General features: G+C 38.3%; 1 protein-coding gene across 3 annotated transcripts; it reads left to right on the top strand.

Moving 5' to 3' along the window:
* Positions 1-6,424: 6,424 nt before the first annotated feature.
* On the top strand, positions 6,425-46,465 carry LOC137636070 (tRNA (uracil-5-)-methyltransferase homolog A-like). Of its 3 annotated transcripts, none has more exons than XM_068368496.1 (9): positions 6,425-6,459; positions 10,968-11,029; positions 17,321-17,620; positions 18,137-18,307; positions 19,904-20,053; positions 27,203-27,330; positions 28,537-28,643; positions 29,720-29,847; positions 44,835-46,465. In XM_068368496.1, exons 3-6 carry the CDS (start codon positions 17,615-17,617, stop codon positions 27,284-27,286), a joined length of 411 nt encoding a protein of 136 aa, XP_068224597.1. In that variant the 5' UTR covers positions 6,425-6,459; positions 10,968-11,029; positions 17,321-17,614; the 3' UTR covers positions 27,287-27,330; positions 28,537-28,643; positions 29,720-29,847; positions 44,835-46,465. The 3 variants fall into 3 exon arrangements, with proteins under 3 accessions (XP_068224597.1, XP_068224599.1, XP_068224598.1); XM_068368498.1 differs by having other exon boundaries at positions 29,720-29,904; XM_068368497.1 differs by having other exon boundaries at positions 6,433-6,459; positions 10,968-11,032; positions 17,302-17,620.
* The last annotated feature ends 19,727 nt before the right edge of the window (positions 46,466-66,192 follow it).

Raw genomic sequence — 66,192 nt, 5'->3', positions numbered from 1 at the left:
AAAATAAATGTGTAGACCATGTTCATACTTTAGTATTATGTAGGTTAAATCAGCTCGGGCTGACACATTTGAAAAGTAAAGAGAATTTAGTGTTTGAGCAAATTTTACGAGGTATCCCATTAATCTTTAATGGAAATTAATTATAATTATATTTCATACCTGGTAGACTTTAAAAGCCATATGTTAGTTCGTGTTAATCTCTAGAAAATTTGTGGAATAGAATGTGAAATTTCAGATAGTTAAACATAGCTTTTGTGATTTCGGGTGATAATTCTTTTTACCATTAAAGGCTAACCTTGTAAATTTAACACTTATCTTGCATGACATTTCATGCATAAAATAACCTGCTTGAAAAAGCTTGGCTGATATTATTACTTTTTCAGATGTACTTCTTCCATCAGCTGTTGCTTCACATGTGGTATTGACACCTGCGACTAATCCAGTCTGTTGGAGATCCAGATTACCTCCTTACAAGCAGGGAGCTATGGAACAGGAAGTAGTTTCTTATCCAGAATGGTTTGGCAGAACAGTGACCAACTCATGGGTCTCACCCTGCATCTTTTACCAAAAAACCAGGTTAGTCTTAAATCTCTAAAGTTTATCGGAAGTTGAACTTTACCTCCCTTAAAGACACTAATCATTTGATACGCGTTTTCATTTATATTGCAAATGCCAAATTTTTAACTAGTTTTATTAACCTTCTAGAAAAGTACCCTTGACAGAAAATGCTAAGAAGGCTTCTGCCTGTATCATATCTGTCTGTAAATTTCATTAGTTATTCCCTTTGTAATGACAAATGCTGTTGAAACATTTCAACCTTCTAATGTTCTGTTTCAGATGAGAAATGTCATTGAAGACACTGGTCCACGAGGAGACTTGGAAAAAACATTAGAGGATCGTGAGACCTGTTCCCTAGCCATTTTCTCAGCCTTAGAGAAGACCTGGCAGAAAACTTACCATTGGAAGAAGTCTCAACTTGGGTCATGGATGTTGGGAGCGGAAGGATTGCACCCAAGTATGATGGTTGAATTTATCAAAGAATTGCCTACTCGCAACCCTCTATGGCTAGATTTTATCAAGAACGTTTCAGTGAAGTTGCTGTACCAATTATTGTCATCAGCCCTAAGATTGACTCCAGTGGACAGAAGATTGTCAACGTGCATTTGCAGCTAATGAATCTAAAGTCTTCTGTGTTGAAGGCTACAATCTGAATCTGACAAGCTGTGTTGAAGGCTACAATCTGAATCTGACAAGCTGTGTTGAAGGCTACAATCTGAATCTGACAAGCTGTGTTGAAGGCTACAATCTGAATCTGACAAGCTGTGTTGAAGGCTACAGTCTGAATCTGACAAGCTGTGTTGAAGGCTACAGTCTGAATCTGACAAGCTGTGTTGAAGGCTACAGTCTGAATCTGACAAGCTGTGTTGAAGGCTACAGTCTGAATCTGACAAGCTGTGTTGAAGGCTACAGTCTGAATCTGACAAGCTGTGTTGAAGGCTACAGTCTGAATCTGACAAGCTGTGTTGAAGGCTACAGTCTGAATCTGACAAGCTGTGTTGAAGGCTACAGTCTGAATCTGACAAGCTGTGTTGAAGGCTACAGTCTGAATCTGACAAGCTGTGTTGAAGGCTACAGTCTGAATCTGACAAGCTGTGTTGAAGGCTACAGTCTGAATCTGACAAGCTGTGTTGAAGGCTACAATCTGAATCTGACAAGCTGTGTTGAAGGCTACAATCTGAATCTGACAAGCTGTTTATCGGAAAGTATTAGTTAGTGATGTGGCTGTAGGAGCAGCTTTAGATGCAGACTGATGACTGATTCACTACCCTAGAATTAAAGTTAAACTGAAGCCTTAGTTCCTAGATCAGTGGAGGAGGTGGTTTGGGCTCTCCTTCATGCTCTTGAAAAAATGTATTCGTATATAAATCATTTTTCTCTTGTTAATAAAATTGATATAGGTAATCAACCTGTTTAGTTTTTTTCTGACCGTAATCCATTTTTGTAGTAAAATTAAAAAAGGTTAACCCTATGGTCCTTGGTCCTGCAGCAGTATAACATTGGGGTTATTTCATATCAAACTTAAGATTAAGCCCCATTGCTGACATGCTTCCAGATGTTGACTTTTGATTCTGTATACAAAATTTCTAATCCATTAGTTTGTTGTTACTTGGATCTACAATGTTTAGTCTCCTCTTAGTGGGGGGAGGGTGTGTTATATTTAAGTATTCTCTTGTTTCTTTTTTGTAATTTCATGGAATCTTCTTAGCATAATTTTTTTGAATTTTTTTTCTGTATTTGGTTATTCTTGCTGCTATAGTTTAATCTTTGAAAGTTGGAATTTTGTTTACAAGAGTAGATTCATAGTCTGTAACTGCAAAGGTATAATTTAATTCCAGAAGTAATTTCGTAATTTTCTCCTACAGGAGTTGGTTATTTTCTTTACCTTATTCTATTTGTTATGCTTTGCAGTATTGTTTTATGTGGAGATTTGAAGTTTTGATAAAATTTAATTTCTACAAAAATAGTCTTGTAAAAATTTAAATTAATTGGAAGTTTTAATAAGAAAACTAAAACTTCTACATAAATAATCTTGTTAAAATATATATTAAGAATTTTCCTTTAGTTTTTATCGCCCTTTTTATATATAAAATCTTATTATTGCACAGTCTTTTAGACAGACTGTGCATTGTTACCAGTAGAGTAACAATATATATACCTATATATTATGTGCATGTATATTATAAAAACAATTAATTCGTTCTTTACTCTTAAAACCATCTAACTCTGAGGTTTTCAACAAGGGAGAATTGAAGGGAGAAAGATCAGTGGCCTTTAGTGAACTCTCATAGCAATGTCCCTTATTCCCGTACAGCCTTTTCAAGTGGGAGAAGGGTGCGAGGTATCTAATAAATAATTAAGATAAATTGATAAATCCAGAGGAAAGCATAACATTGAAGTAGGATGGCAAATTAGAGAAGCCTTTGTCAGTTCTTTTAGAATATGAACAGGATATCTTTATTCACTGAAACCAGATTGATTGGATTCGGGGAAAAAAGGCTTGGATGGACGAAAGTGGTTTCTACGTCCTGGGAGAGATCATGGCACTCCGTTATCAGGAAATAAGATTTTTGTTCTAATGAGCTGATAATAGGGAACACGCTGCTTGAACACAGATATGCAAAAGCATACTTGATACCTTTCCGTGGAAAATATCGCAACTAATTTGACCATTTTAGCCATGAATAGATAATGTGAAAAGTTGCTACTGGATGACGTATGAAGACTCAGACCTGATATAGGAAGAAACGACAAACTTGGGTTTCTACACTTAGAGACACTCAAGTTGAAGACCAGGAAAAGTAGTGCAAATCTGCCTCATAATTCCCAGTTATGACATTGAAATACCAAGATAACTCAAGTGAAAAGGATTGTTATAGTGCTGAAACAGATTTGTGGCCTTAGAAATGTTACCCGATGAAGTGGAAATAGATTCGAATATTCATTGTAAAATAAGTTTAAATCCTTAGGGAATCTGCCAACATCACAATCAGACCGTGAAATGGAGTAAAACGAAAGAAATAGAGCTGTGAAACATGGAAACTGATAAGGAAAAGAATAGCAAAGCTTGACTTTGAATCATTAAAGGAAAACAGCCGATATTTGACCTGATTAAGAAATGAATATGAGCTTTGATAGTGAAGTAGAGATAATTTAGAAGAGAAAAGAAGGTTCATAGATTCTACAGCAGATAAGACAGATCAATAATGATAATCAGTACAGTATAAGAATCTAGCTGAACTTATGTCTTCTTTGTCTACAGCCTTTACCCTAAGTGGGTGTCGCTGTTTCGTATAAAGGCTTCTCCATTCTCTATCTTAATACTTTTCCCTTGCATATTATTTCCTACTTTATCTTAACATCAGAACTTTTACTTTGTAGGGATTGTGGTTTATATGAAATACAGCCAGATGAAGAAATTTTGGTGAAGCAATTTTGTCTCGAGACGCTTTGCCTAGTAAATATAATAATTCGTTTTGCTTTTGGACAAGAATGAAAGCAGCAATATGCTGACTTATGGAATCTGTTTTAAATATCTTCGACATATATTAATGAATTAAGGAAAGCAAATACATTAATGTGTTTTTATATGATTATGTATATACGTATCAACATAAACGTTTCCTATTGTACTAAAATAACTACATCCTTATACATTGCTTGTACAAAGCATTTTAGTTTTCGATTGGTCATTTATACATAATATATAATGCACATTTAATCAAAATAATAATGATTAGGTTAATTTTATATTGTTTTACCATAATATGTATGCAGATCGAACAATAAGATACGCCATGAAATTATGCCAGTCAGAAATGAAAAATTGTAATGTTCCTTATATACGAATAATATAATGTAGCATAAATTTTAATAAAATATTATAATAAAGTAATTATTGTAATAAGATAAAGTAGTTATAGCATTAAAAATAAATAATTTTATCATATGATGAATAAATTTATGATAATACACTGGAAACTGCATTACAATACACAAAATGGTCTTTGTTTTGTTGGCCCAAATAATGCCAGCATATGTATTCATTTTTCATATTCCCTACTGTATTTTCAAATATCGAGACATAACGTAAATTGAAATACAAAAAAAAAGTTATATATAAAACCTTTAAAAAGTATAAAAACTCTCATTAAGCTTAAATACGTATTTAAAAAATAAAAATAAATTTAAAAATTAAAACCTCTTTACTTTTCCTACCGGTATTGGATCCCAGGATGAACGAAAGAAATAAATTAAAGAAGAGTTACTTTATGACAATACATTTGCTTCAGTGATATTTTTGTATGGAACAAATGTTATAAATCTAACAGAAACTGAAATAGAGAAACTACAAAGAATAGAGAATGGGGCATACAGGAAGATTTTAGGTGCCACTAAAAGCACAGCTAATACTACTCTAAGAGGGGAGATAGGTGCATCTTCTATGAAAGCAAAGGTCATGGATGGGAAGCTGCAGTACTTAAATCGTACCCTGAATGGAAAGAAGGAAATACTGAAAATAATTATCCAGGATATTCAAGAAAAAGAAGGAAGATGGTGGAAACAACCTGCAAAGTATTTGGAAGAATTAAGTTTAGGTATAAGACAAATAAGAAGAATGAACAAGGCAGAAATAAAAACGGAAACCAGAAAGTGGGATACTGAAAAGTAGAAAGAAGAAATAGAAAGTAAAGTGAGCTTGGAAATATATAGAATGTGGAAGAAAGAAATTAAAGAAGAGTTACTTTATGACAATACATTTGCTTCAGTGATATTTTTTAGAGCAAGAACTAAGAAGTTAAAACTAAATATTGTAAATAGACACAATGGAGGGAATATAAACTGTAATTTTTGTGAAAATGGGGAGAAAGATTTGATACATTTGATGTTGTTTTGCCAGGAATATAGAAAAGAAAGGAATGGAATAATTGAGCTGCAACAACCACACGAGGAAAGACCTTAAGAAAGTAGTAAGATTATTTTTATTTAGTGAAACAAATATAGAAAAGTAAAAAGAAGTATTAAACCAGATGTGGAAAAGACAAAACAGGGTTATGTCCCACCTCAGAACTTGACCCTGAACGATCATAAAATTAAAATTTATTAAAGGTAATGGCCCACAGCCTTATATCAGAGAAATAAATCTGCATAAGGCATCCCTTGTAATGAAAACAAGATTAAATATGCTCAATTTAAAGGCGAATTTCAGGGGAAAATATGAAGATAATTTGTATGACCTGTGCAAAGATGAAAATACTACTGGACATTTGTTTTTATGCCCAAAATTAGGACATCTAATGAATGTAGACATAATTTAAGGCTCGCTGAAAAATCTTAGCAGGGATCTGGCTGCATTTATAGGTAGGGCAATGCACATAAAAGAAGAATTTAAGAAATCCAAACTGATTACCACAATAGATTGCCAAAACTAAAGCAAGGTGTTATCCTATGTAATTTCAAGGTAGAAGGGAATAAAAGTAAAGATTGAGAATCTCATTATGATATTAATTTATTTAAGGCACAGGTAATATAAACTTAAAAACAATAATAAGAATAAGCTTAGAAGCTTTGCACCTATCTATAAAGGAGTAAGAAATAAGGAACTATAAGAAGTTTCTATGACGTCATGGGTATAGCTTTAATCCAGGTAAAATATCTTAATTAAATCTTCAAATTCAACTAATATCCAGAATAAATTCTACTAAAACGTATTTAAATATAATATTAATTTATGTATATGATTTATATTTCATATATTTATATTATTTAAAGTAATAAAATAAGCTAAAACATTTCAAAGATGTATAGTTTATTTGTTTTGGTATGACGTCACCAAGACGCCATCTTTAATTTATGACGTCATTACCCACAAGTAAACAAACCAGGAACCCAGCGGCCAAGGTAAATAATTGCATGATATTGTATAATTGTATTACATTACGTAATTTATAATGTAATTATCATTAGTTAAAAGTAACTCTTAACTATTAGGAACACAGTAAGTGTATATAATACTTTTAATTATAAGATAATCACGCTTGCTTGATGTGTAACAGCTAGGGGTACAGAATTGCGTTCGGTAAAGTTACAGTTTATCTTATTAAAAGCAAATTACATAACATTAATAACTGTATGTTCATATTATGTTATTATAACGATTCTTGTCATCTTTCTAACCATTTTTGTCTTTGTATTATCCATTTTTGTCTTCGTATTATCCATTTTTTGTCTTCTTTTTTTAACCATTTTTGTGTCTTCGTTGTACCGATTCTTGACTTCGTTTTATCGTCTCGTATTCGTTTTAACGATTCTTCTGTTTGTCCTAACGATTGCTAGATTTATTATAACGATTATTTTCATTATTGTAACGATTCTTGTCTTCATTATAACGATTCTTGTCTTCTTTTCTATCGGAAATTGAGTTTACAATGTACCTTACACACCACCCTTGGTCGAACGTAAAGAATACGAGACCACGGAAATCATTCGTGTAAAACAAATATAAAATAGTTATGTTTTTGTGAAGGAAAAACCATAAATAGGTCATATATTTGGTAAATACTTGCTATTTTACCTTGTTAATATGTGGCAATTCGTACTTTATTGGGACGGACCTGGTCAGGAAATCCTGTGGGGTAAATCTTTTACTGTAGTACAATAACCCAAATAAAGAAAATAAGAAGTTTTCTTGGTATATTTGTGAATACTTTAAACTTTACTGATGCAAATAATTAGGGGAAACACATTATACACATTTCAAATGTTTTAAAATTACAATATTTTTTTGAAAAAACTACATTTTAAAAGGGAAACAAACTTGACCCCATTTAACGCAGTCTAGGAGTCGTATCCAGACTTAACTACTGGGTTGGCCACTCCCCCATCGACCAGGCTTAGACCAGCGTATCCTGATCTTACCCTAAAACTAGTACTTAAAAGACAACTCATTGCTTCACTTATACTGTATAGTATTTTATAGTAATATACATGGCTAGACAACTCGGAGCCAGACTTGTACTCTATCGTATACTACTTTACATAGTAAGACAACTCATATACACATAACCTTGTACATGTCAGAGAGTGCCATATGTCCACACAAGAATATTACAAAGTTGTAACCAAATATTTGCTCTCCAAACACTCGGATATGACTTGCCTTAGGATAAGCCGGGAGGAGGGGGGTGTATGTATGATAGCGGTCATCTGTATGTATGATGACGGTGCACTAAGAATACGGCAGTGTAAGGGGGTCGCAGGGGTCCCCTACCACCCCCTTTAGTTAAGTAGGTAAGGACACATCTTGTAGGTTAGGTTAAGGGGGGAAGTTTAGGTTAGTTGATGTCCATATTTTATGCTCGCTGGAGGAACTGACCGCTGATATACAAAGACTCCAGGTGGGGTTATAGGGATGGGTTGTTTGGAAGGAAACACAGGGTTATGACTTGTCTTAGGGTAAGAGGGGTTATGGGGATGGGTTGTTGGGAAGCAAACACAGGGTTATGACTTGTCTTAGGGTAAGAGGGGTTATAGGGATGGGTTGTTGGGAAGCAAACACAGGGTTACGACTTGTCTTGTGGTAAGTGGTGTTATAGGGATGGGTACATGGGAAGGAAACACAGGGTTTTGACTTGTCTTAGGATAAGAGGGGTCATAGGGATGGGTGCATGGGAAGCAAACACAGGGTTACGACTTGTCTTAGGGTAAGTGGTGTTATAAGGATGGGTACATGGGAAGCAAACACAGGGTTTTGACTTGTCTTAGGGTAAGAGGGGTTATAGGGATGGGTTGTTGGGAAGCAAACGCAGGGTTACGACTTGTCCTGTGGTGAGCAGGTTTATAGGAATGGGTACTTTGGAAGCAAACGCAGGGTCACGACTTGTCCTGTGGTGAGCAGGTTTATAGGAATGGGTACTTTGGAAGCAAACGCAGGGTCACGACTTGTCCTGTGGTGAGCAGGTTTATAGGAATGGGTACTTTGGAAGCAAACGCAGGGTCACGACTTGTCCTGTGGTGAGCAGGTTTATAGGAATGGGTACTTTGGAAGCAAACGCAGGGTCACGACTTGTCCTGTGGTGAGCAGGTTTATAGGAATGGGTACTTTGGAAGCAAACGCAGGGTCACGACTTGTCCTGTGGTGAGCAGGTTTATAGGAATGGGTACTTTGGAAGCAAACGCAGGGTCACGACTTGTCCTGTGGTGAGCAGGTTTATAGGAATGGGTACTTTGGAAGCAAACGCAGGGTCACGACTTGTCCTGTGGTGAGCAGGTTTATAGGAATGGGTACTTTGGAAGCAAACGCAGGGTCACGACTTGTCCTGTGGTGAGCAGGTTCATAGGAATGGGTACTTTGGAAGCAAACGCAGGGTCACGACTTGTCCTGTGGTGAGCAGGTTTATAGGAATGGGTACTTTGGAAGCAGGGTTACCAGCACCATTTCAAACACTCCAGCCTGAAGATGAGAGACAAAATTTCTCAAAATGTGACGCTGTAAACTGTACTTTACCTTCTTTGTGTACTCATTTTGTAAATTGCATTATGCCCAATTTTGACCCGCATTGGATCTACCTCACCCATGATGATGAAGGATGAATTTTACCCTCTTATTGGCAGAATGCAGTAATGCTGAAAAGAAAATCATCAGATCTATTAACCCTTTTACCCCCAAAGGACGTACTGGTACGTTTCACAAAAGCCATCTCTTTACCCCCAGGGACGTACCAGTACGTCCTTGCAAAAAAAATGTAATAAAATTTTTTTTTCATATTTTTGATAATTTTTTGAGAAAATTCAGGCATTTTCCAAGAGAATGAGACCAACCTGACCTCTCTATGACAAAAATTATTGCTGTTAGAGCAATTTTAAAAAAATATACTGCAAAATGTGCTGGGGAAAAAATAACCCCCTGGGGGTTCAGGGTTGGAAATTTCCAAATAGCCTGCGAGTAAAAGGGTTAAGCAATGCTACCGAGGCAGTGATCATATTCAAAGAAGTAATCTGAAGAGTCACAATAACCCGTTAATAATGTCTACTCTAACCTAGGTCGCTGGGTCCTTATTGAAATGGGGGTGGGGGTGTGACGATTCGTCCCCTTTGCTTTATCCTTCAATAAGCCACTTGTGCGCTTGGGCTACTGGTGGCCCATTACATTTATTAACCCTTATTCGGAATAAGAAGTTGCAGATGGTGATTTACCTTTTTGTGGTGTCTGTTCTTTATCTGCATTAGGAAAAGCTAAATATTCAGGACATTTACTGTAAAATAAACTGATGCACAATCTAGAACTGAAATATTGAGAGAGCAAACTAAAATTGTAGTGCCTAGTATATAGATAAGGGTAAAAAGGGAAATGAGCAAATTTGTACTTGTACTTTGAGAATAAGCCTTTGCAACGGCTCTTCTATTCTTTTCTTTATATGGTATTGTCGTTTGTCACTTGATGTCTTGTTTTATTATTTTTTCTTATTTTCCACAGTTCTTGGATAAGATTTTTTTCTGCTTTCTATTTCTTTTTTATCACAATTCTTGAAACAAAGAATGTCCGCTATTATTTCAGGTTCATTTTCAATATATGGTTGATGTAATAGTGTGGAGTTATTTCTTGTTTCCATGTACATCTCGCAGTGTAATATAAAGTGTTCCAATGTTTCTTCTTCATGGCCACACATACATTTTGTATCTTTATTTTTGTATCTGTCTCTCCAATTTAGATCTAAAGTGTCTGTTCTTGCCTTCATCATTACAGTCTACTTTGCGTAAATTATTGCTTCTCTTCCTTATTATCACTACACATATCCCGTAATGTATTTTGAAATTAGTTTTTTAAAGGATGAATAACATAGGAAATTAGAAATTTACGTTGAGAGAGCACATTCTGAAAATTTAGGGCAATGATCATACTACCATCAAATAAGACGACTTAAGGTCTATTCAAATGAGACTCTTTAGCTATGGTAAGCAGCTCTTCTAGGAGAAGGACACTCCAAAATCAAACCATTGTTCTCTAGTCTTGGGTTTTGCTATAGCCTCTGTACCTTGGTCTTCCACTGTACAGTTCTCTTGCTTGAGGGTACACTCAGGCACACTATTCTATCTTGTTTCTCTTCCTCTTTTTTGTTAAAGTTTTCATAGTTTATATTAGGAAATATTTATGTAAATGTCATTGTTCTTAAAATATATTATTTTTCCTTGTTTCCTTCTCACTGGGCTATTTTCCCTGTTGGGGCCCCTGGGCTTATATCATCTTGCTTCTCCAACTAGGGTTGTAGCTTAGCAAGTAATGATAATAATAATAATAGAATCTAGCTATGGAAAAATGAGTGGAGCTGATGTACAGCTTGTGAGTACCCAAAATTACCTGATTAATAGAAAGCCTTGAGACTCTTTCTAACAAAATATATGTTTTTCAGATTTGAATGCGAATCGTCCCACAAGCCACACCGGGAAACGGATTTCTTAATCAGAAAGGATAGTGGTAAGTAGAGTTTATGTTTTGTAGGGTGGGATTCTTGGAACCAATTAAGTTCGTCCTTTCCATTATCACTAATTCCGTTTAACTTCCTTGTCTGAGTACCTACATTCCTGGATCTTTGCTTATATCTTCCATTCCTTCGTTCACTTCTTTAACTATTTCATCACAGCAAAACATAATTAGTGGGGAAAGTTGAGGCAAACAGAGTGAATATTTCTGGTAAAATGTCTCTTCCGTTACTGAAATTATGAGTGTTGTTATAAAATAATTCCTTTGTTCCGTAACTGAAATACAAACCACGCTATTTAATATGGGTAATTACTTTTGGCGTAGCTGAAATGACGAGCCATTAGAATTTTAACGAGGGTTTACTACCCCACCGCTAGTTAGGGAGAGTAGCTTGCTACCCCACGCCCTCACACACACCTGTGCTTGAGCTCACTTTGCTCTCGGCTCGGGTGGTAGTCGGACGTGTCCGCTGTCACCCTCGCCTTCCTTGACAGCCATTGCTAATCTTTTTGCTTTTCCTTTGATAGAGTGTGTGTGAAGTTGGCCTCTGCTATGCGTAAGTGTCCTGGATTACCTGACCGCCCTTGTGGCACGTATATGTCGGCGGTCGAAACGGACCCCCACACCTTGTGTCCTTACTGTAAGGGCCAGCGGTGTGATAGGAATAATGTGTGTGGGGAGTGTAGGGAGTGGTCTACCTCCCAGTGGTAGAGGTTTTCTCGGCGCCGGAAGAAGAAGTCCAGACGGGATAATTCTCCTTCGAAGGTTTCTTTGAAAGGAGAAAATCCCAAGGGCTCTTCTTCCGTGGCCCAAACCTCCTCCGAATCTCCCACTCGATCTGTTTCTTCCGAGAAACTGTCGAGTGGTAGCGTAGGCCGTAGTTCTGTTGACCGATCTCGGGGTTTGGGAGAGTGAGTTGCCTCCCATAGCAAGGCAGCTCCTCCTCCTCCCCCGTGGGAGGATTTTAATGTACCTGTATCTAATAATGATTTGTTACAGCTTTGGGCTTCCTTGGGGCTTGAGGGTTCGCCCTCCAAGGAAGCCTTGTTTGACATGATCAGGTTGGGGGCAGCTGTCAAACAATTGCCGACTTTAGCAGAGGTTGATCCTCTGTCTATCGTCTACGTTGTTGTGGCAGAGGCTTCCGATGAGTTGTATCAAACCTCTGCTCATGATGTTCCCCCGATGTAGCTGAAGGCTTAGTTCCCCCCTCCGAACATCCTTCAAGGGAGGAACTAAGTCCAACGGTCTCTCCTGCCGGTGATTCTCCCCCTCGGGGGAAGTTCACTCACAGAGACTCCTCTTCGGAGGACTGCTGATGGTTAGCCCGCTGACCCCATGGGCCCCAGAGGGCGTATAAGGCGTAAAGCCCGCCTTCCTTCACCTCACATGGGTGTTAGGAGGCGCCTCTTCGGTTCATCATCTCTGCAGTCCGCCGCAGAGGAACCTCGCCGTCGTTCTCCGACTCTACCAGCTACATCCCTGGACCTCTCCGCAGATCGTTCGCGATCTCCTTCGGTGGAAGGTCGTCCTTACAAAGGGCACGCCGACCTTCCACCCGCCAGACCTGCTGACCTGCCGTCGCCGTTCCTGGCTGCTGACGCGCTGTGGGCGCCAACTCATCCCGTTGTAATACGGGCAACTATCCCTTCGGGGCATCAAGGGCTTTCGCACAAATTTGTGCATAAGTCCCTTACGCACCATCTCCCCTGCGCGCAAGCGCTCGCCAGCAGATGATGTTCCTGTTATAGCGCGCCAGCGCTCACCTGCACACCAGAGCTAAGTCCAGTCAAGGCAGGGTCTGACTGTCCGCGCCTTCAAGCAGCAGTGGGAGCCAGGCTAAGTTACTTCTGGCAAGCGTGGGAGGTAAGGGGAGCTGACCCTTGGTCCGTTCGTGTTCTAAAGGAAGGATACAAAATCCCATTCTTATCAAAGCCTCCTTTAGCCACAGATCCTGTGGATCTCTCGCCCAAATACAGGGAAGGACCGAAGAGGCAGGCCATGCAGCTGCAGATGTCTCTCTTGCTGGAAAAAAGAGCGATAGAGAGGGTGCGGGACTTGGAATTGCCATGGTTTTACAACCGTTTGTTCCTGGTTCCCAAGAGTTCAGGGGAATGGAGACCGTTTCTAGATGTAAGTGCTCTCAACAACTACGTCCAGAATTCAAAGTTCACCATGGAAACTCAGAAAACCATGCTGGCAGCAGTAAGGAAAGGCGACTGGATGGTATCGTTGGACCTCCAGGACGCTTATTTTCTTGTCCCAATACATCCAAGTTGCAGACGTTATCTGAGGTTCGTGTACAGGAAGGAGGTCTTCCAGTTCCAAGCCTTATGTTTCGGTCTCTGCACAGCTCTCTGATATTCACGAAGATCATGCTGAGTGTGGTGAGCATGCTGCACTCAAGAGGCATCAGGGCCTCCCTGTACTTGGACGATTGGCTCATAAGAGCTCCCTCAGCCGATCGCTGTTTGAAGGATCTTCAGATGACTTTGGATTTGGCAAAAGAGTTGGGACTTCTAGTGAGTTCAAAGAAGTCACAGCTGACTCCATCCCAGAAGATTCTTTATTTGGGGATGAAGATTCAGAGTCAGGGTTTTCAGACTTTTCCATTTCCTGCAAGGATTCAGTTGGCACTCTGGAAATGTCAATGGGAGGCTGCACCTACGCCCCCTTCAATTTCATCTCAATGCTCATTGGAAGAAGGGAGACAGTCTCGACAGGGAGAGTATTCCCATTACGAGTGCAATCAGAACACACCTTCAATGGTGGAACAACGTTCACAGACTCAAGGAGGGCCTCTCATTGGAGCAAAAGAGCCCAGACCTCGTGTTGTTTTCCGACACCTCAAACTCGGTTTGGGGAGCAACCTTAGGGAAAAGAGAAATCTCAGGTCTGTGGACAAAAGAGCAAGAGATTCTTCATATCAATCAAAAGGAGCTTTTAGCTGTGCACTTAGCCCTCAAGGGATTTGAGAATCTGGTCCTAGGCAAGGTGGTTCAGATCAATGCGGACAGCACCACAGCCCTAGCGTATAAAGCAAAGCAGGGGGGGACCCACTCGAAGTCTCTTTACGAGTTAGCGAGATCTCTTCTCGTATGGGCAAAGAGAAGGAGGATTGTTTGATTGACACGATTCATTCAGGGGGGTCAAGAACGTGAATGCGGACAGACTCAGCAGGAGGGACCAAGTTTTCCCCACAGAATGGACGTTACACCTAGACGTTTGCAAGAAGCTGTGGCGGTTATGGGGTCGTCCCCTCAAAGATCTGTTTGCAACCTCGAAGACGAAAAGGCTGGAGACGTACTGCTCCCCAGTTCCGGATCTCGAGGCGGCTCACATAGACGCGTTACTGTTGGATTGGTCGCACATGGAGGTGTACGCATTCCCACCCTTCAAGGTCCTGTACAAGGTGGTGCAGAAGTTCGTATCTCACAAGGAGACCAGCATGACCCTAGTTGCTCCTTTCTGGCCGTCAAGAAGTTGGTTCACAGAGGTACTGGAATGGATGGTGGATGTGCCGAGAAGCCTTCCGTTAAGACCAGATCTTCTCAGACAACCCCACTTGGTAAGAAACCATCTAAACCTCCAAGCTGTACGTGTGACTGCCTTCAGACTCGAAAAACTCGCAAGATCTAGAGGATTTTCGAAGGGGGCAGCCAAGGCTATTGCAAGAGCAAGGAGGACTTCTACCATCAGGGTGTATCAGTCCAAGTGGGAAGTATTCAGAGAATGGTGTAGGGCTAACTCGGTTTCTTCTTCCAGTACCTCTATAACACAGATTGCCGATTTCTTCTTAGATCTTGGAACTAAGCATAACTTTTCTGCCTCGACTATTAAGGGGTACAGAAGTATGCTGGCAACTGTTTTCAGGCATAGAGATTTGGATCTCTCCAACAATAAAGACCTACAAGATCTTCTTAGGACTTTTGAAACTTCTAAGAGATGTCATCAAGATTCACCTGCTTGGAATTTAGATGTAGTTCTTAGATTCCTCATGAGTGACAGATTCAAGCCTCTGCACTCAGCCTCTTTTAAAGATTTAACTTTGAAGACCCTTTTCTTGGTGAGCTTAGCGATAGCTAAAAGAGTCAGTGAGGAACATTGGTTTCAGAGACGGGAAAGCCATATGTTCCTTGCAGCTGGGTTTTCTGACCAAGAATGAGCGTCCTTTACATCCATGGCCGAAGTCTTTTGAGATTGCTAATCTCTATGATGTAGTGGGTGATGAGGTGGAAAAGGTGCTCTGTCCTGTTAGGGCACTAAGGGTCTATTTGGACAGAACAAAGAGTTTAAGAGGCAGCTCGGAGGCTCTCTGGTGCGCAGTTAAGAAGCCCTCGCAGCCTATGTCGAAGAACGCCTTATCCTTTTTCATAAGGCTCTTGATTAGAGAAGCTCATGCCCAGTTTGGTGAGGCAGAGCTTAGACTGCTTGAGGTGAAAACACACGAAGTAAGAGTGGTAGCTACTTCGGTAGCTTTTAAACAAAATCGTTCTCTGCAAAGCATGATGGATACAACTTTTTGGAGAAGTAAATCTATATTCGCATCCCATTACTTGAAACGTGTTCAGACCCTTTATGAGGACTGCTACACTTTGGGTCCATTCGTTGCGGCGAAGGATCTACCACTACGCTCCCCTAATTCCTAGTACCCTTTTCTATCTCTTGGAACTTGTTTAGTTTTTATGGTTGTATGTGGAGATTGGTCGTCAGTCTTCCGCAATCTGTCGATAGGAGAACGTCAGCTTTAGAGGACCCGCTAGAGCCTGTGGTATCCCCTCCAAGCTTAAGTAAAGGGTGTGTTTTTCTTGTCACTATTCATTGGAAAGCTTTTAAGATCTCCATTACCTACGGTCAGGAATGCTTAGACTGTATATAGAAATCAGCCAGCCACGACTTCAATCCTCCTTCATCTCCTCGCTACGATTAGCCTGGACCGAGGTGACTTTCCTTTCTGTTCCGGAAACATCTCTGCCTGGTAATCAGTTGGACGGGAGTTCAGGGACCATTCAAGCTGGACCATGTCTAGTAGAGTCTACAACCTCGCCATCCTTGACGTCAACCCGTTCCTGCTAGTGTCTTGGCTTATTGCCGGCTGTATTTTCATGCTTATGTCGTTGGGGTTGACAAGAGGTGTCATCTTAGCTCCTGTGCAGGACCAAAGGGCTTTGACGTATCCCCTAGGGTCTCCTATTTAAGAATTTTAAGTCGCCTTCTAGTTACGCTAAAAACATTCTCCTGATAAATGATTCGGGTTTGTATGGTAAGGGAAAATAGATATGAATAAAATTTAAATTTTTACGTGGCAGAAGGCTGTTGAAATTTCCTGAGTGTAAATGTTTAACATGTTCTTGGTTCGATATTTATTATGATGGTTAATAGTAGTTAATGATAAAAGATGCTGGCAGTCGAACATAAAAGTTGTTTGTTTTTATGATTTGTTTATAAGTAGAGGAGCCACTGAAAAGGTACAACGGTAGAATAGGACTTTGGGATTCAATTGAATATATTAGTTGAAGTGGATTAGATTAATTTCTTTGTATCGTCTTCTTCTGGGATATGGATCTTGAAGCTTTGTGGGTAATTAGTTTTTATTTTGCTAGCCTTTATTTCATCTTCATCCGTAGTTCTGTGACAATATTGCATCGTGGTTTTAGTTGTTTCAACAAAGCTTGATGTATGTCAGGATGACGGAAAAACCCAAAATCAATCAACGGTTCCTGCCAACAGTATATCATATATAAATTTATATCAAGATTTCATTATAATCTGGGATCATATTCTGGGTCTATTCAGTGAAGTTTTATCCATTCTCGGCCGGCAAATCTCCAGTTACTCTGCGTCGTATTTCCGTAATTGAAAGGGCCGTTAACGTTGTTATTCCAAGTGTTCATTAAATGTTCTTTCAAATTCACCAATTTAATGTAAGAGAGGCTGTAGATAGGTACTGATTATTCCTTTTACTTTTTATAACGAAAGAATAATCCTTTATTTTGAAAGTTGTTTATATTAAAATTAGCTCTGTACAAGTACCATACTTGAAGTGATATTGACGAGACAAGCACTCCACTGGTATGAGAGCTTGCAAATATCCGACTGCCGTACTGAGAATTATTTCTTAAGGAATTCGTGAAACTTCCTGCATATAATAAAAATTCAAAGGGATGAGTATATATTAGTTCTTAGCTATAGTAACTTTTCTCTTGAGAATAATTATGTCTATCAGATGTATTTGTTTTACTAAGCTCAACTTTGTCTTTCAGAAAACTTGACGAAAGGAAGAGGAAAACTTGGCCGATGACCAAGACATGATTGAGCTCGAGGATCACCTGAACAGCGAGGAGGATGAGGCGGAGGACGACTACGGCGAGGAAAACGGCACCGGCAAGGCCGAGGACGAGCTGATCCTCAAGGCGGACAGCGACATCGATGAGATACAGGAAGATGACACGAACGGCTCCACTGGAAGGGAAGCGTCTGTGGAGACCAGGGAAACGCCGCAGACGAAGCGAGACACGGAGTTCACCTCCGAGGATTTTAAGATAGAACTTTAGGGGGCTGCCTCGATATTATGCGATGGGGGTGAGTAGTTGACTAACTTGTTTTAACTAATAAATAGACAAAAGCAGATGATGAATTGGTGGTCGTTCCTTCCTTTACGCGTGCCAACTATCGTCCTTTGAGCGGGTCAGTCGGCTAATGCCGTTTTTTTAAGGACAGGACTCTGATATTCATACCACTTAATAAGGTGACTTAGATAAACAGTTGAGGAATAGCAGAAAACTTAACCCCCAATGACTATAACAGGACCTTTGCTTGCAAACAGTACTGGACTATAATTTGACCTTTTCTTGCAAACAGTATTGGACCATAACTTGACCTTTGCTTGCAAACAGTATTGGACCATAACTTGACCTTTGCTTGCAAACAGTATTGGACCATAACTTGACCTTTTCTTGCAAGCAGTACTGGACTATGATTTGACCTTTGCTTGCAAACAGTATTAAACTATAGTTTGACCTTTGCCTGCAAACAGTACTCGACTATAATTAGACTTTTTGCTCTCAAACAATGCTAACAATCGTTTTATCTTTCCAGCAACTGAAGAAACTTCTGAACGAGACCTTGCAGCTCAAGGCGCACAAGATCAAGCCGGCCGGCTCCAACAAAGACTGGGCCTACGTGACTTTCCGCGATGAGAAGTCCAGGACCAAGGCTCTGACTGTGCTGGACGAGTTCAAGTGGAAGAAATGCGTCCTCTCGTGTTCGGTGAGTCTTATAATAAGTAGAAAGAGTATAGTAATCGTAGATTTCAGACCTCTGGCAATTAAGATTGTCAACGCTTTACTGTACTCAAGCCTACGGACCAGGATTTCGTCTTTTCGTGTTGGCTGTGAGTGTACCTACATCACTGCATGATAATAAGTCTTCGGTCCAAGGTTTCCTCTTTTGTATGTTGGCTGTGAATAAATCTATTACATAATAACAATATTAACCCTATTTGGAACTTTCCAACCCTTAACCCCCAGGGGCTATTTTTTTTTAAGCACATTTTGCAGTATATTTTTTTTAAATTGCTCTAACAGCCTTAATTTTCATCATGGAGAGGTCAGGTTAGTCTCATTCTCTTGGAAAATGCCTTAAGTTTCTCAAAAAATTATCAAAAATATGCGAAAAAAATTGTAAATAGCAGTTTTTTGCGAGGACGTACCGGTACGTCCATGGGGGTAAAGGGATGGGTTTTGTGAAACGTACCAGTACGTCCTTTGGGGGTAAAAGGGTTAACCAGAATTATGATCTTCATCTGGATCACCTAAAAAATGTAAGGGGTTCTTCTGGGGCATAATGCCAATCCGTTGTTGCAATTTGATGAAAATCCAGCACGAAATTTAACGTAATCCCACACACAGATACGCGTCAAAAAGTAGTCGGGTAAATCCAGGTGAAAATATAACCTCGCTGGTAATAACAATGTTTATGTATATCACTGTAATATGTGGATGTGTATGTGAAGACTCAGCTGATCATTTTTTATTTATATGTTCATATAGGAATGTTGCAATGCACTCCCTGCTTATGCAGGCAATGCGCATTGCTATGTGGCCGAAGCGGCTTTCATGTTGTTGGTGGTTCTAGCTTTATTTATTTTGAGGAATGGTTAAAACCGTAGAGTATTTTGGAATTCATTCCCGATTCTGTAACCAATTTGTGAAATGTGCTTCCTAATTGTACAATTATTATTGTTATTATTGTTATTACACTCTAAGGTACAACCCTAGTTGGAAAAGCAGAATGCTATAAGCCCAGGGGCTCCAACAGGGAAAATAGCCCAGTGAGGAAAGGAAACAAGGAAAAGTAAAATGTCTTAAGAAGAGTAACAACATTAAAATAAATATCTCTTATATAAACTATTCAAACTTTAACAAAAGAGGAAAAGAAATAGGATAGAATAGCATGCCCGGGTGTACCCTCAAGCAAGAGAACTCTAATCCAAGACAGTGGAAGACCACGGTACAAAGGCTGTGGCACTACCCAAGACTAGAGAACAAAGGTTTGATTTTGGAGTGTCCTTCAAACTCATTTTAATCTTAATGCTGGTGCTGTAAAGTATAGGAATCTTACAGGTTTCCCTTATTTGTTGTACAGTACATATTCTTGTTATGGTATTAAAGTTCTTACAGGTCTCCTGTATTTATTGTATATATTCTTGATTCTTTACTGTCTTAATTTACGTCTTGCTAAAATAGTTATTAATTAATCTATCGTAGATATTTAATCCAATACGTTTAGAAATAAAAAAAACTGTACATGGAGATTTCAATTGAAATCATTTATATAAATGATTTATTAAGTTTTTTCTTCCAGATCGCAAAACCAGTGGAAGACCCGGTTCAGGCCAAACGAGCCGCCGACTCCAAGCTCCTGGAGGGAGTCGACCCGGACGCCAAAATCCCAATTAACGTACGGGTGGTGAAGAGCGTGACGCCGTTCGCTCACTTCACGTACGAAGATCAGGTAATGTTGGCTTTTCTCGAAGGTATTGAGTCCTTAACAATTTGATGGTGTAGAGATTTACTTAGGTGATATGTTAGGTAATGGATGCAAAGTCTGTTTTCTTTCAAAGTTTATTAATGTTTTTATTACTAGCTAAGCTACAACCCTAGTTGGAAAAGCAGGATGATTTAATTCAAAGGGTTCCAATGTGGTAAAAGCACCCAGTGAGGAAAGTAAATACATATATGAATAGACTCGAAGAGAAGTAATGAATAATTAAGAGGTTTTGAGATCGGTAACTTATAAAAATATATCTGTAGTGTATAAAGTATAAAGAGAGCCTGGTCAGTCTATTCGACATAAATAAGTAGATACATTCTTTGCAATTGTGGTTCCACTAATTCAACATCCTGCTTAGGAAGATCATTCCACATATTTTTACTGATGAGAGAAAATGAAAAGATTTGTTGTTATGTTTTATGACAAGAAAAGTTGAGATATATCACGCCAATGTTATACTGAGGGATGCATTGCTATTAGGTCTTTGGATTAGTTTGACACCATGATATTGAAAGGTGTACTAATAGGAAAGGTGAAATGATTGTGAATTGCTAGGTTGGGCAAGACATTGTAGGATTCTTTGAGGAGTGGCCATGCAGTTTGATGTTGATTCTCTATAGGGACAGCTTTTTCTTTAGCTTACACAGACGCTGATTCATCTGAGAAAGATGTAGGAGTTTTTGAAGACTGACCATGTAATTTGATGTTGATTCTCTATAGGGACAACTTTTTCTTTAGCTTACAAAGACGCTGATTAATCTGAGAAAGTTTCAGGAGTTTTTGAGGACTGACCATGTAATTTGATGTTGATTCTCTATAGGGACAACTTTTTCTTTAGCTTACACAGACACTGATTAATCTGAGAAAGTTTCAGGAGTTTTTGAAGACTGACCATGTAATTTGATGTTGATTCTCTATTGGGACAACTTTTTCTTTAGCTTACACAGACACTGATTAATCTGAGAAAGTTTCAGGAGTTTTTGAGGACTGACCATGTAATTTGATGTTGATTCTCTATAGGGACAACTTTTTCTTTAGCTTACACAGACGCTGATTAATCTGAGAAAGTTTCAGGAGTTTTTGAAGACTGACCATGTAATTTGATGTTGATTCTCTATAGGGACAACTTTTTCTTTAGCTTACACAGACACTGATTAATCTGAGAAAGTTTCAGGAGTTTTTGAGGACTGACCATGTAATTTGATGTTGATTCTCTATAGGGACAACTTTTTCTTTAGCTTACACAGACACTGATTAATCTGAGAAAGTTTCAGGAGTTTTTGAGGACTGACCATGTAATTTGATGTTGATTCTCTATAGGGACAACTTTTTCTTTAGCTTACACAGACGCTGATTAATCTGAGAAAGTTTCAGGAGTTTTTGAAGACTGACCATGTAATTTGATGTTGATTCTCTATAGGGACAACTTTTTCTTTAGCTTACACAGACACTGATTAATCTGAGAAAGTTTCAGGAGTTTTTGAGGACTGACCATGTAATTTGATGTTGATTCTCTATAGGGACAACTTTTTCTTTAGCTTACACAGACGCTGATTAATCTGAGAAAGTTTCAGGAGTTTTTGAAGACTGACCATGTAATTTGATGTTGATTCTCTATTGGGACAACTTTTTCTTTAGCTTACACAGACACTGATTAATCTGAGAAAGTTTCAGGAGTTTTTGAGGACTGACCATGTAATTTGATGTTGATTCTCTATAGGGACAACTTTTTCTTTAGCTTACACAGACGCTGATTAATCTGAGAAAGTTTCAGGAGTTTTTGAAGACTGACCATGTAATTTGATGTTGATTCTCTATAGGGACAACTTTTTCTTTAGCTTACACAGACACTGATTAATCTGAGAAAGTTTCAGGAGTTTTTGAGGACTGACCATGTAATTTGATGTTGATTCTCTATAGGGACAACTTTTTCTTTAGCTTACACAGACGCTGATTAATCTGAGAAAGTTTCAGGAGTTTTTGAAGACTGACCATGTAATTTGATGTTGATTCTCTATTGGGACAACTTTTTCTTTAGCTTACACAGACACTGATTAATCTGAGAAAGTTTCAGGAGTTTTTGAGGACTGACCATGTAATTTGATGTTGATTCTCTATAGGGACAACTTTTTCTTTAGCTTACACAGACGCTGATTAATCTGAGAAAGTTTCAGGAGTTTTTGAAGACTGACCATGTAATTTGATGTTGATTCTCTATAGGGACAACTTTTTCTTTAGCTTACACAGACACTGATTAATCTGAGAAAGTTTCAGGAGTTTTTGAGGACTGACCATGTAATTTGATGTTGATTCTCTATAGGGACAGCTTTTTCTTTAGCTTACACAGACGCTGATTAATCAGAGAAAGATGTAGGAGTTTTTGAAGACTGACCATGTAATTTGATGTTGATTCTCTATTGGGACAACTTTTTCTTTAGCTTACAAAGACGCTGATTAATCTGAGAAAGTTTCAGGAGTTTTTGAGGACTGACCATGTAATTTGATGTTGATTCTCTATAGGGACAACTTTTTCTTTAGCTTACACAGACGCTGATTAATCTGAGAAAGTTTCAGGAGTTTTTGAGGACTGACCATGCAATTTGATGTTGATTCTCTATTGGGACAACTTTTTCTTTAGCTTACACAGACACTGATTAATCTGAGAAAGTTTCAGGAGTTTTTGAGGACTGACCATGCAATTTGATGTTGATTCTCTATTGGGACAACTTTTTCTTTAGCTTACACAGACGCTGATTAATCTGAGAAAGTTTCAGGAGTTTTTGAAGACTGACCATGTAATTTGATGTTGATTCTCTATTGGGACAACTTTTTCTTTAGCTTACAAAGACGCTGATTAATTTGAGAAAGTTTCAGGAGTTTTTGAGGACTGACCATGTAATTTGATGTTGATTCTCTATAGGGACAACTTTTTCTTTAGCTTACACAGACGCTGATTAATCTGAGAAAGTTTCAGGAGTTTTTGAAGACTGACCATGTAATTTGATGTAGATTCTCTATAGGGACAACTTTTTCTTTAGCTTACAAAGACGCTGATTAATCTGAGAAAGTTTCAGGAGTTTTTGAAGACTGACCATGTAATTTGATGTTGATTCTCTATAGGGACAACTTTTTCTTTAGCTTACAAAGACGCTGATTAATCTGAGAAAGTTTCAGGAGTTTTTGAAGACTGACCATGTAATTTGATGTAGATTCTCTATAGGGACAACTTTTTCTTTAGCTTACAAAGACGCTGATTAATCTGAGAAAGTTTCAGGAGTTTTTGAAGACTGACCATGTAATTTGATGTTGATTCTCTATAGGGACAACTTTTTCTTTAGCTTACACAGACGCTGATTAATCTGAGAAAGTTTCAGGAGTTTTTGAAGACTGACCATGTTATTTGATGTTGATTCTCTATAGGGACAACTTTTTCTTTAGCTTCCACAGACGCTGATTAATCTGAGAAAGTTTCAGGAGTTTTTGAAGACTGACCATGTAATTTGATGTTGATTCTCTATAGGGACAACTTTTTCTTTAGCTTCCACAGACGCTGATTAATCTGAGAAAGTTTCAGGAGTTTTTGAAGACTGACCATGTAATTTGATGTTGATTCTCTATTGGGACAACTTTTTCTTTAGCTTACAAAGACGCTGATTAATCTGAGAAAGATGTAGGAGTTTTTGAAGACTGACCATGTAATTTGATGTTGATTCTCTATTGGGACAACTTTTTCTTTAGCTTACACAGACGCTGATTAATCTGAGAAAGTTTCAGGAGTTTTTGAAGACTGACCATGTAATTTGATGTTGATTCTCTATTGGGACAACTTTTTCTTTAGCTTACACAGACGCTGATTAATCTGAGAAAGTTTCAGGAGTTTTTGAAGACTGACCATGTAATTTGATGTTGATTCTCTATTGGGACAACTTTTTCTTTAGCTTACAAAGACGCTGATTAATCTGAGAAAGATGTAGGAGTTTTTGAAGACTGACCATGTAATTTGATGTTGATTCTCTATAGGGACAACTTTTTCTTTAGCTTCCACAGACGCTGATTCATCTGAGAAAGTTTCAGGAGTTTTTGAAGACTGACCATGTAATTTGATGTTGATTCTCTATAGGGACAACTTTTTCTTTAGCTTACACAGACGCTGATTCATCTGAGAAAGTTTCAGGAGTTTTTGAAGACACCATGTAATTTGATGTTGATTCTCTATAGGGACAACTTTTTCTTTAGCTTCCACAGACGCTGATTCATCTGAGAAAGTTTCAGGAGTTTTTGAAGACTGACCATGTAATTTGATGTTGATTCTTTATAGGGACAACTTTTTCTTTAGCTTACACAGACGCTGATTAATCTGAGAAAGTTTCAGGAGTTTTTGAAGACTGACCATGTAATTTGATGTTGATTCTCTATAGGGACAACTTTTTCTTTAGCTTACACAGACGCTGATTCATCTGAGAAAGTTTCAGGAGTTTTTGAAGACACCATGTAATTTGATGTTGATTCTCTATAGGAACAACTTTTTCTTTAGCTTACACAGACGCTGATTCATCTGAGAAAGTTTCAGGAGTTTTTGAAGACACCATGTAATTTGATGTTGATTCTCTATAGGAACAACTTTTTCTTTAGCTTACACAGACGCTGATTAATCTGAGAAAGTTTCAGGAGTTTTTGAAGACTGACCATGTAATTTGATGTTGATTCTCTATAGGGACATCTTTTACTTTACCTTACAAAGATGCTGATTAATCTGAGAAAGTTTCAGGAGTTTTTGAAGACTGACCATGTAATTTGATGTTGATTCTCTATAGGGACAACTTTTTCTTTAGCTTACACAGACGCTGATTAATCTGAGAAAGTTTCAGGAGTTTTTGAAGACTGACCATGTAATTTGATGTTGATTCTCTATAGGGACAACTTTTTCTTTAGCTTACACAGACGCTGATTAATCTGAGAAAGTTTCAGGAGTTTTTGAAGACTGACCATGTAATTTGATGTTGATTCTCTATAGGGACAACTTTTTCTTTAGCTTACAAAGACGCTGATTAATCTGAGAAAGTTTCAGGAGTTTTTGAAGACTGACCATGTAATTTGATGTTGATTCTCTATTGGGACAACTTTTTCTTTAGCTTACAAAGACGCTGATTAATCTGAGAAAGATGTAGGAGTTTTTGAAGACTGACCATGTAATTTGATGTTGATTCTCTATAGGGACAACTTTTTCTTTACCTTACACAGACGCTGATTAATCTGAGAAAGTTTCAGGAGTTTTTGAAGACTGACCATGTAATTTGATGTTGATTCTCTATTGGAACAACTTTTTCTTTAGCTTACACAGACACTGATTAATCTGAGAAAGTTTCAGGAGTTTTTGAAGACTGGCCATGTAATTTGATGTTGATTCTCTAAAGATCATGTTATAAGATAACCACTATCAAGACTCACAGCATGTTCACTTGACTTTTCCTTGTACACATCGAAGACCAAATCAATTTTCATGCTGCTTTTCTTTAGTGAAGCATCTGTGAAAATAGTCGGACGCTTTCGAATGTGAGATTTTCATTATTTAGTTTCGAAATTAGTGTAATGCCATTGCGTCTCTTAACATCTCACTGGGTTCAAGGTCCTTTTTTTTTCAGTAGATGACCCACGGCATTTCAATAGTTTTGCAAGTACAGCCTTGTTTGTTTTCTTCATAGACCCATTAACTTGAGTGGCTGACCGGAAACCTGACGCATATCTAAGACTGTTCAAAGAAATTAGCATCGTATTGCGAAACACCTTTCTCTATCTGCTATGTAAACTATCTCCTGGTGATCATTCATGAAGTGTTTCCCTTTATTGATCCAAAAGTTTTCAGTTTAAGCTTCAGAAACTCGCACCCGTTTGTAGTCGTCATTTTTGGGAAATGTAAAAGACTTCTCCTATCTGATGAGCCGAGAGTAAGTTGGCACATACATGAGGAGAGGCGATGATACCAGTGGAGAGGTGAACAAGTATCGAGCTTCCCAGAAAGGGTTTTGTCCAACTATTTTCAAGTACAGTAGATTAATAAGAGAGGCAATATTAGACTCGTCTCAACGCGTGACTGTAATATCGGGATGGGCGAATCCTCTACAGTGGGAAGTGATCGGTTCTCGTAGCTGTCTCGATACTGTTACTCGTTGCTTTCCTGTTAGTTAATGGCGGGCCACTGTTCTTGATTTTAAGCTCAGGGAAGTTTTTTTTTTAGTTTATATATGAAAGATCTATTTTAATGTTGTTACAGTACAGTTTTTATAGTTTTATTTTAATTGTTCACTACTTTTGTTGTAGTTTATTTACTTTCCTCAATGGGCTATTTTTCACTGTTAAGCCTTTGGGCTTATCCATCACATAAATCACTGGTTGAAGGTTTGTACTATTTTAATAATGGAAGGAAAAGAAAATGGAAATATTTTGATTGTTTAAAGATTTTATGGTAAATTTCAATGTGAACCAAGCTTCTAGAGAAGAAGTAATATGAGGTACAGGCGAGTATAGAAATAAGAAATTTCATTAAAATTCAATTTTTAATTGAAAAAAAATCATACTGAAAAACTGAAGATGCATATGTGGCTTATTATTACGTGCCGCTATTTTAATATAGTGTTTTTTTACTTTAGATTAATGAAGTAAAGATATTAAGCTTTGAAATGACACCTGTTTCTTCAGTTGCACAAAAAAATGGCTTATTGAGAAAGTCTCTCTAAGATTTTTGGTGATTAATCTATTTTGAAAAAGTATATTGATTCTTTCATTCTGCCTTGTTTTGAGTATTGTAATCCTGTCTGGTCTTCAACTCCTGATTCTCATCTTAATTTGTTGGACAGGAATTTAAGGTCTATTAAATTTCTTATTCCTGATATAGATATTAATCTCTTGACACTGTTGTTCAGTTAGTTCTTTATGCTTGTATAAGATTTTTCATAGTTCTCATTACCCTTTGCATTCAGATCTTGTTTTGTTATTATTATTTGCTTATTATTTAATTATTACCTCTCCTTTTTCCCTTGAAGATATGGGAATTTGCACTCCCAACTAAGAACAATTTCCAGCTTTATTAATTTTTTCGATGTCACCTTCTAGGCATCAACCCCGAAGACGATTTGCCGACTGTCGGATTCCGAGTTTCCAGTTAGAAGACCGGGAGCCTGGCTGTCGGACCAGTAGGGCATCTAGTCCACATTCCAAATACTATGAAGAAGGTCGTCGAGGTAGGTCGGATGTTTTGAGTGTTGAGATTTGACGGTGCCAAGTAGAGATGGTCCGAATGTTTTCATTTACATTTGTAATAGTTGATATTCGCACATGTTTTAAGATTAACATTTGCTTTTGTCTGCGAAATATTTTTATAATATCAAATTCTCCTGCTTCTCTTTAGAATCCCATTCTGTTATTCTTAATGTCCATCTATTATATGTCATTCTCTTAACCCTTATACCCCCCAGGCTATTTGGAAATTTCCAACCCTTAACCCCCATGGGGTTATTTTTTTCAGGCACATTTTGCAGTATATTTGTATATTTTTTTTTAGATTGCTCTAACAGCCTTAATTTTTGATATAGAGAGGTCAGGCTGGTCTCATTCTCTTGGAAAATGCCTGAAGTTTCTCAAAAAATTATTAAAAATATGCAAGGTACCCCATGGGGGTAAAGGGATGGGTTTTGTGAAACGTACCAGTACGTCCTTTGGGGGTAAAAGGGTTAAAATGTCCTGCCTGTGTCCATTTCTTTTTCTTGTTAGAATACCCTCTACTTTAGTCTGCTCTCGTATCCATGTTGCTTTTTCTTTCTCTTTGTGTTATTCCCATCATTATTCTTTCCATAGTTCTTTGAGTTACAACTAGCTTATATTCTAAGGCTTTGGTAAGGCTCCAAGTTTCTGATGCATAAATTAGAAAAAATACGTAATATACATATATACAGTATATATATTGTTATTAACTACATGCAATTATATTATATTCATGATATATAACAGTTTAAAGATATCAATTTTAAGTCCATTATAAAAAAATTATTTAAGGAAACTAATAAATCTTGATGTGGTAAGTAAAAATTGTAAAAAAACTGAATCGAGAATTGTAGAGTATAAACAATATGGAAATAATAGATCCATAAATGTCTGTGGGTGTCTTATCGTTATTCACGAGGGGTTATAGCTACGGGCAAATTACAGCAATTTAAAAAAAGAATACAGGTTTATTTATCTACTTAGCGTGTCAACCATCGCAGTGGGGGCTTGGGTCTTGATGCTCGCAATAGCCAAAAGATTACTTTACCTGTAAATTTAATGATTTCTCTAAGGCCACAAAAAACTGACCTTTTTTTTTCTATGCGATCTCCATTTTATTTAAGATCCTAGTGGTAAGAAGCTACTGATTTTCAAACTGATGTTTACCCCTTTTTATTTTCCATCAGGTATTCCAGGATTACATTCGCAGCTCGGAGCACAAACCGTTCGATCCCCTGACCCACGAAGGGGTGTGGAGACGTCATCCCACGACGATGTTCTCATAGCCGTTGTGGTCAGTATAGAAGAGTATCGGTTTTAAAGACGGATAGGATAGGTTTAAAACTTGCAGTGGAGTTTGGGTCCATTTATATTAAAGCAATCCTGACCCCTTTTGACTAAGTGTTCTGGGTCAGGAATCATCTTGGGGTAAACCACTCGCAAAAGGGAAATCTCAAAGTACTGTATTGAAGTTCGTCGCTTCAAGGGGACAGTAGTGACCTCTATAAATCTGTGTATTGTCTTTGTGCCTAACTTGGTGCATTGTCTCTGCACCTAACCTAGTGCATTGTCTTTGCACCTAACCTGGTCCATTGTCTTTGAACTTAACTTAACAGGGGTCCTTCATCCTCTTGCAACTCTACATTTTATAAGTCTCAACATATGTGCCCTTCTTATTACTGCAGTTGTCATTCAACCTCGTTAAACTTGAACTTTGTAGTATACTTTACTCCTCAATTGGCCTCCCAGGCCCTGACCTCAGAGAAGGTTCCATATATCCATACTTCTGAATTATATTAAAGTCAAAAGTTCTCTACTCTGTCTGAGAAATTTTGGGGTATTTTTGCATTGCAATATTTCATATTTAGCCGTGGGTGAAGTAATAGATAATCTATCTCATTCTTTCTCTGTTCATTGATATAATTTTCCTTGCCAAGAGGAAGGCCAAGGTTTGGGTGGATGGATGGAGTGAAGAAAGCTCTGGGTGATGGGATGATAGATGTGAGAGAGGCAAGAGAGCATGCTAGAAATAGGAATGAATGGTGAGCGATTGTGACGCAGTTCCGGTAGGCCCTGCTGCTTCCTCCGGTCGCCTTGGATGACTGCAGAGGTAGTAGAAGTAGGAGATTCAGTGCTATGAAGCTTCATCTGTGGTGGATAATGTGGGAGGGTGGGCTGTGGCACCCTAGCAGTACCAGCCGAACTCGGTTGAGTCCCTCGTCAGGCTGAGAGGAGCGTAGAGAGGAAAGGTCCCCTTATTTTTCATTTGTTTGATGTCGGCTACCCCCCAAAATTTGGGGAAGTGCTTTGGTATATGTATGATATATATATATCATTATTCTCTCTCAAGGATTTCTTCTACGTCCGCAGATCCATCCGCAAGATTTCTCAGAGGAAGACATTGGCGACCTGAAGCAAGGCATCATAGATTACTTCAAGGACGGGGTCGGCACGTTGGCCGGCGTGACCTCCGTCTTCTTCCAGGCGTTTGGGCAGAAGTCAACAGTTTATTAAAAGTAAATGAGTTTAGAGAAGTTCCAGTCATTTGGGCATAAGTAAGTCATGATTTATAACCATGAAATAATAAGTTGAAATTGTTCAATTGATTTCGAATATTACTTTGATTGAAAAAAATTCTTGTTTTGTGAAAGTCAAAATTCATCATTTGTTTATTAGATTATTATTAATAAAAGGGAAGACCTTAACCAGCTTGCATGAGTCGACTCTTACAGAGCTGGCCTGATTAAATTCTAGAGGTAAAAATACTTATATTAAAACTGATAATAAAATATAAAGCAAATCGATATAGAATATAGGATAAAAATAGACTTTTATATAAAAGCTATTAATGAAATATAAAATTATTATATAGAATATAGGATAAATAAGATTTTTATATAAAAGGCTATGGTAAATAGAAATTTAATTCTAATGTATAAATTTTTCTCAAAAAACTTTTAAGTCTTGGAAACCGAAATTCCTAGAGTCTGATGAAATGTCCTATAGACTAATGTCGCCAAAATATAAATATCTCTATTTAAGACTTTACAATTATGTCGTGATGTCTCGGACTTGGTATTGGTCAAATGAGGAGAAATTATTGTAAAGTCAAGTTATTGGAGTGTAGGTGTTGTTGTTATTTCTGGGTCGACCTGTGGCGCCCGGTGAAAAGAGTCCTTCTTATATATCTTTTCTGATAAAACCTTCCAATTAAACCAGAGAAAGATAAAAGCATGGAATGCTGAGGTTACTACCCTCGCGCGAGCACCTTTTGGGTGTCGTGTATAAAGCAAAGGCACGTGAAAACCACTATTCACAGGTTGTCTTCCATTTAGTTAATTCCTTTCGTCAAAGGGATGGGCCGATACAAAGGCCCTAGCCAACCACCAGCGCCACACCACCATGCCACGACGCGAGCGCCATCTGAACTACATCCTTCTTTTGGAATCTTAAGTGTTGAATTTGTTTGTGGTGCTCTCGGTCTTTTTTTATCAATCGTGGATTTATTTTGTCATGTCCGAAGCTCCATCTTCACACATTCCAATGTTAAGTACCATAGTTTGTTTTGACAGTTTTTTATTGTACTGGGCTTTTGTTTTATATCCAGTATAGTCTGTTTTATTATTCCCGTCTGGCCTTTCATGGCGGCCATTGTTTGTTCACTTGTTTGAGAATTCATCTTTGTCTGCCCGTTTAGTACTCTGTCACTTAGGTTCTTGGTTAAGTCCCTGGCCTTATGCCTTTAGAACCGTTATTATTTTTTTTTTTTTGTGTATTTATGCTCATGGTACTTTTTGCTAGCAAGTCCAGCCTACGAACGAGATAGCGATCTAGCTTTGTATTTGTTTAGTACCCGCCCCACGGTGTTCGTCACTCGACTGTGGTATTTATTTTAAGTTTTAGCAGATGCTATTCTTCGATCGTAGTGTTATATGGATGTACATTTTTATTTTATACGTTTATAATAGTGCTGTGTGATTTTTAGTCCTGATTTGTATCCAAGAGAGCGAGAGCTTGGGGTCCCCGTTTTCTGTTCGCAGTCACGAGTTACCCCTTTCTCTCCGGTGGTTGAGCGGATTTCCCGTTTTCCGTTTTGTGCGTTCAACGGGTTCTCCCTCCCTCACCTCTCCCCCTCTGGGTGGATGATAACTTACGAGTTATTTATTTTTCGTGACTTTTCAATTGTTAGCGTTATTTTGGTCCGTGTTTCGTCCTCTCCCCGTTACGGCTCGGGAGTAGTTTATGAACGTTTTCCACTCCGCCTTGAGTTCTACTCCGCCATGAGGGATTCTCAATGACTTTCGTTCTATTGTTATATTTATATATTGTTTACTACATGGGACGGGCTTCATATTGTTTAGATACGACCCTCCGGTGGCCCTTACTCCGGTCTCAGGCCACGGCCATATCCACAATAGCCATTGTTATTACAATTGTGTTTTTATTCACAATAATTATTCAGGACCTTTCTTCTCCCTCCGGCCTCACCGGAGATCGTAAATACGCTTTGCTATGATCTAAGCTTTAGCCTTTAGCTGCGGCTTGGCTTTTTATCTTTCACAATTGAATTTCTGGGTCGATCTGTGGCGCCGGGTGAAAAGAGTCCTTCTTATATACCTTTTCTGATAAAACCTTCCAATTATACCAGAGAAAGATAAAAGCATGGAATGCTGAGGTTACAACCCTCGCGCGAGCACCTTTAGGGTGTCGTGTATAAAGCAAAGGCGCGTGAAATCCACTATTCACAGGTTGTCTTCCATTTAGTTAATTCCTTCGTCAAAGGGATGGGCCGATACAAAGGCCCTTGCCAACCACCAGCGCCACACCACCCACGCCACGACGCGAGCGCCATCTGAACATCATCCTTCTTTTTGGAATACTAAGTGTTGAATGGTTTCGTTGTGCTCTCGGTCTTTTTTATCTATCGTGGATTTATTTTGTCATGTCCGAAGCTCCATCTTCACACATTCCAATGTTAAGTACCATAGTTTGTTTTGACAGTATTTTATTGTACCGGGCTTTTGTTTTATATCCAGTATAGTCTGTTTTATTATTCCCGTCTGGCCTTTCATGGCGGCCATTGTTTGTTCACTTGTTTGGGAATTCATCTTTATCTGCCCGTTTAGTACTCTGTCACTTAGGTTCTTGGTTAAGTCCCTGGCCTTATGCCTTTAGAACCGTTATTATTTTTACTTTTTTGTGTATTTATGCTCATGGTACTTTTTGCTAGTAAGTCCAGCCTACGAACGAGATAGCGATTTAGCTTTGTTTTTGTTTAGTAACCGCCCGAGGCGTTCGTCACTCGACTGTGCTATTTATTTAAAGTTTTAGCAGATGCTATTCTTCGATCGTAGTGTTATATGGATGTACATTTTTATTTTATACGTTTATAATAGTGTTGTGTGATTTTTAGTCCTGTTTTTGTGTCCAAGAGAGCGAGAGATTGGGGTCCCCGTTTTCTGTTCGCAGTCACGAGTTACCCCTTTATCTCGTTTTCTTTCTTTGCTCTGGTGGTTGAGCGGATTTCCCGTTTTCCGTTTTGTGCGTTCAACGGGTTCTCCCTCCCTCACCTCTCCCCCTCGGGGTGGATGATAACTTACGAGTTATTTATTTTTCGTGACTTTTCAATTGTTAGCGTTATTTTGGTCCGTGTTCGTCCTCTCCCCGTTACGGCTCGGGAGTAGTTTATGAACGTTTTCCACTCCGCCTTGAGTTCTACTCCGGCTTGAGGGATTATCAATGACTTTCGTTCTATTGTTATATTTATATATTGTTTACTACATGGGACGGGCTTCATATTGTTTAGATACGACCCTCCGGTGGCCCTTACTGCGGTCTCAGGCCACGGCCATATCCACAATAGCCATTGTTATTACAATTGTGTTTTTATTCACAATAATTATTCAGGACCTTTCTTCTCCCTCCGGCCTCACCGGAGTTTGTAAATACGTTTTGCTATGATCTAAGCCTTAGCCCTTAGCTGCGGCTTGGCTTTTATATCTTCACAATTGAATTATTAGCCACAATTGAATTATTCAGGGTATCTCATTATCCTCCGGCGTCACCGGAGGTCGCCCATACACTTCACACTTATATTTGCCTTGCCTTTGGCTAAGACGGCATTATTCAGGACATCTCATTACACTCCGGCTTCACCGGAGGTCGCCCATACACTTAACACTTATATTTGCCTTGCCTTTAGCTAAGGCAGGTGTTTATATTTATTTTAAGGGCATGTCACTGCTTCCCCGACCCTCGCAGGTCGGCAGATTGCTTTAAGTTATTTATCCTTATGTCATTAACAGACATTAGGTAAATTACAAATATACAAACATTTGGATATTATAGTGCCAACAATGGTTTTGGCCGAATAGCGATTTAAACGTTTGCGATTTAGTCTGTTAGTTTGTACTCGCCCCAGGAAGGCTCGATTTAGACTATATCCTTATTTATTGGTTAAGTTGTCGTTATTCTTCGTTTTTGGTTATTACAATGACTAAAAATTAAAAAGAAAAAGGAAAAAATAAAAATAAAATAAAAACAATCAGTTTTATTTTACTTTCCTTATATTATTGTGTGATGTTAGCTTTTATTATGTAACCTTGAGAGTGAGAACATAGGTTGCTCGTTTATTAGCTCGAGTAAGGGAGGTGATTTTCCCGTTCTCCGTTTTTATACGTTCACGAGTTATTCAGGCCTCCTCTTATTATCAGAGTTGATGATAGTACGTTTAATGTTATACACGTTTTATTGATGTGGTTACTGTTAATATAGCTAACACTATTAGTAGGAACGTTGGTGTATGAGTCATTAATTGGGTTCGATTTATACCGACACCCTTAGCTCCGCCTTGAGTTATGTTTAGCTCCGCCTTGAGTTATACGCCGCTATAATGGATACTCATTGGGTGAGAACTAGTCAGATATTTGGAGTGCAACGGTGAAATCCGGCACTCAGACTCCGGCTGAGACCTTTTTGCACACGAACCTTTGTCATGTTTGATCTCAATTACACCTTTCCGGCCCCTTTTTTCATCGAATCTCCGGCTACGCTGGAGATAACTCAAACATTCATTGAGGTTAATGTTATCGTACCGGTGACGGTCACGATCTCACGGGGACTAGCCTTTGCTACCGGATCTCCCATACAAACAGAGATCATGCAGACGTCCAGAACCGGAGTTAACAATGTGATACCGATGAGGATTTCACAGTTTCATTATTACGGTCCCTTTTTCATCGAATATCCGGCTTCACTGGAGATAACACAGACATTCAGTTTTAGAGAATGTTATCGTACCGATGAGGATCACGTTTTCACGTTGCCGGACCTTTGTCACTGGTTCTCCGGTACAAACTGAGATCAATCAGACGCTCAGAATCAGGGTATGAATCCTTTTTTCATGAATTATCACAATATCGTCATTACGATTCTTTTTCATCGAATCTCCGGCTTAACCGGATATCGTACAGGCGATCAGCATTGAGGTTAATATTAGATTTCCTCTGGTTCACGTTGTCACTATGACGGACCTTTGTTTGTACCGGGGATGGTTACCGGAGATCCGGTACAGTCGGAGATCACTCAGACCACGAGTGGCCAATCTTTTGTTTTACCTGTAAAAAAAAAAAAAAAAAAAAAAAAAAAAAATTATTATTTATGAACGTAACTATGCCTATATTTATGCATGTATTTAATTCTAACTAGGTATAAATATGGATAAATATCCATACAACATCGTGTTCAAATAGAATTAAATTAATTATGCCTATATTTATGCATGTATTTAATTCTAACTATGTATAAATATGGATAAATATCCATACAACATCGTGTTCAAATAGAATTAAATTAATTATGCCTATATTTATGCATGTATTTAATTCTAACTATGTATAAATATGGATAAATATCCATACAACATCGTGTTCAAATAGAATTAAATTAATTATGCCTATATTTATGCATATTCAATCCTAACTGTCTAAATATGGCTAAATATCCATACAACATAGTGTTCAAATAGAAATACATTAATTATGCCTATATTTATGCATAGTCAATTCTAACTATGTCTAGATATGGATAAATATCCATACAACATAGTGTTCATATAGAAATAAATTTCCACCCAGTGGCGAATGCGCCAACAGTGTCACATTTCATGAATACAAGTGTCGCACTATACCCCAGAAGATAATACATTAAATAACTTGTCTTTAAAATGGCTTTTTAAGAGTATACAGCTGATCCCAGCCTGTGAATAGGATCGCTAACCAAAGTTCAAGGAACATCCAGACTTATGTCCCCTTTGTGTTACAGAAGGTTCGCCTGCATGGTTCCCATCAGGATGATGATGATTCTCTCTGGCCTGCAAAGAGAGGCTCTCCACCCTTGGGTATCGAAGTTGGGAAGGAATGCTCCATCTAGAGGTCCCTATCTCCTCGGAGTGTCCTCTCTAAGGTTGGACAACGACCCCATGGACGGGCAGGTATGTGGGGATGAGTTTTGAGCCTTCAGCTTTGCAATTACCTACGTCACCGACCTAGGACCATTAAAGGATCCTAATGTTCATGTTACCCTGCATAAACTGTGACGGCTAAAAGCAACACATTCTAAGGAAATCCAAGGGGCTATGACGAGCTCTAAGGTATGGTGGTGAGTCAGTGCCGTTCAGGAACTCGGATATAGGTGGTACCATAAATCTGGAGGGCATAGACGTCCTCCCTCTGGGGGACCTAGATTTTACTCCCAGGTACTAGAATTCCCATTCAACGGATTCGTTCGATTGAAAGAGATTGCCTTGGTTAGCTTAGACAAGGTACCGAAGGTAACGGTATTATTTCCTAAAGGGCAGGCCCGATCTGTCTGGACCAGGATGTTGTCAGCCTGGGGGGTACGATAATTCCAGGCTCTGCCCTTCCAGTTCGACCTACACGTTTGTTGGTCTGATCGGGTCAGTTGTGGGAAGTACGTTCTGTCTGAGACCTCTATCAGACAGGAATTGATAGTCGGTTTCCCACTCGTCATCACAGCCTTCCTCTGGTTCGACGATTTTGTATCTGACCCCCCATCATCAGGTGGTCTACCTCACTGATTCCCCAGGTACACAGCCCAACTCCGTTGGGATGTTTTGCCTGCATGCAGCCCTAGATCCGAACCCTCAGGCTCCTTTCATGGACACCAGAGAGGAAGCTACAGGAGTAGAAGACAGTCCCGACATCAAGGCGGACCTAGGAAAAAGGGGGCTCGGAGAAGGGAAGGACCTAGATTCACTCCCTCACAACGCGGTGGTCCTGATAGAGGGAAGACTTTACCGCTTTCGTGACCATTGGACTCGGTCTGTGGGATCATAGCATAGTCTCTAACGGTTTGAGATGAAAATGGCCTCAAGGTCCTCCTCCTCCGCCAGTGACCTTCTCCCAGAAATACACTCCCGTCCTGAAAGAGTACACCACAGGGTTACTCAAGAAAAAGCAATCAAACGACTATCTCTTAGGTATGGACCTTACTTCCCCGTGGGACCGTCGCCACCTCTGTCGATCTTACCGACCGCTATTAGCTTGCGCCTATAGCTCGAAACTTCTCTTCTTATCTGGGTTTCCACCTAAGCAGGAAAGCCTTTGTGTTCAAGACATGCCCTTCGGCCTCAACATTGATCCCAGGATATTCACGAAACTGGGAGAGGCAGTGTTAGAACAACTCAGGAACCAAGAGATACAGATCATTGCTTATCTGGCCGGTTGGCTCATTTGGGCCCGGCCGGCCATAGAAGGTAACAGAGCTACGAAGGAATTTCTTCGATCGCTCGACAACCTGTGATTTCGGGACAATCTCCATAAGTCTCGCCTGCGACCATCAGGCCACTTAGAATGGTTAGCCATTCAGTGGGACCTTTCGAAGCACACGTTGTCTCTCCCTTCCAAAAGTAAGAGGAATAGGTTCCAAGATCAAGAATTTCTCAAGCACAAACAGGTTCCAAAGAGCCTAGAAAGTATCCTCGGCCTTTCCCAATTCACTTCAGTAACAGATCTCCTAATAAAAGCCAAACTCAAGACATCAATCGATTTTGGAGAAAGAGAGCTGCAGTACCTATAAGAAGACAAGGTCTCGAAGATCCCCTCTGTCGGGAAAATGAGACTACGCCCATGGTCCGAACCGAAGAACCTCTCCAAAGCGGTTCCTCTACAATTCCCACCTCCACAAGTGACATTCCATTCAGCCGTGTCTCTAAGTGGATGGGGGGATTTCTCCGAACATCAGATGTTTTAGGTTCTTGGTCACTAGCCATGAAACAGTCCCATATCAATGTTCTCGAAGCCATGGCAGTGTTCTTGACCCTGAAGAGAGAGACTCCTCCGAGGTCGACCCACATCAGAGTAGTGTCAGACAGCACAGACGAGGTACACTACGGAAACAGGGGAGGATCCAAGTCACCCAACCTGAATCAGATCCTGGTCACTTTCTTCGCCTGGGCAACAGAAAAGAACTGGTTCCTGTCAGCACCTCACCTAGCGGGAGGCCAGGATGTGAGAACGGGCTCACTATCCAGGACGAGTTCCCTGGAGTCAGAATTTCACTCCGGTGGATACTCAGGTTCGTTCCAGGCATCCAGGTAGATCTATTCACATCTCAGATCAATCACAAACTTCCTTGTTATGTGACCCCAATCCTGGACCCTCGGGCTCATGCCATGGACGCATTACCCCGGGATTGGAACCATTAGAGGAAGATTTCCCTATCTCTCCCAGTGAATCTTCTAAAAACTTTAACACCGACTGCGCTCCTTCCGGGGCGCAGTGGTTTTAGTACCACCTCACTGCCCAAGAACAGTTGGTTTCCTCTCCTCCTCGAGTGGAAACTCCGTCCCATCCGGATTCCGTTCCTCAAACTGACCCGAGTATTCCAAACTCACTGTGTCAGATTACTCAAGGATGTCCAAAACCCTAACTTTGTGGACTACAGGAAGTTGGCAGCTCGTAGAGACTCGAACATTGAACCGGAAAACGATTTCTTCATCGAATCAGTCAAAGGGACTCGACAATTCGCCAATATGATTCGGCCGTTAACCCCCAAAATAGGTGGTCCCCTTGGAAAGTTATTCCTCTTCTCCAAGATACTTTTCTATGTCCGGTCACCACTCTCAGGGCCTTTTTAGCCACGACTGCTACCCGATCGTCTGGCCCCTTGTTTATCAGGGAACAAGGAGGTACCATTCCCATACGTGGTATTAGGCTATAGATCCTATACTTCGTTTGACAAGCCAATCCGGGATCATTTCCCCCAGAAGATGGACTTTGATGACCTTATAAAGTTCACGGGTTGGGAATCTCCTATGGTCTTCAAACGCCACTATCTAATGAACTTACAGGCTCTTAAATACCCAACAGTGGCAGCTGGGAGCCGTATCTCTCCCCAGTGATCTTTTGTTCTTCCTTTCATCCATCTCTTTTCTTCTCCCTCCTACCCGCCACTCGCACCACGACGCCGCTTCCTTGGTGGTTCGTTAGCCCTAAGTTTATTACATATTAGGTTATGTTTGTAACTATTATTGATTACCGTTGTTACAGGGTTGGGATATTCTTAGCCATGTCAGTTTTGTAGCATGTTTCCTCTGATACTCGGAGGCTTCCCTGTTATCATGTTTGTTTACCTTAATTATTTATGATTTTCTTTACATGGTGTTGTTTCTCTCCCCTCATTAAATTAGTTATTGTTGGGCTTGGAAGGCATTCTCTGGTACATTTTCACCCGGCGCCACAGATCGACCCAGAAAAGGGATTTTGACGAAGGAAAAATCTATTTCTGGGGAGAGACCTGTGGCGCCCGGTGAAACCCTTCCCCTTTATTTTACACAATCCCACCCTTTCCTTTCCAAGCCATCATGGCCAATACAGAAGGATGTTGTTCAGATGGCGCTCGCGTCGTGGCGTGGGTGGTGTGGCGCTGGTGGTTGGCAAGGGCCTTTGTATCGGCCCATCCCTTTGACGAAGGAATTAACTAAATGGAAGACAACCTGTGAATAGTGGATTTCACGCGCCTTTGCTTTATACACGACACCCTAAAGGTGCTCGCGCAAGGGTTGTAACCTCAGCATTCCATGCTTTTATCTTTCTCTGGTATAATTGGAAGGTTTTATCAGAAAAGGTATATAAGAAGGACTCTTTTCACCGGGCGCCACAGGTCTCTCCCCAGAAATAGATTTTTCCTTCGTCAAAATCCCTTTATTAGCCACAATTTAATTATTCAGGGCATCTCATTATCCTCCGGCGTCACCGGAGGTCGCCCATACACTTCACACTTATATTTGCCTTGCCTTTAGCTAAGGCTGCTTTATTCAGGACGTCTCATTACGCTCCGGCTTCACCGGAGGTCGCCCATACACTTCACACTTATATTTGCCTTGCCTTTAGCTAAGGCTGGTGTTTATATTTATTTTAAGGGCATGTCACTGCTTCCCCGACCCTCGGAGGTCGGCAGATTGCTTTAAGTTATTTATCCTTATGTCATTAACAGACGTTAGGTAAATTACAAATATACAAACAATTGAATATTGAAGTGCCAACAATGGTATGGGGCGGTATCATCTTAAAAGTAATATTCGGTTGTTAGTTCAATGCAATATTGGTGCTTAGGGAATTTAGTGAGTGCCGGAACTCTAGAATAATAGGGTTTTTTATCCCCTTATCAGAGTTTCAAGAAACACCAGACTCATGTCTCCTTTCTTTTACAGAAGGCCCGTTGTACTGCCGAAGGATGCCCTGCCTCGTTCAACGACCCCGTTGGGCATGACCTCTGCCGGTCTCATGCGCAATGCTCCATTCCCTTTATCCAGGAACCGGGACAGGCCCAGTACATGGTTTGGTTCCCGGATTTGTGCTCGCTCTGTTACGAGCTGTCGTCAATTCTACTGAGCGATGAAATTTGGAAATATAAAAGTCCAAGAATTTTTTCTTCCTTATTACAATAGGTCTTTGCTCTCTGGCTGTTTAGATAGTCTGGTTTAAAGGTCGCTCATGAATGGCAGAGGCAAGGGACAGTGACATTGCCCTAGGAATCGGGACAATGGCCTAGAGACTGACCATATATTATATGATCAGCACCCAAGCCTCCTCTCCACCCAAGCTAGGACCAGGGAGGGCCAGGAAGTGGCTGCTGATGACTCAGCAGATAGACCTATAGGCTCCCCCAAACCCCCCAAACTTAGCTCACAAGGATGGTAAGGTTGCAGACACTAATGGCACTAACGAGTCTGAGCGGGTCTCGAATCCGCCGACTGGCAAACACCAGGCAGAGACGTTACCAATCAGGCCACAGCACTTTTGGTCTGTAACTTTAGTTTTGAGTACAGATTATCCCATTCATGCTTTCTTTTGGTTTTCTTTTTAATATGTCACGAATTTCATAAGTTGTGTAGCGATAGGCAACAGTTATTTTATCTCGTTTTCTCTTTCCATATGGGGAAAACCATAAGGATATTTTTTCTTACCATTAATACACGTAACATAATTTCTCTTATCGTCATCAGTGTCATACAGTGAGGATACGTGTTCACATGAAGCAAATGATACTGTTCCATGGAATAGGAAGCCCATAAGTTGAAAATTGAAACCTTTTGAATTGTAACTTATTAGAAAACTACAGATAGGAAGGTAAACAGATCATCTTGTGGCAATATGGACTCTTGAACAGTTGGTAAACTGGGTTAAATATATGGTGATTATAGTTTGAGGCCCTTGAAACAAGCAGTTGCGTCTTAAACTTATGAAGAGCTTCGGGTTCCACGTCTTAACGGAAATCTTGTACACACTTGTGGCGCATTTAGTAGAGGACCTTCGGTAATGGGCTGGTTGTTATCTTAATACTTTATTAGAATAAGAATGCAGATGGTCTTCAAGAAAAAAAGAACACTAATTCCTGTAAAGGCTCTTTAGGTGATATGGAAATTCTGTTTTGTAATACTATATGTCTTTAGAGAGTGTGCAAGTGGTTATATCCCAATGCAGGTTAGTATTGTAATGTGATATTATACATACATATACCAAGGCACTTCCCCCAATTTTGGGGGGTAGCCGACATCAAACAAGTGAAACAGAAAAGGGGACCTCTCCTCTCTACGTTCCTCCCATCCTGACAAGGGACTCAATCGAGTTCGGCTGGTACTGATATTATAACAAAAGGAATCCCACTTCGCACAGCTGTTTGTAAATGAAACGCCAGCTCAGTTTTCGCAGTTGTCTGAGGAAGGATTACCAGAATTCTTTTTGGATTTATAGAAGGAACATCAGAATTGACCCATTGCTCATAGAATGTATTACAAAAGGATCACTGTTATTTGGCTTATACCAACACACTGTCCTTTGTTGACCAGATATTCAGTTAAAAGGGAACAGAAAATGAACATTCGAAGGAAATGTGTCTCCCTCAAACCATGAGATTTACGTATTGAGATGTCCTAGGGGATCCCTGATACATAGGGATAGAAGATCCATTATCCGTTTGTAACTCCCTGATTGCTACATGAACTTTTCTAGACCTTGCATCCTGGTCGGTAGAAATTCGGTGTTGGATACCTTTGGAATTAGCTGGTATCAAGTATGAATACAGAGGAAACCATTGATGAGATTACAGTTGTGCATGTTTAACTTGTTGGGCAATCATATTACAGGGGAAATTTTGATTCACTGATACTCAATTACATCTTTAAAAAAACAGTTAGTAAAAGAGTGGCAGGTTTTGATACAGTTAACCCCAACAACTGTTTCCCTACCCTTAGAAATAGTAAATGACAGATGGCGGTGTGAGGTGCAAGGATTTACCTTATTATTCCAAAATCTATCAATGAAATTTGATGGATCTTCATGCATGAATATGACAATCCTTCTTGAGGTGCTTATGTCACTGGGGATATGAAGATGCAGGGTTTAATTGCTACAACCTCGGTTTTCCTTGAGAGTGTTGGTTACATGTGGTCATAGGTCATATGAGGTCAAGGTAACAGAAGATTGCAGAAGTGATGTCATTGTGGACATTCTTTCAAAACCTTTTAGTAGTCGTACCTCTGTCATTGGAAGCGAGATGAACAAGTATTTGCCATACTACTAGGAAGGTCCCGTGAGTGCATGATGGTGTTTTCAATTAGGGTGGATCATAACTAGAAAGGTCACAGAAATAACCATGAATTCATAAGTGCAAGGGGTGGGCGGAAGTTCACGATATGAACTCGAGGAAACTGGAATGCTAGCGTCCTGTTTAAGGAATCAGTTGCAATTGTGAGGAATAAATAGAGTATAAAGTCTTTTTGTAAGGTATTAATGAAGATTTGTGTTAGGTAAATGCAACTTAGTTTCCCATATCTTCAGTAGTGATAGACAAGGCCTTCCTCCAAATGATCGCTTCACCAAAGTCCATACATTTCAACATTGTAAAGGTCTTGTTAGATCTCGTCATAAGTGTCATTATACGGAAGCCTCTAGTATTATGCTCGCTCTTCTGAACCCTGCAGGATAGAGCAAGTTTCCCTCTTTCTTTAACGCTTTTACCCCCAGGCTATTTGGAAATTTCCAACCCTTAACCCCCAGGGGGTTATATTTTTTTCAAGCACATTTTGCAGTATATATTTTTTAAATTGCTCTAACAGCCTTAATTTTTGCCATAGAGAGGTCAGGTTGGTCTCATTCTCTTGGAAAATGCCTGAAGTTTCTCAAAAAATTATCAAAAAATTGCAAAAAAAAATTTAAATAGCAGTTTTTTGTTAGGACGTACCGGTACGTCCATGGGGATAAAGGGATGAGTTTTGTGAAATGTACCAGTACGTCCTTTGGGGGTAAAAGGGTTAAAAGTTTGCCGTCTGTTATGTCTCCGTTCACTCACAATTAATAACTACAAAACATGAATGCACAGACTGTGATAGATCCGACACCCACTGCTATTGGTAATTCAACGGAGCTACTGGGGTGCGTACGCTAAGATGTATCCAACAGTATGCATAAAGCCCCAGGAGCCAGCCAGACCAAATCTATTCTGACTTCGAAAACAAACGGGCCAATGAGGAACAAGCAATAGTTTTCTAACAATGACATAACCAACAAACAACGAATAGATAAGCGTGCGAATGAGCAACCCTAACATCGTCGTTGCAATGTTTCGCTACAAAAAAGTTGTTGATTGAATTTTCATGTCTATATTTCCTATAGGGAACTCCCACAGGGATTCATTCTCCTCAGTCGGATCCACTTCAGATTGGTACCTCTGCAACTCTTCAATTTTTGAAGTGCTTCTTCAGGCCTTGGTTATACTTATTCCCATTTATTTTGTCATTTATTGGCTGGGAAATTCTGTCATGTGGATTCATTTCTAAATACATATAAAGAAAATACAGTGATACCTCTGGATACGAAAGTTTCTGCTTACGAAAAATTCAGGGTACGAAAAGCGATACAAAGATTTTTATGCCCCAGTACAGTAAACGAAAAAATTTTCCGGATACGAAAAGCTTACGAGATCCCAACTCGTTGACGAGAGTACAGTACCTTTTTTTTCAGGGTATCAACCCTTTATTTAGGTGTACAGGTAATAATACACCTTCACTGATCCAAATGCTTTACATACAGTAGTAAAGAAAACGGACAGTTTTCTTAGGGCTTGGAGGGGATAACTAGGCTATAACTACTTTATTGAATAATCTCATGGTGGTTTCTGGAATGGATTCGGCTGTTTTTAATGGTTGGGTTAATTATTGAATGATAGAAATGGCTGCATTGCATGTTTATTACTACAGTTTAGCGTGTTTATGAAAGAAAAGGTGTCTTCGTAAGGCTTGGAACGGATTAGGCTATTTACATATAAAACGCGACTCAAGATACGAAAAAATCAGCATATGAAACCGTATCCTGAACGGATTACTTTCGTATGCTGAGGCATCACTGTATTGGGTTGTATACTATGAAACACTGATTCATTACCAAGGTGTAACTATTGTGGTCTGCATTTAATTTAAACCTTTAGGATTTGAATCTAGATTATGGTTATCATATCCAAGATACAAAAGGTCGTAATGTAATTCATAGTACAGTGCCGTACTTATGTACTTATTGCCTTTTGATTGGAGAGTGTGATGCTTATTCCAGAATGTTAGAATTTTCAGTTATTATTATTCTGGACTTTACAACTTACATGATGGATTTCATTTCAAATAAAGATCAATTGGCAGACAAGTTAAATTTTGAATAATTGAATGACATGTTTTTATAAAGATTGATGCATTCAAAAGTTCAGAATTATGTAAATAGACTCAGAATTATTAAGGTATTATTAAAAATATGCAAGTTCAGTAATGTATATTGCTTTTAAATGTATGAAAAAGTCCACTTGTTGAATGGAATTTGTGATATATATAAAATGCTTATTTTAAAATCTCTCCACATCTGTATTATTTTAGAACATTCTTAAAAGCATAACTAGAATATGTTCTTTTATTTTCCAGATTATCGACGTGCGTAGAAAGTTGAAGACCAACATCACCGAAGATTAATCTTTCAAGAGACAATAGACGGTATCTTCTTCTTCTTCTTTCCCACTTCTATGTGGGGTCGATGTTTCTGGCCAGCGTTCTCCATCTACTTCTGTCCCACACTTCATCACCGGCTAATCCCTTTGATCGAAGGTCATCATTATAAATCTTTTAAATCAATTCACTGTGCACATGAGTATTGCATGATGGCCCGAACGTTTGGTAATTCAATGGTAATTCTCAAGTTATTTTGAGAAAATAAGTTCTTACTTGCATGGAAGTTGTCCGTATTCTGCTCAATAACCGAGTGGTTATATTACCCGAAATATGATTGATTATAGGTATTCATTTATTCATTATTGATTGGTTTGTCCTTTCCTAGGATCCAGGTCTTTCAACCTAAAGTGTTCTGTTACTATCTCTTTAGTAATTTCATGGTATTCAAGGCTTATTTGGAGAAGGATCCTTTTGAGATTTTAAAAATGGCTTCCCCAGGTCCGTTTAGCTTTTTACTTTTAATATTTCCTGAGCCATACACAGATACTCGTCGACTTATGACCGTGACTACAACTAGTATGTCTGGCAACGTTGCTACGACATTGGTGAAAACGAGAAATTCAGAGCTTTAAATTGAGCTTTAAATCGCCAAATAGAGCGTAATGTTAAAAAGCACAAGTCAAAACACTTGAAAATTAGCATTTGAAATTGGCAGAAAATAATGTACATTATTAAAAAATTGGCAAAAAACACAAATCAAGACGTAAAAGTTTGAGTTCCAAATGGCCAAATAAAACACGAATCAAGACGTAAAATTTTGAGTTCCAAATGGCCAAATAAAACACGAATCAAGACGTAAAACTTTGAGTTCCAAATGGCCAAATAAAACACGAATCAAGATGTAAAATTTTGAGTTCCAAATGGCCAAATAAAACACGAATCAAGATGTAAAATGTTGAGTTCCGAATGACCAAATAAAACACGAATCAAGCCGTAAAATTTTGAGTTCCAAATGGCCAAATACAGCGTAGTGTTTAAAAAGCCCAAGACAAAATACTGTACAGCACCGTATTAAAAATTGTGAAATTTAGTAATACTGCATAAGTTAGGAAATTATATAAACGATACTCTGTTAATTATAGGTGAGCATTATCTGGATACCGTCATCGCCTTGAGATCAGCGGGACGGCAAAACCAAAATGAAAGCAATTGGTAATTGATGTTAAAATATACCTTAAGAGAAGGTTCCCAGCTTACAAACTTTTGGAGATACAAACTCTAATCCAATTGAAATCATAAATCTCGGGTATTGTATCAAAAGTTCTTCATGAAATACATTAGCAAAACATTGTTTTCTGGGCTCAACCCGTGTCACTCCGTGAAATGCTCATTAAAGCACCATTTCAAAGGTATAAATACTGCTAAATATACCAGAGAAAAAAGTTGCATGGAATGCCAGGAATATACCCAGCTCGCTCACCCTTAAAGGGTGTCGGTATTAAAACTGGGGCGAGTGATACCACTCCCAGAGGTCCCTTTCCAATTAGACTTCTCCCTCCTCAAAATCCCCCGTTACTACGAGGTCTCGTTCACTACAGTTACTGCCCCCCACCACCACCACCACCACCACCTCCACTACCTATCCTTCTCCCGTCATTCTTTGTTAGCACCCGTGGGACTATTTGTTGAGTTTTGCAGCTGAAAATTGTAGGTATTTCAGTTCGATGAAAATTTAACAAAATTAGACTTACAAACAGGTTCTTGGAACTTATCAAGTTTGTGAGTCGAGGACTTTCCGTAATAGAAAAGTATGAAAATGATTAAATGAAGTTCAGTTAACCCTTTTATTCCCAAAAGGACGTACTGGTACGTTTCACAAAACTCGTCCCTTTACCCCCATGGACGTACTGGTACGTCCTTGCAAAAAACTGATATTTACCTTTTTTTTTTTGCATATTTTTGAATACTTTATGAGAAACTTCAGGCATTTTCCAAAAGAATGTGACCAACCTGACCTCTCTATGACAAAAATTAAGGCTGTTAGAGCAATTTAAAAAATATATATAGCAAAATGTGCTTGAAAAAAAAAAAAAAAACCCTGGGGATTAAGGGTTGGAAAGTTCCAAATAGCCTGGGGGTAAAAGGGTTAACGTTGAAATCCAGGATTATTTTAGACATCTTTCAGTAGAAATACGTTATGTTGACTAAAACTAGAGACCGGTTGACAAAATCGAATGACGTGTTTCAACTGCGGCCTATGGTCGAACGTAGATTTAAGCAAAGTACGAGTTTATTTTGAATGTAGCATTTAATAGATAGTTTGCGAGGAAAAAAGATTTCTGTACCTTCTGCTTTATATACTATATGTATTGTAAGGCACCTCTGAGAGAGAGAGAGAGAGAGAGAGAGAGAGAGAGAGAGAGAGAGAGAGAGAGAGAAAAAATTTTTTATCTCTCTCTCTCTCTCTCTCTCTCTCTCTCTCTCTCTCTCTCAGAGGTGCCCTATGTGTCATATAATAACTTCTAATAGTAGTTATTAAGGAACTACAGTACTGTAAATGAAAACTATGGAATGCTATTACATATTGATGCTAAAGTAATATTCATTATGAAGATATTTTGAATACGTTAAGATATTATATAAACAATACTCTGTTATCCGTATGTGTGCAATTTTAAGAATGCGATAATGTTGTCTGCTAAAACTGGAAATCAGCTGACGAAATCGCAGTGCTGTATTTTAAACCTTAGTCTATAATAACTACAAACAAACTGTATTATTATTGTTATCATCATTACTAGCTAAGCTACAATCCTAGTTGGAAAAGCACGAAGCTATAACCAAGGCACTTCCCCCAATTTTGGGGGGTAGCCTACATCAACAAATGAAACAAAACAAAAAAGGGGACCTCTACTCTCTACGTTCCTCCAGCCTAACGAGGGACTCAACCGAGTTCAGCTTGTACTGCTAGGGTGCCACAGCCCACCCTCCCACATTATCCACCACTGATGAAGCTTCATAATGCTTAATCCCCTACTGCTGCTACCTCCGCGGTCATCTAAGGCATTGGAAGAAGCAGCAGGAACTGTAATAACATTGAAAAATAGATCTTTCATAAATAAACTATGAAAGAAGTTATAAGCTCAAGGAAAAATAGCCTAGAAAGGAAATAGATAAACTACAAGAGAAGTAATGAACAATTGAAATTAAATATTTTAAGAACGGTAACAACATTGAAAAAAAGATCTTTTATAAATGAACTATAAAAAGAGACTTATGTCAGCCTGTTCAACAAGAAAACATTCCCTGCAAGTTTGAACTTTTGAAGTTCCACCGATTCAAGAACAGTCCCCGATTAGGAAGATCATTCCACAACATGGTCACAGCTGGAATAAAACTTTGACAACACTGTGGATATTGAGCCTTATGATGGAGAAGGCATCACGATTAGAATTAACTTCATATCTAGTAGTATGAACAGGATAGTGCTGTCAGGAAAATCTGAATGCAAAGGATGGTCAGAATTATGAAAGATCTTATGCAACGATGGTCCCAGAGATTGATATATAGATAAGAAAAAAAGAATTTGATAGATTGTAAGTTCCTGTCCATTAAGTTCAGATGAGATTCAGCACCTGAAGGCCAGACAGGAAAACAATACTTGAAACATTTAAAATGAAAGAATTAAAACGCTTCAGAATCGATTGATCACCGAAAATCTTGAAAGACTTCCTCAGTAAGCTAATTTTTTGTGGAACTGAAGAAGAGACTGACCTGTGACGGGCCAAGAGAAGGTTGTGCGTTGACGGACCATCACATTGGTCACTCCGGGGTCACCACATGTACCAACCGCATGTCACACGATTGTACATAGTTCATTTAGTGTGAAGGGAGAGCGAAGATACAAGCACAAAATGAACTATGTACGATCGTGTGACACGCAGTTGGTACAGACCTAATGTGTTTCTCAGATGTAAATTTGCTATTAAGAATCACCTAAAAGTTTAAGTCTTACAGAGTTAAAAAAAAACTCATTAACAGTGCTGAGATCCAGATGTTGAGGAGCTACTGTCCTAGACCTACTTACAATCATACTTTGAGTTTTGTTACGGTTCAACTTCATGTCCCATTATTTGCACCATGAACTAATTTTGGCTATAAGTATTAAGGGATTAATAACCCAGATCTACATTCTTGAGATGGAATTGATACAAAGAGAGTAGCATCAACTGCATATGCAATGAGCTTGTTTTTTAGGCCAAACATGTCATGTGTATATAGTCTGAAAAGTTATGGACCAAGAACACTACCCTGAGGAACACCAGATATTACATTCCTATAGTGTACTTGCGATGGTGTCCATCAACAAAAAACTTTGCTATCTATTACTTAAAGATTCAATGATGATGCTAAGAAAAGACCCACCGTCTCCCAACTGTTTGAATTTGAAAACAAGGGCTTCATGATTAATACAGCCAAAGGCAGCATTAGAATCAAGGCCAATCATATGAACGTCCGGACCACAATCAAGACATTTCTTCACAGCATTGTGGATTGTAAGAAGGGCATCACGTACTCCAAGACTTTTACGGAAGCCAGATAGCAAACTAGGGAACAGATGATTACCTTCAACAAACCTTTTTGTGTTTTACCAAAAGACGTCCAAGATCTTTAGATAATATGGGAGTTATGGAAATTGGTCGGTAATCAGTGGTCTTGAGCTACCACAAACACATTTACATACTGTGATGGTATACCATTACAAATTCTCCAACAAGTGTTGAAAGAAAGAACATCTTGCTAACTTGCAGAAAATGATAAATGAATTAGGAGCAAAGAAATCTGCATTCATTATAACAAAAAACAAAAGGAAAATATCATTTAGGCTTACACCTCCAAAGCATCAAGGAGGACCATCAAAAGAGCTTTAATTTTACAAGACTGAAAAGTTAAACTAGTTAGTTTAGCCTCTGGAAAATAAGAATGAGGAAGATCAAGTTTCAAATTACAATGCTTACTGTCTAACACGTCAGTCAAAAGGGTTGACTTTTCCTTTGGAGAGAGAGTGACAGCCATCTGGTTTAAATAAAGGAGGAATTGCTACGTCTACGCCAAATATTGCAGATTTAAGGGTACCTCACCGCTCATGTTCCTGCGTTGTACAGGAAAGTATTTCTTTTATAGCTAAATTGTATTCCCTTTCAGTTGAAGCATAAACTCTCTGAGGAAAAGCTCTAAAGTTAGTATAGTTATTCCAAGTTAAATCTGATCTGTTACCTTTCTAAAGATGATAGGCCTCCTGCTTCTCCAAATAAACACGGCAACAATCATCATTGAACTAAATAGATAATGTAGTAAAAACTGCTGGCTATCATCTTAGAAAAATTGCTTTTATAAAGAAGTACCTGGATGAACTTTCTGTAAGGAAACTAGTGAATCTGTGTTATTACCAGGATTGACTATTGTAACTCCATTTACTACAATTTACCAAAAGTGCAACTTAAGAAATTACATCATACATACATATACCAAGGCACTTCCCCCAATTTTGGGGGGTAGCTGACATCAACAAAGAAACAAAAACAAAAAGGGGACCTCTACTCTCTACGTTCCTCCCTGCCTAACAAGGGACTCAACCGAGTTCAGCTGGTACTGCTAGGGTGTCACAGCCCACCCTCCCACATTATCCACCACAGATGAAGCTTCATAATGCTGAATCCCCTACTGCTGCTACCTCCACGGTCATCTAAGGCATCGGAGGCAGCAGCAGGGCCTACCGGAACTGCGTCACAATCGCTCGCCATTCATTCCTATTTCTAGCACGCTCTCTTGCCTCGCTCACATCTATCCTCCTATCACCCAGAGCTTCCTTCACTCCATCCATCCACCCAAACCTTGGCCTTCCTCTCGTACTTCTCCCATCAACTCTTGCATTCATCACCTTAAGAAATTACAAAACAATAAGTAGAGGAGGAAAACGGATAAAAAGTGCCCCACCCCGAGAAAGGATCACTCCTACACTAATTGATTTACATGGACTGCTGATTAAAGCAGGAATTGAGTTTTAAGATATGTATAATAACCCCACCAAGTTATCAGAACCAGACATCCTAAATATCTAAGAGAATTGCTATATATTGTGCAGCCAACAAATCGTGTTAACGGGAGAAAAGTTACTGATGGTTTCAAATTATTGGAGTGTCTATTGTAGGCTCTAGAGCCTTTAAATATGCAGCCCCGAGACTATACAGTAAGCTTCCACTAGAAATCCGAAAGACTGAGGATATTAAGGCTTTGAGAGAAAACTGAAGACTTTCCTTTTCTCTAAGTGCTTCGATAGTGTGGATTTGACAATAAACGAGCAATATTTGGTGTGAAATGCTGAATGCCTTGGAATGCACGTGATAAAATGACCGTAAAGGTCCTGTAGAGAGTAGGGTTCCCCTGCTGTATAGGACCAGAAAAGCAGCCTTTGAAATAAAGTAAAGTGACCAGGGTTTGTCTTTTACACGAAAAGGGATATGCCTATCAATAGTGACCAGATAGTCATTCAAATGAAAAATAGGCTCGGCATTATTATGCAACTGTGACCAATTTAAGTTAGAAATGATAAATTCCATTCCAGTCTGCTTGAGATTTTATATCAATCTTACATGAATATGATACATCAGAGATAGGCTGCTCAGTCTTTACAACTCTTGAAATTAAGGCATGATCAGATGTCCCGACTGGAGAACCAACCTTACTTGGTATAACGTCAAGGAAGTCAGTGTATACTAGGTTCAAGTAGTTATCAGACCTATGAATAGCTTTACTTATGGTTTTCTAACAGCCTGATTCAGAGGCAAAGTCCAATGCTCTAAAGCCAGGGTGATCAGTAGGAGAAACATGATTTGACCACTCCCTATGGTGAGCATTGAAAGTACCAACAAAAGCAACATAGGCCTTTTTATTATCTTTATCTTATCCATAATGGTAAGAAAAGACAATTGAAGATAGAATCATCTGTCTGGATTCAGGTAGATTAACACAAGTAAAAGTTGTTATGCCTGCCACAAACTTTCATTACTTGAATATCATGACAATCACACTCGTAGCAGGATTTACGTGAAGCAGGGTACTCAGTCCTAGTATACACTTCCATTTCCCTTGCCCTAGGAATGGCATCCCGTTTCAAAATTATTGGCTTCTCAAAACCAGTTATAAGGAGCTCAGATGGGTGCTTCATTTGAGAAAGTTTATGAGCATAAAAGAATATCATACTGTGTGGATGCAACTGTAAGGTCTTGAATATTGGCTTGCTGAGGTTTTGAATATTGGCATGCAGACCACGAATATTGCAATGCAATAGACGACACTGGAAAAGTCTAAGATGTATTGGTCCTGGATTTTGCTCAATGTCTCCAGACAGGTAAAAATTAAAAGCAATTAAAATGATTCATCATACATAAAAACTAAATAATGATAACAAAGACAATATGTACTGAAATATAAGTAAAGTGATTGATATCATCCATAGAGTTGAGATAAAAAGTTGGGTAAAATAGGGTCAACATGGCAGAGCCAAGACACCACGCAAGGCTAATTACCCTCCAGCATAGGCACTTCAGCTGAAGGGAGGACACTAAGGATGGTTTTGAAAATTAATATTTGTGAGGAAAATAAAGAAACAGATGAGGCAAAGACAACCTCTTGATAGTTTATCAAGAGGCTGTCTTTGCCTCATCCGTGACTCTAATATTAAGCCTACCCAACACAACATTTCAAAGAAAACAAGAGGAAGAGGAAGCATAGAATAGTGTGCCTGGGCGTACCCTTAAAGAGGAAAACTATCCCAAGACAGTGGAAGCTATGGTCAAGAGTCCTTTCTTCCCTTTCTAAGAGGAAAGTAGCCACTGAACAATGACAGTGCAGTAGTTGACCCCTTGAGTGAAGACGTATAGTTTGGTAATCACAATTTCAGATGTATAAGGAGAGAAGAGAGTGTGGAAAGAATAGGCCAGGCTATTCGTTGTCTGTGTAAGCAAAGAAAAAATGAGCCATGACCAGAGAGAGGGATTTAATGTCGTACTGTCTGGCCAGTCGGAGGACCCAATAACTCTTCAGCGTTAGTATCCGTGATTTGCTAGAACATATTTGTAATGATGTAATATTCATTATGGAGATTTTTAAATAAGTTTAGGAATTATATAAATGTTACTCTTTGTTATTCGTATTTGCGCATATCCTCGATACAGCAGTATAGCTTGAGATCGCTGATCACAGCCAATAGTAAAAAAGTCAGTAGTTGTTGATTGCTAAAATGCTACCAAAATTGAAAAAAAAAAAGAAGACAAAAAGACTTTAATAAAGAACAATTAACATTTTAAAAATCATGATTTTTAAGAATGTGACAAGGTTATTGGCTAAAACTAGAGATTAGCTGACAAAATTGAATGATGTGTTTTAAGCCCAGCCTACGATCGAACAAAGATTTATGCAAAGTACAAGTTTTATTTTATGTGTAGTATTTAATAGATACTTTGTAAGGAAACAAATATAGAGAGAGAGAGAGAGAGAGAGAGACTTTTCGTTATTGGTATGTGCCTATGTTCTCAATACAGTATTGTTGGCTTGAGATCAGCTGATCGTAATCATAATGGATTTATAGATCGAAATTTATTTTGTGTCATGTAATTGACAATTTTTTTTTTTAAGGAAACAGATTTTTTTTTGATAAACCATTTACTATAAGATGATTACAGTAACATGACACAGTATAACGTTACTTATGGTAATTTAACAAATAATGACTTACAAGCAGATTGGATTATGACCTGTTTGTTGGAACCAAACACTGTCATATGTCGACGAGTATCTGTACACTTTCATTATATTTTTGTGTTCAAGGCTCAGTTGAAGGAATATTATAAGATTTTACAAATGTCTTCCCAGGTGCATTTAGTTATTTTACTTTGGTCATATACACTTTCATTAGATTTTGTGTTCAAGGTTTAGTTTGAAGGACCGTTATAAGATTAAAAGCGCCCCCAAAAATCAACCGAACTGTAGCCATCAGCTGCGTCCGAAGGAATGGGAAGCGGGAACGTATAGGGGCCACTCGAAGGTGATAGCAGGTGTAGCGGCTCCTTACTTATTCTTCCCCTTAGTGGATTACTGTAGACTGGGTAAGGTCTGTTTGGGGTGCAGATCTCTATGGTTATCGTGGATACGTCCCTGATTATACACGATATCTTCGGATAGTCATTTCCGGGGGTTGGAACCCCGTGATACCTGACGGTAATTCTCTTGTAATATCAATCGCAGAAATATCATACTGTAGAAGTTGCCAGAAGGAACTTCCATCAGGACGACATGGCTCGAGCCCAAAAATAGATTTTCCCTATGTCAAAATCCCTTAAAACGTTCTGCAGTACCAATTAGCTCTTTTCTTTTAACATATCCTGAGCTATAAACAGTACTTGTTATTCCCAATCAGTTACATTAGAATGCTATTTTGTGTGGAGTATACTCATCTAATTAAACAATTTTAATTTCTAAGGCATACAGGTTTTAGAATATTTTTCAATGACCTTGGTGTCTATTTACTATATAGTTTCACACCAATCTTGTTTTATTAGTAGTGAAATATGGTTTTTGATAGAATAAGAAGAGGCAGATTTGGCTGAAAGTATTTCAGGTCATAAAATGGATTTTTACTTAGGAAAAATCTATTTTTGGGCTCGAGCCATGTCGTCCTGATGGAAGTTCCTTCGGGCAGCTTCCTACTGTATAATATTTCTGCGAGTGATATTGCAAGAGATTTACCGTCGGGTATCACGGGGTTCTAACCCCCCGGGACAACCATCCTAAGATATCGTGTATAATCAGGGACGTATCGGTAGATAACCATAGATATCTGCACCCCAAACAGACTTAACCTAGTCTAGGAATCTAAGGAGGAGGATAGGCGAGGAGCCGTTATTATTATTATTATTATTATTACTATCCAAGCTACAACCCTAGTTGGAAAAGCAAGATGCTATAAGCCCAGGGGCTCCAACAGGGAAAAATAGCCCAGTGAGGAAAGGAAATAAGGAAATAAATAAATGAAGAGAACAAATTAACAATAAATCATTCTATAAAAAGTAACGTCAAAACAGACATGTCATATATAAACTATTAACAACATCAAAAACAAATATGTCATAAATAAACTATAAACAGAGAATTGAATAAAGAAAAATGTAAGAGGAAAGAAATTCTTTGGTGCCAGTAAGCTGAGATTGTACTTACGATTATATCTATGGTTGAATGACTTGTGGAAGATTGGAATGATAGAATCCGTGTAATTCATGAGAAGTTTTTCAGAATTTATGTGGTTCTTGTTTCATAATTTTTCCATTTGGTGATAATATTACTGGTTGAGTAATTGTAATATTTTAAAGGTTTAGAGATGCCAGCGAGTTTAATTAAAGATTTTTGTTGATTTGAATGGATTAAGTAACTTTTCATGTTAATTGTACGTTTCCCATTATGAATATTTCCTATTTATAAGTTACTGAAAATTATTCAAGGTACAGTATATTAATTTATTTTTAATTAGGGTATGTTTTGATTCATTTGGGATAGATACAGACAATTATTTTTTGCGAGCTCTCATAGAAAAAGCAATCAAGATACCATAAAATTTGATTTTTAAGTTTAGCAGGTTAGAAATAATTTCACACTATTCTTGCAGTTTTGTAGTTCCTAGAAAGGGAAGAAGCACATTCATAGTTTTGATTTTAAAGTAATTTTAGTTACCTTTGTTTCTTCAACTTGTTTCTCTTTCAAAATTAGGTTAATAAATTTCATAAGACTTAGGTTTGCCTTAAAGAAACACTCATAAGCACTTAGCAAAATCAATTGTAGAGGTTGCTGTGTCCTGATTGGTAACGTCTCTGCCTGGTGTTTTCCAGACGGGTTCGAGTCCCGCTCAGACTCATTAGTGCCATTAGTGTCTGCAACCTTACCATCCTTGTGAGCTAAGGTTGGGGGGTTTAGGGGAGCCTATAGGTCTATCTGCTGAGTCATTCAGCAGCCACTGCCTGGCCCTCCCTTGTCCTAGCTTGGGTGGAGAGGATGCTTGGGCGCTGATCATATGATATATGGTCAGTCTCTAGGGCATTGTCCTGATTGCTAGGGCAATGTCACTGTCCCTTGCATGGGCCATTCATGAGCGGCCTTTAAACCTTTAAATATGACAAATATGGAAGTTTTTATATTGCCTAACTATACAGACCTGAAGTTCTTTACTAGGAGTGGAGTCAGTTCGTGCTGTATTTAAGTTCTTGCTCATAACACCAGTGTTCTTTACAACAAATCTAATAGATTTACTTACTTTTTTACATTTTGCATGTAGAGCACACCCCATTAGAGTTCATTTCTTGTTTAAAACACAGTTTATTTCCTTTTTTCATTGTCAATCAGGATTTCAAAAGCACCTCTGTATGTTGAGAATTTCAAGGTATGTTTATACTCATATACTATTAAGCACTCTTTTATTATTTTACCATTTTTAATGATGTTTTATAAAAGCTAAGTTAATAGGGAACATTATTATGAGTGCAAAATTTAAGTCTGTAATCCCTTGTGGTCTAGGTCTCATGTAAACTAGATTTCTTTTGGCCACTGTTAAAAGCTCACTGGCATTCTCTGTATATTTGATGTCTGTTTTTTTTATGTTTAGGATTTTTATTATTAGCAGACAGAGCACATATTGCTTTGCCAAAGAGTTTGTTTGTTTATGAAGTATAGATTTAATTTTAAATTACATTTGATTGCTTTAAAGTTACCAAAAAGAATCCTTCAATTTGGGAAGATGCATCTATGAAGGAAGTCAATATTTTTTTGCAGGATATATTTAGCATGAATAGCTTAACCAGAGTTCTTAGTCAAATTTCTAGGCTATTTATTATATAGTCTAGAGTAGGGAAATAGTTATATAATATGGATAATCAAATACTGTAGAAGGAAAGTCTAAAAGTGTCATTATTAACCAGTTTTAATTGAGTCTAATTAGATTAGCGGTTTGAATGATCTGCGACTTTGCAGAGTCTTCATTGTATACTTTCAAAATCTTTTTTAAACGTTTTTGACATGGTTCTCTTACCTATTTTTTGGGAATAGAAAGAGTATTTATCCTTTGTTAGGTATTACAAATGTGTTCTGCCTGTTAATAATCATAGAATTTTATATACATAAGATGTGCTGTAGTACCCCATTGCAGCATTGGCCAAATCCTTGAATTCTATTGAAAAATGAAGTGTTGGTGGATGTTTTCATGGCTGTGAGCATAAGTTTTTCTTCACGCTGACGGAAAGGAAGTTTTTCTTCTTTTAGACGGAAAGGGAAATGATAGGTGACAATGAAAGTCAGAAATTCCAATTTGCAATCGAATTTCCAAGGGGAACTAACATCATATAGATCAGCCGGTACTATTATAGTATGCTATCTACCGCCGATTTTGCTATCTACCACCCCTCTCTGACTATAGTATGATACCCACCATCAGTCCCTAAGGATACGGTCTACTTGCTAATCCGCCTCTAATAAGGAGGATCACTACTGACTTGATAACCCAACCTACCCTATTCTAACTCAGCCCAACCTAACCTAACTTACAAACTGCTTATTATTATGCACCCATGTCCTAACCTAGTCTAACCCAACCTAACCTAACCTACAAACTGTTTATAATTATGCAATCCATGTTGTCCTTCCAATAAATATTATTAAACTATCATTAAAGTCCAATGAGGATAACATACTGGTGGTAAGTAATCTGTTTGATAATCCTCATCAAACAGGAGGATTAACATTGACGGTAGATAACATACTTTGAGGTAAATACCATACTATAGTAGAAATTCGACGGTAGATAGCATACTATAATAGCACCGATCAGCCTCTTATTCTTGATGAATTTGCCTAATGAGTCTAATAATGCGTATAGGTTTGTTTGATTTTTGCTAGATATCAAAGCAGATTCAAGTTAGTTTAGCGATATGATATTTGCTGAAGCATACTCTTTGCTACTGGGTCTTTTTATATATTTTGCCATCCAACAGAATGACGTATTAGTTTGGGCGATACTTAATTTAATTTTGATTAAACTTTCAAGTTGTTTTTGTTTAGATAAGGTTCTGTCACCATGCTTGAAAATTATGAACATCTCGGTCTGTTTGGATGGAAAACAACATCATTAGTACAATAGTTTGACCTGAATATATTTGGCAAAAGTATTACTTACCTGAATCTTTCATATCAATTTGTTTTAATGGATATTGTGTAGTAGTGTAGAGTTTGGAAAAATATTTTTTTAAGAGTTTTTGAGTAAAATACTGAGGTTCGAAACCATTTCAGGGAATTTCTTGCCTACTGGCTAGTTGTAGTTTATGTTGCGAATGCTTAGACTTAATAACGGTTTGATGATTATGCATAGTACAGTCTGGAAGCCTCTGTACAGTAAAGAGATTTGGTCATTGCTGTTGTGTGGATTTCTAGAGATATATAAACTGTATATTATTGTATATATCAAATGATTTTGTGACAATTTGATTATTGTTAAAGAGAACTTTCATGTTTACAGTCAGTTATTATGTTTTGAAATTGATGTTGTAATTTCTTTTGATATAAGACTGGGTTTCTACATTTAGTTTAAATTGAGGATTATTTTTCATAGACTTCTATGATGGGATAGACTTGGGAACAGTATCTAAAAAAATAAGTTGACATGAAAGTAGCATAAGTGAAAAGACCTAGAAAAATATGGATTGAGAGAGCAGATGGATACTTAAATCTATTCATGTCTAACTCCATAAAGGTGGAACTTATTGCAAAAATTCCATTATGAAGGAAGGAAAACATTATTTGATAAATGCTCATTTTGACTTGTGTTGATGAAGGTTTAGTTTACAATATGCAATTGTAATGGTAATGATTAGTTAAGTAAGAATTATGCATATAGCTGTACAATGTTGAATTTGTGTTCCTAGTTCAGAGTAAGCATTTCTGTAAATATTTCTGTTGGTCGGTTTTGTGGATGTTTATAGAATAAGACCAAGGTGAACGTTTGTAAACGCTTTAGACAATTAGGGCTTGAGGTTCTGAAATATGATAAGTAAAGGTACAGCGGATTAATCATACCACTATTTGATAAGTTCACTTTGCAAATTGATGAAATTTCTTACCATCGTTCGAGTTAAACACGATCCCAGTCTTATAGTCAAAAGAAAGTCTTTTTATGTAACTGATATTGCCATTGTATCGAAACTAAGGATGAAGTTCTCTTTCAGGTGTAGAGGTAGATGAAATTTGGAATGAATAAAGGCATACTGTGCCCACACCTGAAGGGGCTGACCTACAAAACTGCCGTCCCGGTACTACTTACGACGTCCCTCCCTGCTTGCCGGAGGCCATGCAGTCGTCAAACGGTCCCAGAGCTGCTCCCATTGCAGATGTGGTATATGTGTTTTTTGGAATGGAAAATTATTTGACAACTGTTTGTATACTGGGAGCATTCTTTCACTTTGTCGTCTTCCAGTTGATTAGTATTTGTTGAAATGGATTATGTTGATTAGATTTGATAAGAATGTAAAGTTATAGCTTAAGATTATGCTGAAGTTTTTATCCTTTCGATAAAGTTTACTTAGATACGATTGTAAAAGGTGTTCTTCAAATGTCCTAGAAACAAAGGTAATCTTGAACCCTGGAGGACTTGATAATTTTGAGTCACAATTGTTATTTGCCAAACTGTCAGAGTTTATAAGTTCCTTTTCAATAACATGAAGCAAAGTTGCTTTTTAATATTATGACTGGTTGAATAAGTGAATTTATATTTTCTTTAGACTTTCATTGAACAGAGACCATCTATGGCAATGCTGTTTTGTATTACTCTTTATGAAGTTCAGAGCAGTCATATTAATTCCATACTTGTATAATGATGGACTAAAGGAATACAGTACCTGGAGGGTATTTAAAACTCGAGTACAGTAGCTGGGTTTCTTTGCCATAGAAGTGAGGGGTTCTTCCTTATCAGATATCCTCTGGGGGTGGTTGAGTTTTGCTGTATAACCTGATTCCTATATTGATTGTATAATTGTAAGTCCATCTTTTATGAAAATAGTCTTCTGAAAGCTAAAGAATTAGCCTTTGGGCTTCCGCGTTACTATTTAGAATGAAAACACTTGGATGAACTTTAGATATTCTGCTATTAAGATGCTGATTTGCTCAAATATCATTGTTTCAAATATGACTTTATTTGTCGAGCAATTAGCCCTGTATGTATAAGTAAATGGATTGAATAAAGAGGATTATTTTACTGCTTTTTTGTGAGAATTGTCTAAATATAAACAGTGTGTGCATAAATGAACTTGATAATTCTGGAATGTAGTGTGACTTTTAGGCGAAAACGTAATAGTTAACCTATTCAATTTTTTTTACCATTGCATTTGAAGAAACAAAAAGCACGAAGGATGTGAATTAAAGAGTTGTTAATTCAAGGGCCTTTTTGATTTACGAAGGACACAGAGGAGTTCAGGCACAGTTTTCTCTATAAGGTTTTAAGAACTAACTGGAAAGGAGATCGGTATCACCTTGTACACGTGCGTTTTTCACCGCACGCGTTGTTCCTCTGTGGGCGATCGAGTGAGGGAAAGTGAACAAGCATCTTAGTTGCGTCATTTCATCCCGAGGTGATGTAATTACTTTACATTTATGAAATTATCTTTATAGATTTTGTAATTTCCTGTTAATGTTTACGCTAATTTTGAGTAGACTCATTGTTCCGAAGGAAGTGGTTGTTTTTTCGTTTCCTGGAAGCGGCTCAGAAATTGTGGTGCTGTGAAATACTGTACCACGAAAGCTTAATATGACGACGACATTGTCATGTACTGGAGTATCTCTGTAGGTAGCGAAGAATTTGGTATATTGCTTGAGAATTTTCATAGTAATGTTCCCTGAAAGTTTGGTTTTATCCAGCCTGCTTTGATTGTAGAATTTTTATGCGCTCGTACATCTACATGAAATATGGAGGGAATATGATCATCCTTAATATGGCATTGTATTTTTTGGTAGTCAATATTAGAGATTTTTTCGTCCCATGTTTCCTGAGATTGGCAAACGGGAAAGTCGGATGCTTTGGGAGATCGGGTTGTTCCATGGTTCTACCAAATAATAAATCGTATTGCACTTTGGAATCCCGTAAGTTTGGCCATACCAAAAAGCGTAGATTTATTTTGATTTCCTTTTCATAAAACTGTAAAAAAATTTCAGTATGATTAGAATGAAATTCACAGGTCATTAATGGCTAATTTTATCTTATGGCGTAATGGCTAAAGGATTCCAAAATACACCTATTGTTTTACTATTGAAATGAAGATCGTATTGAGAGTATGAAAGATTGTTGAAACTAAAAAAAAATTCTGTAAATTGTGCAATGCTCTGCGTAATTTGTTGAGAAGTTTTGTGTGGTAATGCTGAACTTATTCCTCTTTAGGAAAGTTCCTTGTTGATTTATTTTCTGAGTTACTAACTTAAGAATCAAAACTGATATTTGAGGCTACTTTTTGGAGACTGTGATGGAAAACGTATCTTCACACTATCCATGGATGCTGTATTTCAAATGTCAGCCCTTGCTCAGGAATTTTGTATTAACATCTGGCCTTTATGGGTTGTCTTGTGTTTTAGAATCCAAAGCTTGTAAAGTAGTGATTCCTGTCTTTATTTCCTTATTTCCAAGAATTTCTTAGTTTCACAAATTATAAAACTTTTCACAGGGTTCACTGTCCTCCAACAATGACATGGAGTTTCTTCCTTACATTGCATCCCTAAACCTGTCAATGCTTTGAAAGAATTGGTGAGCCCTTTTGTGACGCAGTTCCGGTAGGCCCTGCTGCTTCCTCCGGTGCCTTGGATTGACCCCGGAGGTAGCAGCAGCAGTAGGGGATTCAGCGTTATGAAGCTTCATCTGTGGTGGATAATGTGGGAGCTGGGTGGGCTGTGGCACCCTAGCAGTACCAGCCGAACTCGGTTGAGTCCCTTGTCAGGCTGGGAGGAACGTAGAGAGTAGAGGTCCCCTATTTTGTTTCATTTGTTTGATGTCGGCTACCCCCCAAAATTGGGGGAAGTGCCTTGGTATACGTATGTATGTGTTCGTTCCTAAATTCACCCAATATTATATCTTTCTGAAGTTGTCTTCTCGGCCTGTCTTAAATGGATTTATACTAATTTTCTGTTTTTTTTTTCAGTTAAAAGAATGCGTGTATTGCTAAATCTATTCTAAACTTCTTTCCCATTTATTTGATTAATTTCCTTTGCACGTATTTCCTGGACTTATTCCACTCCAGTCTGGGGAATTCATTTTTTATTCAGTTCTTACAGCTGATTTTGATTTTCTTCTTCTAAAGGTTTCATTTTATGTTCTATGATCCTTAGTCCAATACAAAAGGTCCATTACACCATATCTTTCTTTTTGTAAAGTATTCATTTTTTGGTTCTTATGAATCCATAATGGATTTTACTCTTCTGTAAAATATGTGGATGCTCCTTGCATTGATAAATCCTGGCTAAATTTCTTTCTTGCCGATTTAAGAAATTTTCATTATGCTTCCATTAGAAAAGTGGCCAAAAAATGACAAATATATCTTGATAAACTTTTTAGACATGTTTAATCTTTCTATACTCATATCTTGTCTATCTGCTCTGATGTAAATGCTGCCTGTGTTGGATGGTCTTCTCATTTCTTTGGAAGATTTATTTCCTCTCACGTGTCATTTTTAAAGCTTCTCATCTTAACAGTTGCCTCTTTTTGTTTTTTGAATGGAAGTCAAAGCTTAACTCGCTTCCATCTGATGTCACTTCCTTTGGGCATTCGTCTTCTAACTGTTCACCCGAGCCACTTTTGGAGTCTGTGTTATTTCTTGATGTTTGGTCCCTCTCTATAATGAAGGAAGCGATTATTTTACAAACTTCTAACCTCACCACTAGATAATCGTACTTCCAATTTCTTTAGTGTCCTTCATTATTTCTCATAAGTTCCTGTGCTTCTTTCTTATCTGGAAATACTTTTTGCTTTCCGTACATATCACAAGGTGTTTTCTACCTGTGCTGGATCAAAGCGAAGCAGCACTTAATTTTCAATGTTTGTTTGTACTTGATTTGTAATTGACTGTATGAAAGGCTGGCTTTTTAGGTTAGTATTTGGAACTGACTGGTTTCTGTTATAAGGTCAAGGTTGTCTTCATTAGTATTGACTCCTGAGTAGCTCATATGCTCCGACTTAAGCATTGCTTTTGGATTGGGTGGGTAACTGGTTGAGCTCTCCAATTCCCTCGTACATTCTTGTATAAACTTTATAGCTTTGAGTCCTGGCTGAAGTTAGATGATATAGAAAGGGGAGTTTCATTAATGTGAAATACTCTATATAACACAATGAGACAGTTGACAGGAAGTTCTTTTTTTCTGGATAACTGATCAAGAAGTTCCATACGTAGTAGGAATAGTAGATGGGTTAAGCCTTTCTTCATTTGGAGTCAATCAGGAGGAAGGAAAGCTAAAATTTTTCCATAGAAGTATTTTCTACATAGTTCCTTTTCAGTTATCGATTGTCATTGTAAATGTAATGGATGGCGTTGACTTTGGTATGCAGTTTTAGAATGATGTAGGATGCTGTCTTTGGTGCTGCTACTGTAAGAAAAAAGGTGTCAGGTCACTGGAGTGGCGTATAGTTAATTTTTCCCGTTACTCGCTAATTTTTTTATGGATTTATTTTATCCTAGTTTTGCAGTTTATCCATAGCTGGTTACCTTTGATCAAAATCTAAGTATGTTTCTAGTGTCTATAGTTGAATAGCTAATGCCTCTTTAATACTTGGAAAATATTGTAACAGGTACTGCCATATTACGCTTTTGTCTTTCAAGTAAATGATGAAAGTAAAGATCTTTATTTGCAATGATAAAGTTGACTTTGTTGTTAAGTGATGCCCAGAGTAGGTAAGGTTCATCGCCTCTTGTTATTTCTTTACGACTTAAAATCGAATCTGTTTTTGACCTTACTGTCAAGTATGTTGTTTTTTTAGCCCTGTTTTTTTTCAGTGAATATATTATTCATATTCCCTGCTATGAAAAAGCTATTCAGTTGCCTTATTTTGAATAGGCTATTCATTCCCTTTTCTTTGAATAGGCTATTCATTTCCTTTTCTTTGAATAGGGTATTCATTCCCTTTTCTTTGAATAGGGTATTCATTTCCTTTTCTTTGAATAGGGTATTCATTTCCTTTTCTTTGAATAGGCTATTCATTTCCTCATTTTAAGTAGGCTATTCATTTCCTTTTCTTTGAATAGGCTATTCATTTCCTTTCTTTGAATAGGCTATTCATTTCCTTTCTTTGAATAGGCTATTCATTTCCTTTTCTTTGAATAGGCTATTCAGTTTCCTTTTTTTGAATAGGCTATTCATTTCACGTTCCCTGAATAAGCTATTGAATTTCTCTGCCTTGAGTATGATATTTTCTGTTCGGGGGACATCACATTTCCCACCATTACCCCCCTACAATGAGGGGTCAGTTGCGTTGCATCGGGTGCTGTTTCACAGGGTTTTTACTTCATGCCTTTGCAGTTATCAACCATAGTTATAGGCGGTGGGTCTAGTCTTTGAATTAATAGTCCAACTGCAAACCTGTAGTTTCCACTCATTGGCAGTGGTCATAGCCTTTTGGTAAAAAGCAAGACTGCAGGGCAGCAGCTGTCCTTTTGATAATTTTCTACGGAACACAGGTCGTACAGTGGTAGTATTCTTACACCGCTACCATGGAAATTTCTCTTTCCTGAAAATGCTATTCATTAATTCTGTCTCAGGTTTAGTTTGTGAGTCATCGTACTAATTCCAGGTTGTTGTGTATGTCTTCGATTATAGATTCCTAATTAGTCGCGTGCTTGTTACTGGGTGCGTATTTGTCCGCAGCCATTTTGTTTCATAGAATTAAAAGAAAAGAGACTGCTGCAACGTCATACTTCATACTGTATCGTTTGCTGTTCTTAGATCCATGTCCGAACAGGTTGGCCCCTCTTGATGTTATTCCTTGTCCTACCAGTTTTTGTTCTTCCTGGTAAGGGAGGATCCATAACCTACGTCTTCACTAGGGTTAGGGAGGGCATTGTTAGTTGGTCTGACTGTCACTCGCTCTCCATTTATGCAGTCTATATTTTGATAGGGCTGAGGTCTCGAGTTCTTTCACTGTCACGAAACTCTTCCGTGATTTCAGACATCTTGTTTCGTGATAGTTGTAGAGTGGGTGCCTGTGATAATTTTCCTGTTTGGTCTTTTCCTATGTAGATAGGGCATCTTGACGGATGCCAGGTGGTGTGATGTTGGCTAGTCTGTGCGAAGCTGGTAGGGTTGTTGCTATCAGTGTACGAGTGATTAGTCTACAAGCTTTCATTAGATCAGTATTCACTCTTTTAGTGTGACTTGATCTTTCCCACACAGGTGCAGAATACTCTGCTGTGGAGTAAACTTACTGCTAAGGCTGTTTGCTTTTAAAGTTTTTGCATCAGCTGAGGAGATTATTTCTGGTGGCCACTTTTTTCTTGAGCTTGTTAACATGCTCCTGAAAAGTCAGTGTTTTATCAAGAATGACACCAAGTCCACTGGATGTGGATGGTTTTGCAGTTCTTTGTTTTCCCATTTTAGTTTCAGTTTTCTGTACGTTTGGAGGTTAAGATGGAATGAGCACACAGGGGTTTTCATGGGTTTTGACTTAAATTGCCATTATTTTTGTAATAGTCTGAGAGAGATGGTAATGCCTTCGTCAGTCTTCCTTTTGTGACTTATAGGTCCATGTCTGTGTTGCAATGCAGAGATCTTCAGTATGTATAAACCCTCAAATGTCCTGGAGTCGTGATAGTTCATTTGTGTAGATGTTGAATAATAATGGGGTTAGTACAGAGCCCTGCGGATCAACCATTTCAGCAGGTTTTGGTGAATAGTGCGCAATTGGTAACTTTTTTGCTGCTCTTTACATTTACCAAAAGAAACTTATTACTGTATCTTCTTTGGCGAAGTACTGTGTATTTAATTGTGATGTGAAGCCATTTCTAAGGTCATATGAGATCTGCAAACTTGGTGAGGTTTTAGAGTGGCAGCTTTACTACTTGACTCCCTAATCTTTCCCTACTGTTGTGAAGTAGTTCGTTTGCTTTGAGTCTTTTTGAGGTTAATGTCTTTCAAATTGTTATGTAAAGGGATCAAGTTTGCTAAATTTTTAGCAAGTCTATTTGCAAGCATATGCTTGTTACCCAATACCTTCACTCCT

This window comes from Palaemon carinicauda, unplaced genomic scaffold (genome assembly GCF_036898095.1).
Source record: "Palaemon carinicauda isolate YSFRI2023 unplaced genomic scaffold, ASM3689809v2 scaffold222, whole genome shotgun sequence".
NCBI lineage: Eukaryota > Metazoa > Arthropoda > Malacostraca > Decapoda > Palaemonidae > Palaemon > Palaemon carinicauda.
This window is presented reverse-complemented; position numbering and strand designations above follow the sequence as displayed.

What these genes read in the sequence shown, in the direction of transcription:
- LOC137636070 (XM_068368496.1), top strand. An exon ending in AATGCGTCCTCTCGTGTTCG is followed by an intron (nt 18,308 to 19,903) that starts GTGAGTCTTATA and finishes TTTTTCTTCCAG; the next exon opens with ATCGCAAAACCAGTGGAAGA. An exon ending in ACTTCACGTACGAAGATCAG is followed by an intron (nt 20,054 to 27,202) that starts GTAATGTTGGCT and finishes GTCACCTTCTAG; the next exon opens with GCATCAACCCCGAAGACGAT.